General features: G+C 55.6%; 4 protein-coding genes across 6 annotated transcripts in view; 2 read left to right on the top strand and 2 right to left on the bottom strand.

The window, feature by feature from the left end:
- The window catches only part of SBNO2 (strawberry notch homolog 2), a 46328-nt gene extending 24157 nt beyond the window's left edge, over positions 1 to 22171 (bottom strand). Inside the window, exons 1-4 of one of the 2 annotated variants that reach the window (XM_061474648.1) lie at positions 22002 to 22171; positions 14607 to 14821; positions 12986 to 13065; positions 8387 to 8510 (exon numbers count right to left, since the gene is read on the bottom strand). In XM_061474648.1, the coding sequence (XP_061330632.1) occupies positions 8387 to 8510; positions 12986 to 13065; positions 14607 to 14723 (321 nt within the window). In that variant the 5' untranslated portion in view covers positions 14724 to 14821; positions 22002 to 22171. Of the gene's footprint in view, positions 1 to 2241; positions 2716 to 8386; positions 8511 to 12985; positions 13066 to 14606; positions 14822 to 22001 lie in introns of those variants that run through there. The other variant, XM_061474649.1, reaches the window with a different exon arrangement.
- A 4177-nt stretch (positions 22172 to 26348) lies between these two features.
- STK11 (serine/threonine kinase 11) lies at positions 26349 to 60111 on the top strand. 2 transcript variants are annotated; one of them, XM_061474709.1, is made up of 10 exons: positions 26349 to 27466; positions 35690 to 35773; positions 38406 to 38495; positions 38587 to 38719; positions 39210 to 39346; positions 39552 to 39679; positions 45596 to 45653; positions 51921 to 52114; positions 57917 to 58153; positions 59487 to 60111. In XM_061474709.1, the coding sequence occupies exons 1-9, from the start codon at positions 27177 to 27179 to the stop codon at positions 58126 to 58128; spliced, it is 1326 nt and encodes a 441-aa protein (XP_061330693.1). In that variant the 5' UTR covers positions 26349 to 27176; the 3' UTR covers positions 58129 to 58153; positions 59487 to 60111. The 2 variants fall into 2 exon arrangements, with proteins under 2 accessions (XP_061330693.1, XP_061330694.1); XM_061474710.1 differs by lacking the exons at positions 57917 to 58153; positions 59487 to 60111 and adding an exon at positions 53798 to 54715.
- A 1081-nt stretch (positions 60112 to 61192) lies between these two features.
- CBARP (CACN subunit beta associated regulatory protein) lies at positions 61193 to 66966 on the bottom strand. The gene is made up of 10 exons (XM_061474667.1): positions 66791 to 66966; positions 65049 to 65120; positions 64458 to 64603; positions 64319 to 64380; positions 63893 to 64058; positions 63620 to 63794; positions 63336 to 63488; positions 62915 to 63122; positions 62632 to 62815; positions 61193 to 62414 (listed from the first exon to the last, which is right to left on the bottom strand). The coding sequence occupies exons 2-10, from the start codon at positions 65094 to 65096 to the stop codon at positions 61250 to 61252; spliced, it is 2307 nt and encodes a 768-aa protein (XP_061330651.1). The 5' UTR covers positions 65097 to 65120; positions 66791 to 66966; the 3' UTR covers positions 61193 to 61249.
- An 857-nt stretch (positions 66967 to 67823) lies between these two features.
- ATP5F1D (ATP synthase F1 subunit delta) overlaps positions 67824 to 68259 on the top strand; it is a 2307-nt gene continuing 1871 nt past the window's right edge. Inside the window, exon 1 of the mRNA XM_061474767.1 lies at positions 67824 to 67953. Coding sequence (XP_061330751.1) covers positions 67828 to 67953 — 126 coding nt within the window. The 5' untranslated portion in view covers positions 67824 to 67827. The remainder of the gene's footprint in view (positions 67954 to 68259) is intronic.

The following is a 68259-nucleotide window of genomic DNA, read 5'->3' as shown; positions in this document are numbered from 1 at the left end:
AGGAGAGATGCTGCAGAGCCAGACCTGGAGAAGCTGCTCGGTGACCACCCATCCCCGTTGCAGGAGCTGAAGCCGGTTACACTGTCCCTGGTTAAGGCTGAAGAAGAAGAAGCTGTAAAGTTTCTCACTGGGAATCAGAGGGTTTCACAGCAACAGCACTGATGTTACGTTTCAGTGGATGCTGAATTTCTGCAGCAGATGGGGGTTATCCCACAGGGCAGGATCTTTATTTCAACCACCACCCTGCATCTGCTCGACGTAACTCATAGGAATGAGGTGGATTGATTTTGGGGGGTGGGGTGTTTCAGATTTTGGTTGGGTTTCCTTTCCTGGGAGGTGCCCTAAGGTCACCCCTTAAGGAGCCCTCTCTTCTCCAGGCTGACCCAGAGCAGAGCTGCTCCAGCCCTTGCAGCATCTCTGTACCTGCTCCACGTCTGGCTGTGGGCTCTGGAACTGCACATGGTGCTCCGGGGGGGGGGGTGTCCCAGCAGAGCAGAGCTCATCACCAGTCAATACCATTACAGCACACAGGATTTGCATCACTATCCCAAACCAGGAAAAGTTTTCAAACCCAAGAGTTTAATAAAGAGCAGAGAAAAACCAGGGCAAACCAAGGCAAAGCGTTCATGTGGCTCTCGCAGGCACTGGCAACAGCTCAGAGCCTGCAGTCAAAACACAGGCTTCGTTAGAAATAATGAAAGAACAGGTGAGGTCTAAATGCAGAAGGAGTGTGAGCCCTGGAAGTATTTCTGGCCATGGAGCCATCAATCCGGACATGGAGGAACCAACTCCTCCTGCACGGCAGCTACTGACTGCTCCACTACCCAGCACGCAGCTGACAGGGGCTTAAAACTATAGATATACACACATACAGCTATTAAACTATATATACACACTATATAAAATGCATATATATTTTATATACGTGTGTGTATGGTTTTATATATAAAACCATCTATACACACACATATACAAAATTATATATAACACATGTATATAAAACTATATAACACATGCATAGAAAACTATATACACACACACATATACACACAGGCACACACAGATACACATCCATGAACAAACTGCACTGATACAGCCATGAACAAACTGCACTGATACATCCATGAACAAACTGCACTGATACAGCCATGAACAAACTGCACTGATACAGCCATGAACAAACTGCACTGATACATCCATGAACAAACTGCACTGATACAGCCATGAACAAACTGCACTGATACAGCCATGAACAAACTGCACTGATACAGCCATGAACAAACTGCACTGATACAGCCAAACTGCACTGACACAGCCAAACTGCACTGACACAGCCATGAACAAACTGCACTGACACAGCCATGAACAAACTGCACTGATACAGCCATGAACAAACTGCACTGATACAGCCATGAACAAACTGCACTGATACAGCCATGAACAAACTGCACTGATACAGCCATGAACAAACTGCACTGATACAGCCATGAACAAACTGCACTGACACAGCCAAACTGCACTGACACAGCCATGAACAAACTGCACTGATACAGCCAAACTGCACTGATACAGCCATGAACAAACTGCACTGATACAGCCATGAACAAACTGCACTGATACAGCCATGAACAAACTGCACTGATACAGCCATGAACAAACTGCACTGATACAGCCAAACTGCACTGATACAGCCATGAACAAACTGCACTGATACAGCCATGAACAAACTGCACTGATACAGCCAAACTGCACTGATACAGCCATGAACAAACTGCACTGCCAGACAAGACAGATTTGCTGTCCCAACAATCCCAGCTTCAACAGGCAAGACAGGATCAAGAACTTCCAGCTGGGAGCAGCTGATCCCTAAAGAAAACCTCTTAGGTGCCAACCCCCAAGGTCTTTCTAAACACGGGGTAAGAACTCACAGCCCGGAGGGCTCCGTGCTCCATCACTGCCCTGAGCCCAGCATCTGCTCTGAAACTCCCCAAAGCACTCACTGCTCCATAACCACAGTGATCACCTCTCCCCACAGCTGAGTCTCACCACGTTCCACCCGGCAGGAGCAGGCTCTGAGGAAGGCACCTTTCAGCAGAGCACACATCTCCTGGTCCCTGCTTTGTCACCCCCAAACCGCTGCCACCGTGAGAACCCAGGGGGAGCAGCCGGAGCCGCTTCCCTCAGGACCAAATCCCACGAGGAATGCCGAGGAGGAGAAGAAAGAGAAAACTCAGGTGTTACCTTGTAGAGAGATGGGAACTTCAACCAGAACTGCATCTGGGACATTTTAAAGCAGCACTCAGCGCGCTGGCAGCAGGGCAGCACACGGAGGGAGCAGCAAGGCGAGACTTTGCGGCGGAGAATGGAGCAAGGTCCTCACTCATGACCGCGGCAGCAGCCAGGGAAGGAGCTCCTCAAGGGTTGGTAAGAGCTCCCATGCAGAAGCAGCAAGGAGGACAAACGGAGGAGCAGAGGAGAGCCATGGAGCGGCCCCAGCGCCCGGGAGATTTGCATGCAGTGGTTAGTCACGAAGGAGAGCGCTCGTACTTCCTCTAAGCACGGGGCTGACTTTCAGGAAATGATGCCTGCTTGGTAAGTCAGGGAAATTACTGGCAATGCGAGGAGAATTACTGTATGTGGTGTAATGCAACCACAGAGACACTGTAAACAAAGCTCAGCTCCACAGCGGCGCGAGCCAGGCAGGAATCCGGCTCCCCATGGAACACCCTGACCCCCCCCCTCTTCCCGTGCCCAGGCCCAGCCGGGTCCTGCCCCGGAGCCTGGGGTAAGGAATCAAGAGCATGAAGTGTTCACAAGGTGGGTTCTATCCCCCCCCCCCCCCCAACCCCATGTGCTGCTTTTGTCTCCGCTATCTACCCCACCCCAAATACTGCAGTTGGGAAAAGGAGCAGCGATTTTATCCCTTCTTTTCTAGACCATTGTTATCCCACAGCATCCAGGAATGTCTCTTTTTCCCAAGGCTTTCCCTTTTAACGGGCTTGGTAACAGAAATAAGCAACATTTCTGCTCGGGGAGAGGAAAAAGGCACAAAAAAAGGGACATCTGAGAGGGATCTGGTCATCATAAGCTTAAGGAAAATCTGCTCCAACCACAGCCTGGGCTGATGGAGAAGTGACTTTGCCAGAGCACCCACTGTGCTGCAGAGCCACACGAGAGCTCCTGCTTGCCTTGGGAGCATGAGGTTCCTGTCTGGGTCTCCCCAGCACCACTGCTGGGCTCCAGATGGGGTTTCATCCCCACCAGCTCCCAGGGGCTCGGCTGCTCCAGCTGGGACCGGAGCTGGACCCTGCACTGCTCCAGGTCTGGAAGCACAGCTCCTGTGCTACCGGAGCAGGGCAGGGAGGGGGACCCAGCCTGGCCAGGAAACCAGCGGAGCCCTAGCCCAGCAGATGCTGGGGGACACGGAGAAGAGCCCTGGCTGCGGATCAATCCGCTCCTGCTCCGAGTCCTTCCATACAACCATGGCCCGGCTTCAAGGGAAAGGCAGCTCCCGGGGCCTCGTGCCGAGAAGTGCTGGAAAATCCCACATTCCAAGGCACTTCTCATAATCCAAAGCACTGGAGCGACAGCAGAGCCCCTACCAGGCCTGCAGGAGAGAGATGCTTCCTCCCGGGAATGCTGCGAGCGGCCGTTCCATGAGTGCTGCTGCAGAAAGCACAGTGGAAACGAAGCACTTGGTGTCTGTGGGGAGCTGGTTTGGGGTGGGGGGGGAAGGCACTGCCTGGGGTTTTAGTGCTGCCTTGATCTGAGTTTGATTGCATTGCATTAGCTGGTAGTGCCCTGGAGCTTGGGATCGGTGCTTCAATGATACACGTGAACCTCAGAGACCAAATACATTCCTGAAACACCTTGGTTAGTGACTTGCTGGCTTTGCTCTGTGCCCTGGATCAAACCACCAGCTCTTCCCTGGGACTAACCAAGGGCTGTTTATGAAGGAGCAGGTGGGTTATTTCCTCTTCTGCTGGTGCACAAAGGGGGCAAAAGGTAGGCAGCAGGATGGGACTGCCAAGAGGAAGCAAGATGTCCTTACAGATAACTGGGGCTGCTACACTGATTTTGCCAGACCACAGAAGATAACCCACTGAGAAATCACCACCTGGAATTCTAACACCCTGTCCCAGCATTCCTGCTCCCCACAGTCACACGTGCTGATAGACAGGGATGCAGAATTAGTCCAGCATTTGCTTCACTTTGACTTCCTGTCAAACCCAGGGAGGTACAAGGAGTTGGGTAACTGTTGGGGAAGCTCCACAGCATCCTCTGCCACCTCCTTACAGGACACTTCCTGACCACACTGACAGCATGGGCTGAGCTTCCAGGCAGAACCAGATCCCAGTGCTTTGCCTTGGAAAAGTCACTCCAAAAGCAGCCAAAGGGTGGACAAGCACCAAGCATCTGAACCCTGCAGCTTGTCCTGACAGGGCTGGGTTTTCCCAGAGGGATGAAGGATGGGAGAGCACGTCTTGGCCAGGCTGTGCCCTCCTTCTCCTGCTCCATGCCACCCAGCGGGGTGCAAGGCTTGGCTCTGCTCACCAAAGGGCTCCTTGCAGTGACCCTGCCTGCAGCATGTGGCAGGGAGACGCTGCAGCTCCTGGAGTACCGAATCCGGGAGGCAGGGAAAGAAGCACGCCCGGAGGCGGCGTTCCCATGGGATGCAGCAGTTCCCGTGGTGCTGCTGGGGGAGGACCGCTGGTGCTTCAGGCACGTTCCAGACCAGGACACGCAGTGACCACCAGCAGAACTGGTGATGGGGGACGTCACCCAACCGGACTGGCTCAGGCAGATCCTGTTTTAAAGCATCTCCCAGTGGCCTGCTGTTAAATCCTATTACCAGCATTTTTCAGAGCACTCTGGGTTTCAGAGCAGCCCTTTTCCCACTTCTGTCAGCTTGATGAAGGGAGGAGGCAGGGAATGATTCTTGCCAAGAAGCCATTCCCCATCCTTGCCCTTCCCTTCCCTCCTGCCTGGAGGTGGGCATCACTGTTTGAAGTCTGCAATGGGGACAGAATGGAGCCCTTCAAGCCCTTGTACCCCACCCCTGGGGCCACGGGCACCCCAGGGGCACACACGAACCCACGGGTGTCAACACCAACACAATGTGAGCACAGCGGTTGCAGCCAGGGCTTCCTTTGAACACCCCAAGGCCTCATGTGAGCACTGGGCATCTCACCCAAGTCAAGTGGAATTAAACCAGCCCAAATCCCAGCCCCGGAGTGCAAAACCAAAGAGCACGTAAAGGAACTTGAACAGAAAATGCTTCAAAGGCACCAGAGGCAGTTAACTGCCTCCAAACTGATTTTAATTCCTCTATTCCCTGTGGACGTAACTCCAGGACAGCAAGAGGAAGTTCCAGGATGTTTCTTATTCCAGGAAACTCTTCGTTTCAGACAGAACCAAGTCTTTCATTGAATTTAATAACTGCTGCATTGATTTGTCTTAAATCACCCCAGCTCTGGGCACTGAAGCACTTTGAGAAATGAATACTTTTTAAAGAGTAGGTTAATTTCCTCCTCCCCCTTTAACAAGAAACACGAACAGGAGATTGCAGGGGGCTGGGAGGGAGAAGAGGGCTGGTTTATGATTAACAGGAGTGGTCAAGAGCCCCCCACAAGCAGATCAAACGAGGCTGTAATTGCATCTTTATAGCATTACTGCAAATGACTTTACCCACAAGCAGCCAATTCCTCCTTCTCCCACAGGCAAAATCAGTCGGGACTGACCTTCCTGCAGCCCAAGCACCACTCGGGTTTTAAGAGGGGTACCCCAAGTGTTCATACATTGAGCTGCTTCCCAGGGCAGGAAAGGGGGGAGCTTGTGCCAAACCCTCACAGGCGAGTCTGCACCTTCCACACTGAGCAGGAGCCCACCTCAGAAAGGTCAGGGTTATGTTCCAGTGGGACCTGGGCAAGTGGAGTCAGCAGAGGAGGCTTCAGGCATCCAGCAAAGCCCAGTTCTGGAGCACAGGGAGCAAGCTAAGTTAGGCAAAAGCAAACAGAGATGGTCAGAAACAGGCAGGCTGGGTTTAGGTAAGGAAAGGCTCAAAGGAAACAGGCGGTCTTGGGCTTTAAGTGATCATCAACAGGGCAGAACAGTGGAGTTGGAAGAAAAAAGCCGTGGTGGCCAAGAGCAGCAAGGACTGATGGGACAGGGATGCTTTTCCCAAACAGGCTGCTCTGCTGTCACGATAAGGCCCTGGGGACAGACACACAACAGAGGCCAAAGTGTTTAGGGTCTGGCTGTGGCAACGAAGCTCTCACCACCAGTGACACAGGACAGCACCAGTGCTGAGAGGACAAAAAGCCCTTTGCAGCAGGTTCGCCGCACTGGTTCCAGCTCACCAGCCCTGAGACTGGAGGAATGAGCAGCAGAAGGCAATGGAAACCTGAATGGACTTGTCCTCAGGGCTGATTGCTGCAGACACGTGTGCAGGCAGGAGATTTCTTCCATAAGGAGATGGCAACAGCTGGGGGTGAGACCTTGCCTGAAGACAACAGCTCCCGAGAAACACTCTCAGACCCCATCACGGCCTCATGTAGCTGTTTCCTAAACCTCAGTTTAAGCCACTTGTTTATATAAAGAATGCCAATAGGCCAGCAAGGCTGAATCACCCCAGAGCAATCCAGAACCAAAAGTACTGTGGAGGAAACAAGTTCTTAAGTTCACATTAGGCTGCTCTAGGCATGCAACCGAAGCACCTTGTCCAACATGCAGCGATGCTGCTGTGATACAATCGCCCTTCACCAGACCTGAACGGCTGCAGGGAATGATTCAACTGGGAAGCAATTCCCACTCATTGCATCCTCAGGCTTTGCACTGAGCTGAGGGTCCAGCTGAGAGCCTCAGAGATGAAACAGATTGAAGATGGGAGAGCAATGCCAGTGCTGGAGGAAACACAGCACCTTTCCCACCCTCCAAGCCCCAGCAGGCACCAGCAATCCTCTGACCACCAGCAGCAAAGTGCTCACCACACAAATAGCTCAGAATCATCAGGCATTTGCTCTTCAGACCTTTAAAACCCTTCTTTGGTAATCCTTAAGAAGCTCTTGAAGGGCACAAACTGCCTGGAGGCCAGGCCGGAGCCCTGCTGCAGGGAGGCTCTGGGGATGCGGAGCTCAGGGCTCACTCTCAGATCGCACACAGGATCACGAAGCATCACTCTAGATCAGAGCTGACACCTCCAGCACCCTCCTCTGACCCCCCCCCAGGCAGCAGGCAGAACCCAGCACAGGCAGGCTGTGCTGATGCACACAGGGCTGCAAGATCCCTGCACTGGCCAACTATCCCAGATGGGATTTGGGGATCTTGCAAAGGTGCTGGTGTATGAAGGCAGCACGAGTTCTCACATAAGCACTTGACGTATTTGCCTGCCCAGTGACCACAGGTTTAATCAAGACTCTCTTCCCAAACCATGCAGCAAACTCCCCACATCCTCTCTTTGGTGTCATTCCTCTGTTTGGTGTGGTCGTAACAGCACAAAGTCTGCCAGGCCCTGCCACTCCTCCCACCGTGCTAGGCAAGGGTAAAAAGACAGGTACTTTCCTACACTGTCACCTAGAAAGATGTCACCACCCAAGTGTGCCCACAGCTTCCAAGTGGCACGTTTCGGCTTTCCAGGCAGATGGTTAATATTTAACACCCTGGCATCTGGGACAGCAAGAAATGAGTGGAAAACGGTGCTGAAGCAAGGGATGGAAGAGCTCCAGGAGAGTGGCACAGGAATGACTTCTTCTGGCAGCTACTGGAGGTCAGTTGTGCCTGGTTTTCCTCAGAGCCCTCCTGCTCTTTTGCCACCCAGCTCACACAAAGAATCTCCTTTCCACAAAGAATCTCCCCAGATCTGCTCTTCCAAGCTGGCTGAGATCAAGTCCCACGACACAGCAGGGGATGGGAGCTGATGGACCACTCAGCTACCGCCTAAACTGGAGAGGCATCAATTTGATGGGTGGACCACTCGGTGGATAAAGAACTGGCTGGAGGGCTGCATGCAAAGAGTTATGCTCAATGGCTCGATGTCCAGCTGGAGACCAGGAACGAGTGGTGCTCCTCAGGGATCAGTGTTGGGACCAATCCTGTTCAACAGCTTTGTTGGCAACACGGACAGTGGGACCAAGTGCACCAACAGCTTCTGAATTGCTGTTGTCAGAGCATCTGCCCCAGCTGCACACAACTCCTATCAGGTGCTGGGTTTAAGAGCATAGCATCCCAGACTGCTTTGGGTTGGGAGGGACCTTAAGATCACCCAGTTCCAACCTCTGCCATGGGGAGGGACCTGTCCTATCCTTCCTCCTCAATGTGGCAACACTGAAACCCAAACCCATCCCCACCAAGCACCGTCCTCCCCCAGAGCCATCAGCTCTGCACTTACCTGAGGAAAGTCACCATTTTTTGGTAAGAAGTCCGTGGGGTCCACAGATGCATAGTTTGTATCCAAGAATTGGGGTCTGCTGATGGAATTCATATAAAAATCGTGATGGGAATTAAAATATTGCCTGGAAGGAAATGGGAAAAGCAGTTATTTCCTGGCAGTCCTGAGTATCTCTCAGGTTGCTTCAGACTCCATCATCACTGGTGAAGCTGCAGCTATGGGATGACCCGCAGTAACTGAATACATAAGAACGGTCTGCAGGACTAAATAATATCTCAGCCCACAACAAAGCAGAATTGAAGTCACTACATGAGGAGAAGCACTGAGTGCCACAGAGACATCACACCCCAACACCAGTTTGGGCCATAAAAGCAAAAGAGCCGTGGAGAGGAAACCCCCCCCCCCCCCGCCCTGATGGAGGTTTGCTGCTCTCAAGAGATAGAAGTGGAGGGGTTATGGACACGCAGCCCCAGAGAGCACCACAGAAGTGATTGTACCCCTGCACAGAGCCAGGGCTCTGCGAGCTGAGGAGTGAGTAAAGCAACGGTCTTCCCAATGCCCCCAGCAGACAGGGGCAGAGCTTCAGAAGAGCAGACGATTCCCTTCCTGCTCCCAGCAGCAGCAGGCTCTGGCCCGTGGGCCCCGTTGCCTGGCTTTGCTCTCGCAGTCACCAGCCCTTTCCCTTCCTGCAGGAGCACGGAATGTGCTCTGTAATCTTTCCCGTCAGGGCCGTGCCCTCGCGGCGCTTGGGCAATCGCCACCCAACACGTCTGCGGGCTGGAGCCACCCTGCGACGCTTTCCCCATGGGAACGCCAGAGCCCAGACCCCACAGCACGGAGCCCTGGAACCAAGATATAAGAGGCGACGCTCCCCGGAGCGGAGCTGGGCACGGACGCACTGCCATGGAGTGGGTGAAGCGCTGCGTGCGGCTGGCAGCTCATGGGCACAGCGCACTTAACAGGGCTTTATGTGCAAACGCTCTTCTCTCGCTCCACAAAACACATTCTTCCTGCTCTTTTGTCACGGTTACGGATAAAACCCTCGACACAGAACAGCTCCCGCTTCCCTTTGCCTTTTCCCCTCCTTTTCAGCGCTGCCACAGTTTCTCCCACTGCAGTCTGGCACAGGATTGAACAGCCCAGCACTGACCCACGGCTCCTCCTCACCCATTCAACCAAACGAAAACCCGTGCTGAAATCAATGCGTTCACACCCCGGGGAAGGTTTGGTGCAAACGCTCCGGTCCCCACCGCATCTCCTGCGGGAGGATGGAGCTCACCCAGCGCTGAGGAACTATCCAGGCAAGGGGAAAACTCTCTTTACCGGAAGAGCAAACACGCTGCCTCCCATTTCAGCAGCACCTCGTGCTCTGGCCGAGAGCCAGCTGAGGTAACGGGAAGGAGCCCGAGCCAGCCCCAGCCTCCCTGCCTGCGGAACGACCAGCTCTGCTCTGTTATTTTGCTTCCTTTACATCTCAGGTTTGGAATCGGTGAGGTTGGGATGCGCTTTCTCCTTGCAGCCTGAAGAAAGAGCCGATAACAACTCGGTGCGCTGCTTTGAGATCCTCCTAGGAAAGGGCACGTTTCCCAAAGTCCTTGTAGTGCCTTTGGTGCTGTGCTTTACCCCTCTTTGAGTAAGAACTTAAGGAGATTGAATTAAACTGCAAAGCTGATGCTAGAGTGTCTTTTCTTTGTACGGGAATTGGTCATTCCCTTCGGTTTTCCTGAAACTCAGACTTCCAACAGCAGGACCTGGAGGAACACACTGTGGACAGGCTCTTACAGGGATCCACATCTTGGAGGTGAGCAATGCAACACGCATCCCCTCCAGGAGCTGGGTCTCCATCCTGTGGCAGGGTGCTGCCCCATGGGCTTGCTGCTCATCCCCACACACGGTGCTCTGGGGCCACGCTGCAGCTGCACTGGGGACCTCCTGTGGGCATTCTGGCTGGGCTTTATGCTCTGTTGTAGCTCTGGTTGTCTCCTTTCAGAGCCACAAACACCACATCTCAGGCCAGAAGATCAGAGACGAGCTGGGGGGTTCACAGGCTGTCTCAGCACCAGTCTTCTCCCCCACCAACAGACCAAGTTCTCAAAGCCTACTTTCCTTTTCAAGCAGCACTCCATACCTACGTGGAGAAGTGGAAAAGGGCACAAAAAGGGCAAGAAAAGGGGGTTGTGTGCTCTGGAAACTGAGGTTTTGAGAATTACCTTTTGGAGGATGCGTGACACCAGCTCCACCAGCACAAGTGGACTGACCCTGAAGCAAGGAATGCTGTGAGGAAGCCCAGCTCTTGAGGGATAACTGCCTTCCCCGCAGGGGACCCAAGCCTCATCTGTTCCCTCAGCAAGGTTTAATACACTTGACATTCCCCAGGTTAAATGTGAAGCAGAGGCGAGCTTTGGTACCTTTTAGAGAAATTCACTAGCATGGAAATGAGCTACTGGATAGAAACAGGAAAAACCTGCTTCAGGACAAAGCTGCTGCTATGAGAGTAAGCCATGTCCAAACACAGCCACTTCCAAATGAGATTTCTCTGCAAGGATTTAAGAGAAACATGCACTAACCCCAACGCCATCTGCTCTTTCCTGGTTTCCACATTGCTCTGCAATGACAGCTCCCTTTAAAACCCCATTTTTCACAGTTTCCATCGCTTTCAGGATTCCTACCTGTAATGCCCTAACCCTAAACCCCCCTAAAGAAGTTTCAGCTGCCATTTTCAAATACAAAAGGACAGCCTTCTATTGTTCTGCGAATGGGAGAGATGGAAAATTTCACCTGAAAGGTGATTTTTACCATTACCAGGATATGAAAAACAGGAAGCCAGGGGTGCAGCCCTGCCTAAATCATTCTCTAGCAAACAATAACTACAATAGGCCTCATTTCCAAATGTAACTCTAGCAAAGTCAACAAGCTGACGTCTGCGTGGAGCACAGGCATGTCGTTGCAGGAGCAAGGCTATCGCGTTTCCAGCAGCGCTAAGGAGGAAAGTGAGGGGCAAACCCAGAACAAATGGTCAAAGCAAAAACCCCACACAAGAGACAAACACAATCCAATCCTGTGGTTCAATACAGCAAACCAGAAACCGTGTTAGAGCTCTCCCGAGGCTTCACCAAGTGTCATTTACAGGAATCGCGCTCAAAAAGTACAACCTCTTCCAATCAGAGGCAGCTTCAGAGCAGAGATGCTGAACTTAGCTGAGAACTCCTCTCCAGCTCTCACTCTGGGGAGGAACTGGCGAGGCAGAGCTGCGCTCAGCACCTATGGGACAGCTTCTGGGCTACCTCATGTCAGGAGCTGCCCTGTTCCATCCGCCCCATCCTTGCCAGCTCACGCTGCAGGCGGAGGAGCAGGCACCAGGATTGCTAACAGGGACAAACCACATCCCACCCCTCTGAATGGAGAAGCCAGCAGGAACATGGGCACTCACGAAGATGGGTCTCTGCTTTACCACAGAGATGCTAAAATCCCTTTCGGAAGGAAGGGAAACTAAACCCCCAGGCACCTGGAAGCCAGTTATTAGCTCGGGATATCGAGTTCTGTTTCTTTTATTTTCCTCCCTCCCACCTCTGACCTAAATAAAAACACATCCTGTGTATCTGTGCCACTCCCTGTATTCACAGAGAGAGCAAAGCAGCCATGGACCAGCCGTCAAACCTTCTTCCCAACAACCAACACCTCCTAGTCCCAAGAGAGTTCCAACCCAAGGCGCTCAATGGTGGCACAAGGATGCTTCATGTTGTCCCAAACACCTCCTGTCACATCCTGCCTTCTGAGCCAGGATGGAGGTTCGTTATAAAGGGGGAAGAAGAAAGAACAGTGATTATTGTTAGACAAAGATCTCTCAAAAATGCTATTTTGGGCACAGAATCTAGAAAAGCTTTTGCACTGAATCTAGAACGCACTTGGCTGGTGTCCTTCCCATCAGATAGGGCCGCTGTAACGAGGCAGAGGTTACAAAACCCATCACAACTGCACTCTGCACTAGGCAGAAGTCAAGCCCAACTTCTCACATGGCCCACAGTCACCACCTCACACCTTGTGGGATGAGGTTATCAGTGAAGAACATCAGTTACAACCAGAGGAAGAAGTCACAGCTCCCATGACTGCTGCACTGTGCGGTTGAGGTTGTGTGTGTGTTTTTGATGTAGCTGGTCAGCTTCCACTCACCTACACAGCAAAAGATCTTGGCTTCACCTCAGCCCTAAGCCTGTCCCCTGGAACCAGTAACATCTTCTTCCTGCCTGCACCACCTCTATACAGCTCGAGATGGATCTGCTCAGCTGGACTGAGCTAATGGGGTGCTTTTAAGACCTCCATCAGTGTCACAAACTCCGGCTAAGCCAAGGCTGTCCCTCCCTTAGAGCAGCCTCCAAGTTCACCCAAAAACAAAGGGTTTATCTTTTGTTGTTGTCAAAAAAAAAAAGGCTGTTTGCTGCTTTTCCCAAGATGTAGCAGTTTACGAAATGCCACAAGATCAGTGGGTGATGCAATTATTTCCCCATCAGTTCATGAAACAGAGTAAACAAGGAAAGCAGCAAAGAAACAGTTGAATCACGGGGTGTGCAAGAGCAGAACGACACAAAGAGCAGCACTCACTGGTTTTCACTGGGGAAGGATGAGGCTGGGAAAGAGGCAGGGTAGCAGCTACTCAACGACTCGGTGGCCAGCATGGAGGTCTGTAAGGAGAAACCAGAATGGTCAGGGCAGCAGAGGGGTACCGCGATACCTGTGCCCAGATCCGGGTCCAGGCTCCTCACTTCCCTCCCTTGGTGCCTTCCAGAAGCTGTGGAGGGGGGGGGGGGTGTTCATCTCTCCCAGTAGAGAAACCAAGTGCTACACCCCAAGCTTTCAGCTTCTGAACCCTCTTCCTACTGCTGGCCCCAGAAGGGCCGCAGGGTCAGTGCCCTCCCCAGCCCCTGCAGAATGAGACCAAGCCATTAACTGGAAATTGGCACAGAAACACCCAAACATCCTCTTTGAGTCTTCCCACCTCCCTAAGCAGCCTCCAACGTTACCGGGAAGCTTTTAGCTCTGCACATACCAATACAATCACAGAAGGAACACAGGATCTTATTACTCAGCTACTGATCAGTTCTTATCTGTCCTTTCTTGTGTCCAAAGCAGTGACACCTCACGCTTGAAGCAACATGAAACAGGCCTCTTGGTTTAACCTCTCTATTCCTATAGGACAAACTCAAGAGTTATAAAGAGAAAACTGCAGGAACATGTAAGCTATTTTGGGACAGATGTTTGCTTCTTGCCCTGCTGAGGACAAACGCATCAGGGACAAATCTTGTTTTAGCAGCTGGATCGGGACTAATACAGCCCTATTGATCTCTGCCACCCCCAGAGAGGCACAGCTGGACCCAGCAATAGATTCAGCAAGTCACAGAGATGAGTTGGGGTAGAAACAAAGTTTGTAATTCTGCCTAAGTCTTCAGGCCCTTCCCATTTAGAGAGGCATTGTTTTAATCACAGCCTCATCTTTCTCCTGCCACGTGGAAGGCAGCAGAAAGCAGTCACCTCAGCCCTCCAACAGGCCCAATTGATACCCCATGCCCCTGGAGAGCTGCCCAGACAGGCTGGTAAACAGCTCCCATAGCACACCCAGGATCACAGAATCACAGAATGGTTTGGGTTGGAAAGGACCTTAAGATCATCCGGTTCCAACCCCCTGCCATAGGCAGGGACACCTCACACTAAACCATGGCACTCAAGGCTCTGTCCAACCTGGCCAGGGATGGAGCATTCACCACTTCTCTGGGCACCCTGTGCCAGTGCCTCAGCACCCTCACAGGGAAGAGCTTCTTCCTTATATCCAACCTGAACTTCCCCTGTTCCAGTCTGAACCCATCACCCCTTGTCCTATCACTGCAGTCCCTGATGCAGAGCCCCTCTCCAGCATCCTTGTAGCCCCCTTCAGACACTGGAAGCTGCTCTGAGGTCTCCACGCAGCTTCTCTTCTCCAGCCTGAACAGCCCCAATGTTCTCAGCCTGGCTCTATACAGGAGCTGCTGCAGCCCCTGAGCATCCTCGTGGCCTCCTCTGGACCTGCTCCAACATCTCCATCTCCTTCTTATGCTGAGGACACCAGCACCGCACACAGCGCTGCAGGGGGGTCTCATGAGAGCAGAGCAGAGGGGCAGGATCCCCTCCTTACATGCCCCTGATGCTGACACCCCAAAACTGCCTGTGTCCCCCCCACGTGGGGCCTCACCTCCATGGCAAGCTGCGGGGGGAGGCCGGGGGTGCTGAGGAGCCTGTGCCCCAGCTGCTGGTGCTCGTGCAGTGGGTAGTTCTTCCCCCCATCCATGGCAGGGGGTGCTGAGGGCATCAGCCTGCGTCCTGCTGCATGAAGTCCTGTGGGCAGGTGGAACAGGCTGTGGAATGCTGGGAGGTTCTTTATCTGTGCTCTTCACCCTGCACCATGTCCTAAGGTGGAAAAGAAACGCACATTTAAGTGTTATGAAAGGGGAAGTGGGGGGAAAAAAACCAACAGTTCTAAGAGCAAACAGAGCCAAGAGATCGGTAAACAGGCACCAGCCTGTGAAATGCTGCTGCCCCTTTAGAAAAAGAGGGTTTTTTTCCTGGGAAAGAGCTCTCAAATATCACCACACCTGGAATTGAGCCAGACCTGAACTCAAACACACCTCTCCTCTTCCTGGGGCCGCCAGCACCGTGGGCTCTGTAACACACACACGTGGCTTTCACCATGAGGAACGGTCTGGTCTCACACACACAGATTCTGTGCAAGCTCCTGGCCAGCACCTCCCCGAGGTCGCTGGCTCTCAGGAACCCTCACTGCAGGGCCCAAGGGAATCCCCTCTGGGTCAGCTCCCATCCTGCAGATGGGACTTCAGAACCGTGTTTGCTGAAGCAAGAGCATTGTCCTGGCAGGGATTAACCTCACGCCAAGATGCTGCCCCAGTGCAAGTTCTCAGCCAAAACCCCCAACCTAAGTTCCAACTCTTCAATCATTTCTCTTTGCTACATTCTCATAACTCAAATGGACACAGATTTCCAATTGGATTTAATGGATTCGAAAGAGAGATGCTAAAAGCAACCTACACAACCAGAGCAGCAAGAGAGAAGCATCCGGGATGCCTTTACTTCCCCTTGGACCTTTCTTTGCCCCTCCTCTGCCTCTCATGGCCCCATCTGCAGCCCGGAGCACATGAAACTGCTCTGTCCATCCTCACCGAGCGGGCAAACTGAAGCTGAGCTCTAAACCACAGCAGCTTCGATCATTCCGATGCTGCCATTTGCTGCAAGCGGTGGTTTTGAAAAGCCATTTCTGAGTCAGAGCCCCTTTAAAGAGAAGTGACCTTTCCACGGACAAAATGATTGCTGCATCGCTAATGGAAAGTGAAATTCAAGTGACTCTTTCTTTCGTTCCCCCTCCGGTGGCAGGGGCCGCGCTCCGAGCAGCAGCAGCCCTGGGTGAGAGGCTGACACCGATCCCCATCCCATGCTGAGGAATTACCAGGCAAATCCCTTGTGTTCCTGGTGGAAGAGCAGAGCCCGGCGCCTCCACTGCCCCTGGCTCCTCTCCCCTTGCAGTGCACGACTGCCTTCACAAGCCACGTCCCGAGGCCGTCGCCCTGCGGGCTGAAGCAGCATTCCCCATGTGCTCTAGTGGGATGTGCTCACTTGATGGGAGCTCCCCAGCCCGTGCTGGGTTAGAGCTGCCCCAGGAGCAGAGGCCAGCAGTGGGACTCACAGCCCTGAGTGCTCAGGCAGGCTCTGCCTCCTCCCCCTGCCCCACAGACTGCAGAAAGACAACTATAAAGGGAGGCCAAGTGACCGAGGTGCCTTTAGGTGCCAGCTTCTTTGCTAGGAGAGCATAACAGAGCATCCCCTGCAGAGAACAAGGTCTATACAGCAGCAGAAGGAACACTGAATAGATCACTACCCCACAAAAGCCTGAGACCATCTCAATTCCTAACAGAACAAATAATCTTCACAAAGGCCTGGGACCACCTAGACCCTTTTCATTGGCTTGAGTTCACCAGACATTTACTGCAGCCTCATTCTTTACAAGCAGAAGTGTTTCTTTTTACTACACCATAAAATCCACACTCAGCCTTTACAGTCCACAAGCCCAGGAGCAAAAAATAGCTCAAACCACTTAGCCAGCACCCCAGCATCCCAACTAACATTGTCACGCTGGCCTCAGGCCTCCCGATTTCATGGCCAAGTGTTAGCACCAGGGTTCCCAAACGCAGCCTCTCAACCGCTTGTAGTCTTGAAGCCTCATTAGAAGCTGCTTCATCACAGCCTTCCTTGGCTGCAGTCAGCTCACAGCACGACCCTGGCCCCACTCACACTTCAATGAAGTGTTGATGCTCAGGTCCTGTTGTCTAAGCAAAACCTGCTCCGTATCCCACCTCCTGAAGGTAAAGGACCGAGATGAACTCCATCCAGCAGCCCAGAGTTCTCATCCCACCTGCCAAGCGGCTCCAGGCTCTGAAGACAGTAAATGAAGATACTAAAATGTTGGAGGCCTTCTTCCTCCCAAGCCACATGATTTATTGCAACAGAACTCACAAAGAGGGACGCACAGATGCAGACCTTGACGTCGAGCCCCTTGTGAAGAGATGCAGTAAAAAGCTTCACCAGAGAGAAGTGAAACAAGCTGTGTGTCAGAGCGATGCCCACCCAGCATCTTGGGGATGCCCTGCTCTCCTCTCCAGGCTTTGCTGCTTTCTCCCTCAGGTTCTCTAATGCACAGAGCCCTTAATGCTCAAGCACCACAGCACAGCTGATCACCACCACGAGCTGCCAGGAACCAGCTGCCTCTACAAGGTCCTTGTGAGTTCCAACACCCGCAGCCGTGCCCCACCAGCATTCACAAGGAACCACAACAGTGTGAGTACAAACAGGAAATGAGAAGGCTGGAATACTCCATCATGGGGGCAGATCTACTGGGGGTCCCAAATTACACTCAAGCATCAAGAACAAGAGGCAGCAAGACTTCACTCTCCATCCTTTTCCTTTCCATCTGCTGCCCTGATGCTGAGGATGCCAAAGGCGCATCTTCCGACCCAAGAACGGTACCAGGGATGTGGCAGCCGAGCACACAGTGGATGTCATCAAACCCAACCTGCTCCACCTAAAAAAGGCTTCAGTTCTGTAAAACCATCTTTGCTTCAGCATGCAGGAAGCCAGCAGGTACATCAGGCTCTGGGATGAGGGAGTGCGGAGCAGCCTTCACTGTAGACTCACACTCTGATAAGAAGAGCTTGCTGTCTGGCTTGCTCCAGATCGACCTGACCCCAAGCACAGGACAATACCCATCACAAGGACAGGGGTACACACTCATCTTCCCATCCTCCAGGCTGCCCCATCATGGAAAACCACAAAAATCCCATTTCCACACCCCATCCTGTCGCTGGAATAAAACCTGATAAACACAAAGGCCCAGGGTTTGCAAGAGCACCCTCAGAGCAAACTCCTCTGAAGCACTTCACCTCTTCTCCCAAATACACCCCAACAAAACAACAGGTCCCATTGTCACAGCAAAGCAGAGCTCCCCAGCTGGAGCTAATGCTGCTGCAGGGGAATACAAGTGGCCCACCAGGACTTTTTAGTGCTTTTTTTAGTGTATTAAGGTGCTACCAGCAAGGAATGTGACTTGGGAGCACTGGAAACTCCAAGGGCAGCAGTGAAGAACACTGTAATAATGCCTGTCAGCAAACCAGGACATGACACCAACACAAACCCCGGTGCACGTCACATCCCGAGAGCACAGGAAACAGTTGGAGTGCTGTTAGGTACCAAACACTGACAAGGAATGTCCAGAGCTTCCTGAGTGGATTAAGCTTCAAAATAGAACTGCCAAGTAATGAGGCATCCCTAAGGACCAGCAGTGATCTCCAGACTCGGAGCACTGGCACTCAAGGAATGACTACAGGAGCCTGACATCATGCCCAGAGGTTATGGAGCACAAAACCTCTTTAACAGCTTGAGCTTTTGACGAGTTCCATCAGAGCAGCACTGCAGCAGCCAGGTTCAGGTGGGAAGACAATGAACTGCTCTGCAACAAGCAGGATGCCAGAGCTGGAAGTTCACGGGGAGCTGCAAGTGAAGAGGTGAAACCAGCCCATGGCACAGAGCAAGCACTTCCTCCTGCTGCAGGTCAGCCTTTGTTAACGGGAGACAGGCAGGAAACCACAGGTATGCACGGAGCAGGAGCTAAACCTGCTCATCGGGAACTACCACGTGCTCCATAATGACAAGGAGACCTCCGAAATCTGATCTAGTTCCTTCTCCTGCTGCTGATTAATTCCCCCCACACACACATCAGAATGGGAGCCCCAAGCCTCATGCCCTCACCTGGCTCCATCCATCCATTCAGGCACTGCCATGGGAGAGCTGCTCCTGGGAGGAATTCTTTACACCACAATCGATATGTAACTGCCCAAAGAAACGGGAACCTCCTCCTGAGGAACTCTCAAAGCCATTTTACATCTCGAGCACCAAGTTCCTCTTTCATGTTTCTCTTTGCCATATTTTTGGACAGCTTAGACCAAACAACGTGTTTTGCCTTGAGGAATGAGAAGAGAAGGCTTCAAAGCCAAGCCCAGCAGTGACTCACTCCAAGAAACAGGAAAACCAAGGGCCAGAAGCTGGGATCTACCCTCCTGCTGCAATCACAGCCCCCCTGCAGAGCTACCATGAGGCTCCATCATCCTCAGAACAGGGACTGGCAGGCAGAGGCCGGTATCTTGAGTACAGAGGTCCAACACGAGCAGAAGTGTCAGATCGTTTGCCTGCAGAGAAGTCAGAACAGGAATGGAAATACCTTGGGTTTTTGTTCTCTTCACTGTTTGCAGCTGAGCTCTTTTTCATCAGGCAAAGCCAGTTCTTTGCAGAGCAAACACAGGTACAGCTCTGCTTGTTTGTGAATCTGAAACACCACTGGAAAAGGCATTTCATTTACAAAGGTAGAAGTTAAGGCAGAGACAGAACATCCCTGTGGGTGACTCCCTCACTGCTACTCTTAAGCAGAAGACTGGTGCATTTCTAGCTGAAAGCCAAAGAATCCAAAGCCTGTTCCTTACAAGAGCTGTTGTAGAAGACACACTGACAGCATGCTTTTACCTCAGCTGAAGTGCAGAAAGGAAGAAGACTCCAACCCTGCATATTACAAAACATGGCAAAAAGTGGGCCTGACGTAGGCAACTTCCAAGTAACATTAGGAGTTACAGAGAAGAGGGGAGGGAAACACCCTAACGTCTGGCACAGGAGGAACACAGCTCAGCCCAGTTACAAACACGAAGGATAACAGCAATCTATAAGCCACTGATTATCTATGATGGAAACGGAATCACTCCAGGGCATCCTAACGCAAGCCCTTTAAGCCACCTTGATCCCCTGGATGCTTTTGGCAAGGAAGAACACGCACTGGGAGCACGGCAGAGTGAGCGGTGAGGGCACGGCTCCAGCTTGGGAGCAACACGGAGACAGAACCGGGACAAACCCTGCTGCTCAACCAGGCTACACAAGTCACACAGTGCAGAATCAGTGTGAATCCGACAGAGCAGGCGCTGGAGTCAGTCAGTCTGTAAGCAAAGGGAAGGACTGAGAGCACTGCAGAGCTTCTTGCCAGATCTATGCAAGATACATGGTGGTGTAGGCAAAAGGGAGAACTTTGGAGAGCCCTCTGCAGACAGTGGTGTTGCTAGAGAAGGAAGAGCTTTACCCTTCAAGCAGCACTTGCTCCTCCTCCTGTGAAGCTCAGACCATACAGGGAAGAATAAATTACAGTCAAAGACAACTTTTGGGAGGGCAAAGTCCTCTGGACAAGAAATAGTAACTGTCCCACAGAGGGAACAAGCTTAATCCGGAGTCTTGCTGCTGGCATCCTCCCCAGTGGGCCATTCCCTACATTTCCAGGGATTAACCTTAGGCAATTAAGCGGCGCAGCAGCTTTAGCAACACCAGAGAGGTTCATTAATCTGTCCACTCATAGAAGTTGGCTGAAATCCTCCACGGAAACTTCTCTTTCAAGGCTGCACAATTAAAGCCAATTGCTGATGCTACCTGCAGCACTGAGCTCACGAGTGTTCATGGTCTCTCCTGCATCCCTGGGCAGAGATGTCAGGTCTCCCTGCTTCACCCTGCTTCCCTGGGACCATGAAGCACACAAACACACATTGACCAGCCTTCAGGCACACTTTCTCTGTGGGAGAAGCAAGTATTCACCTCTTTCATAGCTACACGGCTACAGACCTTGATTGTGCAACCCAAAACCACCAAAGAGTTTTAAGCTTAAAAAAGACATTTGCAGTGAATATAAAACTTCTCATTAAGCCCAAAGGGCTTTCCTGAGAGATCCAGCCTCTCGACTGAACGTCACAGGGCAACATTCAGCGACTACACAGTCAGCTCTTTATTAGTGCCACTAGTCAGAAAGCTTTAAACCTGTGTCAGCAGCCTTGTCACAGCCCCTCCGTTTCAGGGTTCTACAACTTACCCATTGAAAAGGCCCCATTCAGGCAGGAAACACCCTCAACCACACCATGTGCTCACTGCTTGAATCCAAAACAACAACAAATTCCTGTCCCCGTGCACCCCAGCGGGATCAAAAGCCACGGTGGAGGCGCTGGAAGCTCCTCAGTGAGCAGACGCAGCCTGGTCCCATGGCTGGCATGTGACAAAACACAACGCTTGGTCCCACTGGGTTTGTTCCAAAGGGAGGAACGCCGCTCCAGGAGAAGCCTGCTCAAGGATGGGGATGGAAGACTCTGGGTGAAGGTAAAACTTGGGAGGAAGCTGTACTGATGCACCCACAGCAGGCGGGGGGAGAGCTGGGTGCTTCAGGTGACACGGAGGGGATCTGTGCGAGACACCAGCACCGCCAACGTCCTCCAGGCACCCCAGTCTGCAGCAGTAACACCACACCAACGGGAAAAACCCTTCCCGGCTTCTGGATCCCAGCACGGAACCTGCAGAACTCGCCCTTCCGCAGCCCACCTCGCTGTCCCTGTAGTCACCGTTCTCCTGCCGGTGTTTACGGTTACTTCTCCTCAACCTTGTGTTAGGGGTCAATTACAGGAAGAACCGGTGCCCGTTAGAGCGAGCTCCTCCGTTTCGGAGGCTCTTAATGGAGCCCTCGGAGCTCCACCACAACAGGCAGCGCTCGGCAGCCAGGCGCTGGCCCGCGGTGCGTTTCTGCGGGCGGCTTCTCCGCTCCCGTTTAGAAGCGGCTGAACCGGGACCGGGACCGCGGCCTCGGCCGCGCCCGGACAGGGTCCGGCCAAGCAGAGCCCCAAGAGCCCGGTCCTTGCTCGGCAGCAGAGGAACCGGCCCCGCTGCCGCTTCCCGGCTCCCGAGGCCGCACCCGGCGATCCCCGGCTTCCCCCCCGGGGACCGCCGCCAGAGACACGCGGGAGGCACCGCGGGGGACCCAGCGCTCGCTGCCCGTTCCGCGGCCTCTCCTCGACGGCACCGGACCGGGAGCCGCGCTCCCCCCCGCCCCAGGACCCCTCAAGCCCCGGCCCCGCCGCGGGGCCCGGCGCTCTCCGCCCGCTGAGGGGAGCGGCGCGGGGGGAGGACGGGGACCGAGCCCTCCGGAGCCCTCCGGAACCCTCCGCAGCCCGGCCCTTACCTGCGTCCGGGGGGCCCGGGCTCAGGCTCCTGCCCGGCGGCCGCCTCCTCTCCGCACCTCTTCCGCGTTCCGCGCGGCCATCTTGGGGGACACGGACGGAAGTGAGGGGGGGACCGGGGGAGACCCGGGGCCGGGCCAAAGGCAGCTCCTCCCCGCGGAACCGGAGCTCCCCGAGCGCTGGGAAGGGGCGCACGGGAGCCTCAGAGCGGGGAATTGAGGGCTCGGGAGCCGCCGTTGCTCGTGTGGGGTCCGTGCTCCCTGTGAGCCCCAGGATAAGGACGGGAAAGCACCGGGACGGGTCTGGTTTTACCTGGGCATCCCTACGGCGGCGGCGGCAGGAGCATCCCTGGAGGTGGGGAGGGGAGGGAGGGATCGAGCCCCGGGCAGACGGAGCCGCCTTTCGGAACGGGGCTCTTACCGGAGGCAGCACGGGGGGACCTTGACCAGGGAGGGCCGTGACACCGCGGCTGGAGCGGGTCAAACTCCTGCTCCGGGTCACCGGGCAGCGGTGCCCAGCTCTGGGCAGTGCGGGCTCCTCACCCGCCCGTTCCCACTGGGATAGTTCCTTTTCTTCCTGGTGGCTGTGCTTGGATGTGCTGGGAGCAGCGCTGCTATGCCGGGGGGCACACGGAGCTGGGAGGGGACGCAAAGGGATCCCTTGGGATAATCCAGGCTATAGGATGCGGTGCTCAGCAAGCTGGGGGAAGGAAGGAGGGTTTAAACCACATCCCCACCCCCGGGGAAGGTTCCGTTTCTCCGCTCAGACCCCAGTACAGCATTTCTTATTTGGGCTTTTAATCCCATCGACAGGAGCTGCTCTCAGAGGGCTTCATTCATTTGCAGGCATTAATTAACCACAGCAGTCGTGTCAGCCTTGCTGAAAGCTCCAGAGCTTAACACCAAAGCCTCCGGCTCTGTTAAATCGCATCCCTGTAAGAAATCGCCCTGCTCCACACACAGCCATGGGCTCGCTGCGGGGTGAGCAGCATGCCTGGGGGGGCAGGAAGGACTGTCCTTGTCCCCTCCAGGCCCCTGTAACTGAGAGCAATTGCTGGAATCGAGCCCCATGGTTTAAGTGTCCAAGATCCCCTGGAGCTATTTATTCAGTACAAGGCAGATAGGAACAAGCAGATGCCCAGGACACACACACACACACTGACCCACCCTGCAGTGAGCCACCTCCTCCTGTAACCACCAACACCTCTGCAGCAGGACCCACAACCACTTACTTCACCCCCCTGGCCCAGCCCAATTCCTGGTTTAGAGACCAAGCCCATGGTCTCTGGGGGCCACTACCAAGCAGCCCCCGCAGTGTGGGGTCTGCCCTGGCACATCCTCACCATGGGGGGACACAGCCTATGAGATGCTGCCACACTTCAGATACACAAGAACCCTAACCCATATGGGACCCATGCACCAGCTACACCAGACACTGCTGCACCACATAACAGAGAAGGGGCTGCGGCTGCTCCTGCTCCTGCTCCTGCTCCTGCTCCTGCTCCTGCTCCTGCTCCTGCTCCTGCTCCTGCTCCTGCTCCTGCTCCTGCTCCTGCTCCTGCTCCTGCTCCTGCTCCTGCTCCTGCTCCTGCTCCTGCTCCTGCTCCTGCTCCTGCTCCTGCTCCTGCTCCTGCTCCTGCTCCTGCTCCTGCTCCTGCTCCTGCTCCTGCTCCTGCTCCTGCTCCTGCTCCTGCTCCTGCTCCTGCTCCTGCTCCTGCTCCTGCTCCTGCTCCTGCTCCTGCTCCTGCTCCTGCTCCTGCTCGCTAGGAAGCCAGGGGTGCAGATAAAGCCTCTGCTCTAATTGCCACCTCTTAATAAGGGAGGGGCTATGGGGGCTTATTCAGGAGCATCCCTGGGCTGTGCAGGTGGTGGGTGAGTGCAGAGGGGAGGCTCAGGGGAGAGCAGGCAGTGGCGTGGGTGCTGATAGGGAATTGGGCGCTCTCCTTGAGCATGGAGAGAGCACAAGGAGAAGGCAGCATCTTGAAGGGAACACCAGTACAATTCTTCCTGGTGTGCAACAGGAGACAGGCATTTCCCAAGTGCTCAGAGCCCAGGGAAATGGGGTCAGAGATGGGGGTTTCATGGCTCTGATGCTGCTGGCTTTGCCCTCACACATACTGGAGAGCTGCTCTGCCTGCATCGGGGTGACCTGGCTGCTGTTGCCGGCCACTGGTTCCTGTTTGTTCCCACAGCCTGGAAATCCCCTGACTTCCCACGGGTCCGGGAAGCTCTCCCTGCCCCCTGCCAGCCCCGGGGAGAGGTGGCTCAGAGATAGAGCAGCAGCCCCCAGAGAACCCGCTGTGTTGGCGGCAGGGCTGGAGCCATCCTGGGGTAGGGGAGTCCCTTCCTTGCCCCCTGTGGCCGAGGGCTCTGGGATCTGCTCTGCTTGCTGGAGGGTGGCCCTGGGCTGTGCACTGAGCTTTGTGGGTCTCAACCTGATTTCCTCGGCTCATGAGCAGGTTGACCCCCACAACTAGAGGTGAAGCTCCTGCTGCAGCCACAAGCCCCACGCTGGGGAAGTAGAGGGGGCCTAGGGGCACCCCATGTGTGCTGGAGGGTGCAGGGAGCAGTTGATGCAGCGCAGATACAGAGCAGCAGCGATGGGAGCTGTGCTGTTCTCTGCTATGGATGGTTTCCAATCGATCCTGCCCTCCTGCTGCTGGGAACCCATTCCTCTCGGGAAGGGGAAGCACGGCACTTACCAGAAATTGGGTGCTGGCTTTCCAGCACTGTGCTCGGTGCCAACACTGAGGTAAATCACATGTGGCCGGGCGCTATCATGAGAGAAGCCTGTGAGGGAGCGGAAGGCAGGGCTGGCAGGAGCTAGGGGCTCTGTTGCTGCGCACCCCCATGGGGGTTCCTCTGCCTCCTGCTGCTGCTGCTCTGGGCCTCGTCCCAGCCCTGTCCCTGCTCCCTGGGGGACATGGAGGAACTTGTTGGGACACTGCTGAGCCCCTGGCAACGGGCTCAGGGCTCTCCTGCCTCCGCTTTGTGATCCTGTCAGCGCCTGTCGCTCTCCTGAGCCAGCAGAACCTGTGGATTTGTCCGTGCACAGAACTCCCTCCCAGGAGAAAGGCTCAACCCGGTGCAAAACACAGAATAAAGCCGATCCCAGCAGCGCCGGGGACCTCTCGGCGGTGTTTTCTTCTCTCTCTGCACGCACCAACCGAAAGCGAACAGCGTCAGCTGGAAACGGTGTCAAACACACACCGGAGCCTTTAACGCACAGGCGAACCGGGGCAGGCGCTTGCTCCCTCGCTGCTGGGGCTGGTGCGGAGCCTCCGGCTCCCTGCGGAGGGGCAGCTCCCGGCTCCCCGCGTCCCCATTTCCTGTCCGTTGTTTATTATTGTCCCGGAGCAGTCGGGAAGTGCGGCCTAAAGAGCCCGGCGTGGCGGGCGGCGCCGGGCCCGCTCCTCGCACCGGAACGGCGGGACAGGCCCCAACCCGTCGCCATAGCACCCGCTTCCCCCTCGCCCTTAGCCCCGCCCCGGTGACGGGCAGCTCCCTCAGCCTATCACAGCGCTCCGCGGTGGGCGGGCGGGCTTGGAACCAACCGGAAGCGAAAAGCCGTAACTCCGGCCCCGCCTCTTCGTACCGCGGCCGCAGCCAACCAGCGGGCTGGCGCGCGGGGGCGGGGCCGGCGTCGTGGCCAATGGGAATGCACGTCCGTCGCCAGGGGGCGGGGCGAGGCCCGCTTGTTGAGGTTGGGGAAGGGGAGGGGGGGGAGCAGCGGCGGGAGCGCGGCGGGGCCGGGCGGGGGCGGGAGGTAAACAAGATGGCGGCGGCGGCGGCGGCGCGCGCGCGGCGGCGGGGGTAGGGCCGGTGCGAGCGGGGCTGCAGCGGGACGGGGCCGGGCAGAGAGAGGGCAGCGGCCGCCGGGCTTGGGGCGGCGGAAGAGCGCGGCGGGGGGGGAGCGGGGAGCAGGGCCCCGGCCTGGTTCCCGGAGCCGGCGGCGGGGAGGAGGGGGTTGGGGGGGGTGGACGCGGCCTCACGGCTCCCTCCCCTGAGGTGACAGCGGGGCGCGGAACCCGGGACTGAGGGAGCAGCCGGTTAGGCCCGGCCGCGGCCCGCACGGCAAGAAGGGCCCGGTCCGAGCGGGCTTTCCCCCCCGGCCCCGCGGTAGGAGCGAGGGGCTCGGCCGCGGCTTGGGGGGAACCGGCGGTCCCCGCGCCCCCGGGGGTCCTGCTCCTCCGGGTTCCATCGTTAAAGTGTTGTGTGCCCTCGTCGCTCCCTCCCTGCCTGTCCCGGGTGTGGCGGTGGTGCCGCTGCTTCCTCCCCAGCCCCACTGATCCCGGAGTGGGGGGGGGGGGGGGGGACCACGGGCATCCGCTCAGCGACCTTCCTCTCTGGACACGGGAATGGGGCGTCTGGGCCGCGGGGCAGAGGCAGTCCCCTCCTGACTGCTCCCAGGCAGGGCGAGTGCCTGGAGCCGTGGTGGGGTTTGTGTTGTGTGACACCGGCCGCCCCCTGGACCCGTGGTGGTGCCGCATCATGTGCGAGGTGGAACCCGCGCGGTTGAAGGATGCCCCTGGGAGATCTTGACAGGCACCGAAGGCCTCAAACTTTTGTAGGCGTGAAAAGCGAGGACGTGAGAATTCCCGTGTCCGAAAACTCCTTCAAAGAAACTTGGTTCCAGCTCCCAAACGGCTGAACCCCCCCCTCCCTCCCCAGCGCCCCATCTGCACCCAGGGGCACAACCGCTTCCCACCCCCCCACCCCGCTCGGAGCCGGCCGCTATGAGCTTCTAGGGATGGAAAGTCACGAAAGGGACTCGCTCGTTGCCTGGTTTTAAGCGGTGGCCTAAAGTCCCAGAGGATGACCTAGCACTTAAGAACCAAACTGGGCCACGGGGAAAGGCCGAGTTGACTCGAAAGCACCGTAGCAGCGGGACCAGGTCGGAAGCAAAGCAAGTCCCAAGCTGAGCGGCTCTGGGCAGAGATATATGTTCTTTTTCAAAGACGTTGTGTTGCTGGAGCCAGGCCTGGATCTTTTCGCATCCAAGTGAGCTGGAATCAGCTCGTAGCTTTGTTTTGGGTTTGTTTTCTTTTTTTTATTCATGTTTGTACAATCTTCGGGAGATTTCTTCTCAAGAAGGAGTCAAAGGGAGTGTTGGAAACTCACAGACAGGATTAAACCCCTGAGAGCCTAAGGAGAACAGGTTAAGGAACTTAATCCAGGATGGATATGCAGGAGCCACAGCAGCTGGGCATGTTTGCAGAGGGCGAGCTGATGTCTGTGGGGATGGACACTTTCATCCATCGCATCGACTCGACCGAGGTCATCTACCAGCCCCGGCGGAAGAGAGCCAAGCTCATCGGCAAGTACCTGATGGGAGACTTGCTTGGAGAAGGGTCTTATGGCAAAGTCAAGGAGATGTTGGACTCCGAAACCCTCTGTAGGAGAGCTGTGAAGATCCTGAAGAAGAAGAAGCTACGCAGAATTCCCAATGGGGAGGCAAATGTGAAAAAGTAAGTAAATGCTTCCGGGAGCTGGGGAGGGAGGGGGTTAAAGTTTGGCATTATTTTCCAGCTGAAGTTCTGGCTCATGTTATCTGACAACATGGCTCTCTGCTCTGGAAGTGCTTCCTAAGCCAGAGGTATTCAGGAATCTCTGCCGCTGAACTGCGGCCAGCGCTTGTTGAGGTTGGGAGCAGGGGAGGGAGCTGGCTCCCAAGGGTTCTCTGTGGGAGCAGACAGCTCCTTTTAAAGAATAAACCAGGATTTCTTAAAGCAATCCCTCTTTAAGATGTCACCTTGAGGAGGTAAACTGGTGCTGTCAGCTGGGAGAGGCGAGAGGTGCAGGAGCTCACCTTGTGTCCTTGTGGTATATGCTAGCTGTGCACGGGGGCTGCGTGGCTCCTGATGGCAACTGGGTGGCAATTCCAGCACCCAACATAGGTGATCCAGCGTCCTGTGCACCCAGCGGGCATGGGAGGGCTTGGGGTTATTGTTCCTTTCTTGGTTTCATTTCCGACTGATGACTTCGGGAAGTAATTCAAGGCTCTCTTCACTTGGTTTCCGCAAGTGTAAAATGGGGCCAAGGGTTGTCAACCTCCTTTAGTTCAGTGACTCAAGAGCTGTGCTTGGGAGCTTCCCAAGTGCTAGTTACGTGCTGGTTAGTCAGGGCACAAGGACCTAATTGAAGGTGGGAAAACATTCCCTGCTTGTGGGGCTGTGCTCCCACCATGCCCCCATGGTGGCACAGCCCAGCCCAGGGCTGGTTATCTGCTGGTGCAGCCCGGACAGCGGAGCTGTGAGGGGTTATCTGGAGTGGAGGGGGGGAGGACGTGTTGCTGTTTGGAAGCCTCTTGCGCTGGGGCTGTAGCTGTGGGTGCTGAGTGTGGAGCTGTGACCTGGCAGAGGCTTGTTGCTGGTGCTGGTTTGTGTTTCTGAGCTCAGCTGTGAGATAGTTCACATCCTGTACTGGGGCTTGTGTCAGTGAGCTGCCTGTGTCTGCATCCCAGGCTCTGCTGACAGACTTGCCTATGGAACAGTCACAAAACCTCCTGTGGGACCTCTCCTTTGCTGGCTTCAGTTCAGGATCGGGGTAAACTGTTGGTTAATGTGTAATAAATGTTTCTTGTTTTTCTGGTTAAAGGCCTGAGTGCCCCTTCCCACCCTTGCTCCCTCCTTCCCTTACATCAAGAGCCTCTAATGAAGAAGGGGGAGATTGTTTCCTCCTTAGTGAAACTTTGAGATGTAAATGCTTCTCCCCTGCAGTGAAGAAGGGCTTGCCAGACACCAGGAGGTTCGCCTGAGACCAGAGCCTGGTCATGGGCTCGAGTCCTGACGTGAACTCGAGCAGTTTGAGTCATGCACAGAGCCGGTCTGGGTCTCCTTTAGCTTCCCTAAGGTTAGTTATTAAAGCAGCCTGGCCAAGCACGCTCTGGTTTGCTGTGGATGTTTTTCTGGCTCAGCTGCACCTGCTTCAGAGCGCTGAGGCAGGTTTTAGATGTTGTAACCAGGGTTTACTCTAGTTCAAGTTCCTATTTTCGTCGCCGTGGCCTTTTCTCTTTGACCACCTATTTGGTTGCTTTACCTGCTGCTTCAGGGGTGACTTGAAGGCAAAACGTTGTATTTTGTGGGACCTTCGTCTTGTGGCACTCTGACCTTACCAAAGCCCTTTGGCACTACTGCAACAGGCTGTGGAAGCTGTCTCTGCTCTGGGTAAACTTCTTGTGCTGTGATACATCACCAAACCCCTATGGTTTGCCTGGTCAGTATGGATGGGGGAGCAAACCACTGCTGCAGGGTGCTCTGCTGATGGTATTTCTTTAATGTCACGTTGCTCGGCCAGACTCTGTTAAAGTTTGACTTCCTACGGCTCCATTAGAGCAGCTTTGCTGAGTGGTTTATACCCTGCAAGCTACTGGTGTGGAATAGAACAGGAGAGAATCAGGCTGGACCGAATCGCACCATTAGGTTCCAGTTCCTTGAAAGCCCCCAGGAAGTGCAGTAATAAGTAAAAACATGACTCCGGTGTTACAGTGAGCCCTGCTTCCAGTCCCGCTTGTGTCCTGCTCTGTACAAGGATGTCTGCAGACTGTGAGTGTGCTCTCAGGGGTTAATGTGTTCACGTAGTGCTGCAAAGAGTGCACTGGCACTGAGCAACCAGGGCTCAGGCTGGGTGTAAAAGTGCTTCTCTTGGAAGAGACCATTCACTGTTTCAGTCTCAAAGCACCCTGTAGTACAGCTGCATAGCCAGTGCCTGCTCCAGCTCAAGTGAGGGGCCTGGGGGGGGGTTAATCTGGAGAAGAGAAGGCTCAGGGGGGACCTGATGGCTCCCTGCAACTGCCTGACAGGAGGATGGAGCCAGGAGGGGCTGGGCTCTGCTCCCAAGGAACAAGGGATGAGACAAGAGGAAACGGCCTCAAGCTGCACCAGGGCAGGTTTAGATGGAGCTGAGGACCAATTCCTTCCTCAAAGGGTGCTCAGGCATTGGAACAGGCTGCCCAGGGCAGGGCTGCAGGTGTTCACACAGCGTGGAGACGAGGCCTCAGTGCCATGGGTTAGGGGTTGCCTTGGCAGTGCTGGGGTAAGGCTTGGACTTGATCTTAAAGGTCTTTTCCAACCTGGTTGGTTCTATGATTCTACACAGGATAAAGCTGCGTCTGTGACTTGGTTGATTTGACAGAGATGTGATTGAGTTCCTATAACGGGCTCGTGCCTCTGCCTTCAGCAGAGGACACCTCAGCATCACTGCTGCAGCGGTGAAGGTGAAACTTGCATTGATAGTGTGTCATCAAAGAAACTCCCTAGAAAACAGTTCCTAGACTGCTGGCCCTTGGGTAAGTAATTACGTGAGCAAGTGATACATGGGCAGTAATGAGCACACTAATGATGAGCTGTGGAGGATTGTGAGGTCTGTGCCGTGCGCTGGGGACGTGGGGCTGGACTTGGAAAGCTCCAACTGTTCCTCCTCACCGCTGCTCCAGCCCCAGCTTGTCCCTGGTACAGTAACAGAGCCCTGGGAACCTCGAAATTGTGACTGAAATATGTTTGAGACATATGTAAAGTTAAATGATTCTTCTCTACCCTGAAATACGTGGGTTCTGCCCCTGAAAAACGAGCCCTGGCAGGGTCTGTGAGTCCTAGTGTGATTGGTGAGGGTTTAAACTCACAGAGGCAACATTTCCCTACAGCAGTGTGGGGAATCTTCACTTCTCCCTAGGCACTACAGAGAAGGGCTGGGGTGGCTCAGTCACCCAGACAGGGCTATGGCGAGTTCCTGCCTCCGGTTAACACAAGAAACAAGTTTAGTAGCATTGCCAGAGACATGAAAGAAAATAGGGAAGTCTCTGTCTGGAGCAGCACCAGTTTAATAAAACTGTGTGCTAATAGCCTCACATTTTAATTAAGGGTTTGGGACTTCCTGTGCATATCCCAAGTGCCTTGTGCTGTACTTAACCACGCTCCGTGAGTGCCGAGATTTGAAGAGATGTTCATTAGAGTCCCTTGGAGGTTTCAAGCGGGAGCTAGGCCCCCGCTTTGGGTCTGCAGCTCAAGAGCCCTGCACCTCACAGCAGGGACAGTTCTGCTGGAGGAAGGGCTTGTTGTTGGCTGCGGAGGCGTGGGCTGTACACGGAGATGGGCTCAACTGACTCAGCTCCGTTTCCTGGCCCTCCTAGTGAAGCGCATGCCGAGCAGAGCTGGTGGCTCTGGTGCTTTCATTCTGGAGCTGGTGTGTGTTGGGGCTCTGTGGTAGAACAGTAAAACCAGAGCACCAGGAGCTGTGTTGTATTGTCTGCGCTTGTCTGGTTTGGGTTGGAAGGGACCTTAAAGCTCATCCAGGTCCAACCCCTGCCACGGGCAGGGACCCCTTCCACTCTAAGCCCTGAACTGTTGGGATATTGAAACGTGGAAGATGTGGATCCACTCCGGATTCATCCACATGTGATGATGTCAACTCCTCCCCATGTCAGATGTTCACTCAGCTGTGTCAGGCTTAGTTTGCAGAAGGAGACAGTGCAGTGCTCTGCTCAGTCCTGTCTGAAACATCCCTCCCCATTCCAAGAGCAAAGGGTGCAGCTTCTCATGTGGAGACAATGACAAGTTATGTCCTTGTGAGTGGAGTTGCTGCGTTTTAGGTGCAATCAACAGGAAAAAGCCATTCACCAGGTTGGCTCTTGGTTAACCTGCTCTGTGGTGTACTGGGGATACTAATGTGTGATTTAAACTTGCTTTGCCTCTCCAGGATTACAAAATCAATCTGAACAAGCACCTAATGTCGCTGCTCAGTTGTGTAAGGACCAAAGGAAGGATTCTTGAGCCTTCTGTAGCAATTAGCAAGGATGAAGGATGGTGCTAGTGGCTTTCTGGAACGTGCCAGCACTGGCATATGGAGCCTGTTCTCTGTGTGCATCCCTGGCTCTTGGCACAGGGGACGTGTCCAGTTCCTGTGCCAGGCTCCTCGGTGCCGCATGCTGCATGTGGACAGCCTGAGCTGGGCTCCAGGCACGAGCAGGAAGGGAAGGAGGGGTGAGGGTGGCTGCTCTGAGGCCCAAGGCTGTCACCACAGCCCTGCTGCAAGCCCTCACCTCCAGCATCCATCGGTCCTTGGTGGTAACATGGGACAGATTCACAATTTCTTGTCTCTGATAGAATCCTAAAAGCTTAAAGCTGTGGAGGAACACTGTGACCCGAAGGCAGGGAATGATCTGGCTGTGTTCCTCCTTTTTCCCTCGGCAAGAACGGCTTTGATGAAGGCAAGGCTTGAAACAACTGCAGAAAGAATGCTGCATCCTGTGGTGAAGATCTTACTAGACTGGTCCAGGAGGGGGTGTCTTCTCCTAGGCCATTCTTGGCACCTTCCAAAATCACGTAGCACATGGAACAAGTAGGCAGCTTTGCTATACACAGCTCTGAGCACCACCATTCCCTCTTACCTGCCCAGACGAGGTACCTGGAGAGGGATAACTCGGATTCTGTGGCTCTGGCAGAACCATGTAAGAACCCACAAATTGGAAGATTTCTCTTCTCTTCCTCCTCCAAGATGGTTTCTTTTGAAGCAGGCTGGCTTGTCACACACTCGAGGGCTTTCTAGTCTGGAGAACCAGGAACAGAATTCCATAATGGAGACTATTCTGGCTACGTAATGGCACTGCTCAGTAGGGTGTGTATGGAAGTGATCACCATGCTGCAGGAAGCACAGCCTGGCCCTTCACTGGGGTTCTCCCTTTCCCTCTGAGAGGTAAAGAAGCAACTCAAAAGCAGCTGTTGTGATTTACGTTCCATGTTAGGTTGTGGAGGTGGCAAGGAGCAGCTCGAAAGGTATCCCAGAGATCTACTCCAGGCTGGATTGGGAAAGGCAGGAAGCCACCTGGCCTTGGCTGGGAGGAGAGGCACCCAAACCTCATCCTTAGTGCTGTCAGAGGCACAGGCAAGCTGTGATGAAAGGGGGGGACACCGGTGGCGTTTGGTGTTAATTTGGGGGATAAGAAGTAGCTTTGGGCACCTCCCGGGGAGGTGAGCACCGAGGGCACTGGCTCAGCAGAGCTGGGGGGACTGAAATGGAGTCAGAGGTGACTGCTCTGGCTGGGTCTGCTCCTGCCAGGATGCCAGAGGAGCTAAAAATAGCAGGAATCTTCCCTCTGGGAAGCGGGCTGCTTGGCCCCTGCCTCGTGGTGGGTGCATGGCCATCAGAGTGGTTCACAGCATCCCACTGAGGAGGCTCATTGCACAGTGTGGAGCAATGAGCAGCCCCTTGAAGGTGAAGGAGTTAGCATTTGTGCTTTCAAGCTATATGACAAGGAGTGTGCTGTTGGGATCAGGATTTCCAATGTGTTCCTAATATTGGAAGCTCTCTTTGGCTTCACAGCAGAAGAGTCCTGTTTAAATCCATGCATGTGCTCGGCCCCTCTCTTGGTCTGAACCTTGGGCCCGTCTCCCTTCATTACAGAGACACTTCTTAGGCCTGCCCTGATGCTGGCTGCAGTTTCTAGGCTAATTTAATCCACTTCAGCCTTTTGGTCATTCCCATAATTAGAGCAGCTGCATCACTTGGTAAACCTGTGTGCCATTTAAACCCAACACTTTGCCTTGTTACCCCAGGTTTCTGCTTAGCGCCCATCAGGGCTGGGTCTAAAGCCATAGATGAGAAAGGAAAAGTGCCTGGCTTAAACTTTGGTGGTGAATAATTAATACTACCGCTCAGGGATCCTTAAAAGACCTTTCAAAGAACCTGTTTGTGTTCCTGCACCATAGGAGCCTTTGGGAGAAGCAGTCACTGGTGGTTAATGGGCTGTGATCCGTCACGGTGCAGGCATGGGATGGGTGGCTTTGAGCTTGGCATGTCGTGTGTTTGGGCAGAGGCTCCTGCTTCCAAAGCTGGCTCAGAAGTCCTTGTCAGGCTGCTTTCAGGGGTCCTAACTGCTGGAATGTCACCCTGCTCCTTAAAGCAGCTTAGCAAATGGAGCTGGAGAGAAGAGCGTGCGTGTGGTTTAGCACAAGCAGCAGCACAAAGTGAGGAGCAGTATCTGCACTTCACACGCCGACAGAACCACCCTGACCTGACTGTCCTGATCCTCCTGTTCCTCCTCTTCACAGCTGGGACTTTGGAGGCTGAGATTAATGCAAAAGATACTAAAATGTGGTTTGGGGCATGGTACAGAAGCCCGAGAGAGGAAGATGAAAGCAGCCGATAGGAGATGACAGACAAGGGTCCTCTTTCACAGCCAAGGGAAGGTGTCTGCTCATTCAGTTTTACTTTCTTTATTCCCCACAACAGGATTCAGTTCAGATCTCTGAACTGCTCAGTCAAGTCAAATTAGGAGTCAAGGTTGGAAGAAATGGGGTGATTAACTGGAACTCCTGTTTTCCACCCGTTCTTGAGACGGATGTTGTAATTCTTGGATTGGTTGCCACTTCACTTCTGAATCCTCCTGGAAATCACAGCTTTAATAAAGGGCACTGTGAAACTGCCTCCGTTTCCTACTGCCCCTGAGGGATGCAGTGTGTCTTCAGGGTGATTTCTGTACGAACTCATCCATAAAGACACTTAAACTGATCCTACAAATGCACTGGGGGTCTTTGGCCTTCAGCCTCACCGCTGACCAGCTGCTTGTGTGTTGTATGTGATGGTGCTCAGAAGGAAGGTGCTTCCTATCAGGAGGAATTGCTTTTTAGGCATAGAAACCTTTGATTTCCTTTTTTCTGGGGCAAGTAACTGCTCTCCAAGTTGCTTCCCAGCTTAGGTAACAGCTTTTGGGCTGCAGTTGTGCGCTAACTGCTCTGCCATGCTTGGCACTGGGAACACACCTAATGGCACGATGCTGCCTCTGTGCTGCCTCACACCGACATCTGTGGGGGCTGTTCCTGGTCACGATGCTGATTAAAAACATTCCCTGAAGCCTGGAAGCCCGAGCAAATCTGTTCCTGCTCTTGTAACTGCAGATGACACTTGCGTACGAAGAAGCACGAAGCGCAAACATGAAAGGTTTGTCTTGGCAGTGACTGCCCTAGATACCGTGGTAAACACAAGTGCAGTGCATCATCAGGGGTGTAACTGGAGACACTGGTGCTGAGCTGAGCTCCCAGCACCGCTGTGTGAAAACCCATAACTGGGGGGAGCCTGCTAAAGCCACCTCCTTGACACATGGAGCAAATCAGGGTGGGCTTTGGCTTGCCTGGGCAGGTGACAGGGCAGCCTGTGCAGCTCCAGCTTTCCTTTAGTCAGCACTGCCTTTAACTGGGAATGATGAGGAGCTTGCCCGGGGCCATAGGGAATGGTGTGAGCGGAGCTGTGCAGGTGGGAGGTGGTGGCTTGGCTCACTGCACCAGCCCCTTGTGAGATCTGGTGGTGTGGTGCTGAATGGCACCAGAGCCCTGGCACAGGGCGGTCTTACCACCCATCTCCCGTGCAGCACACAGGTAGGTCACTCCTTGAGAACACTTCTATTGTCTGTGGGCAATGGACTAAAGCTCCTTCCCTGAGCAGGCTGGCTGCGTGCTGCTGCTGAAAGGGCACTGGTGCCTGTACCCCTGCTCAGTGAGCAGGTTTCCTCATGATCTAACCTCGGACCAGTGAATTCAAGACCTTCTGTCAGTGTGCTTGGGTGACTCCAGTGAAGCAGTTGGGCCTAATACGGTTTGAAGTGTCTTCAAAATCCACGTGACTTAAAAAGCATTGATTTAATCTGTAGTAAGGAAATGGGCTTTTTTTAACACAACTTTTTTCCTTTCCTCTTCCTGCAGGGAAATTCAGCTCCTGCGACGATTGCGGCACAAAAATGTGATCCAGTTGGTCGATGTATTGTACAATGAAGAGAAGCAGAAAATATATCCTTTTTCTCACCCAACTGTAAGGTTTGAATTCCCACTGTTCTCTGCTGTAGTGCTGAATCATGGTAGTTCTGCTTTGGTCGAGCCCCCTTTGAGAGTTTCTTAAGCTTAAACTTGCTTGCACAGCTTTCAACATGCTGCGTGTCTGGAATGCTTTCCACACAAGTTCCTTTTCTTGAGCTTCCCAGTTAGGGACTGAAATGTTGTGCCCAGGTCCCAGTTGCAGGGCTGGGGACCCTCAAACACTCTGGTTTATTATGTGACCTTCAGCAGCTCAGAGGTGAAAGAAGAGCTGTAGATCTGTCATTTCCAGCCTCTGGTCATAGCTGTGGGATGTCTCGGTGCCTCTTTTCCCCTGAAGATGGACATTTTATTGTCTATGCTATGTGAAATCAATGCCTGTAATGCTTTTTCCTTTAAGTCCTTGGCAATGGTTTAGGTATTTTTTGTCTCTTTCCATCACAAGAAGAACCAACCCTGCCCCTGGCTGGCACCGGGTGCCTGCAGCTCTCCCTAGGCAGGTCTTTGGCGCCATTGCCTAAGCAGGTTGTGTTCTGCTGCTTATCCTTCCAATGGATTCCCAAGCCTCCTCTGGTTTGTTGTCCCTTGTGGCAGTGCTTTGAGTGACCTAAAGCTTGTAACAGTGGTGAGAGTTGAAAGCACATCCTCTGCAAGACCTGCAGCCTGGCTTTTTGAGACCAAATTGCTCCAGCCGTGAGTCCAAGCTGTGGTTTGTGATCTCAGTGCATCTGTCGGACTTCACTGTATTATTGCAGTGCCCTGTTCCCCAGGTACATGTAGACACTGACTGGTGTAACTGCCCACCTTAGCTTGCAACTGAGTAGCTGAGTTTTTGATCTCTGCCACGCTCAGAGTGCACTTGGACTTAACCAGTTTGGGAGTTTATTTTGCTGATCTATTGGAGCTCGGGTTCTAAATCTTTGCTTATCTTTTTGACCGTGTTTTCTAAATACTTCAGAAAATGGGTAATTTAATTGTGTGCTTTAATTAGGCCAAACACTCTGCCACCAAATCATAAGTATAAAAAAAGCATGACAACTTTTGCCTGTTTGGTAGCCTTAACAGACCGAAGGGACTGCAATTCAATTACTGTCTATCGCAAGACACCGTTTGTTTAATAAGCTAGGCTGTTAAAGGAGAAGCACGGGGGAAAAAAGAGCTCGAGAGAGACCTCGTGTGTTGGCAATAGGCGATGACAACCCAAAACGTTCCTTCAGGAATGTGACCTCTCAAAGCCAGGGGGGATGTTCCCTGCTTTACTCTGTGAGCAGTAGTGTTTGAAGAGCCACAAACTGCTTTTCAGTGCTGTCCTCTTGCAAGGATAGGTTGATGTCACTATTTTTACCTGCTTCTACACTCCTAGAAAGTCTGTTTCTCTGGATGCTTATTCTGGGCAGGAACCTGGAGAAAGCTGGTGTTTCTCTGGGAGCAGGGTTCATCTCATCCATGATCGTGCTCTTGCTTCCCCCTTCTCCAGGCACTCTGGCAGTGCCAGTGCCCGCTCAGTGCGCTGAGGATGCGAGCACTTCTGCAGCCACACAGTGATCAGGTTTGGGGATGGATCCACCTGAACAGTAGCTCACTCTCAGGCTGCCTGCTCCATGGGTCAGTCCCTTACTCACTGCACTGGTCTTGCAAGGAAGCAGTGCTCAGTGAAAGCAGTGTTTTGAGCTCCTGGATGGAACATGCTGCAAAAGTGGCAGGACAGTCTTTAGCACAGATCCCACTTACAGCCCGGGTCTCTTTAGCCTCTCCTGCCTGAAGAGGTACGATAGTATCCTGGGACATAAGCAACTTCTTTTAGGCTTAGGTTAAGGCAGCATCTGCCAGGAATCATGAGTGACCAAGCACTGCTGTGGGGTATGGCTGCCTGGCAGCCCTGCTTCACGCTGCTCTGTAGCTGGAAGGTGCACTCCCTTGGCAAAGCCACCAGATGTCTCAGGGTCTGTTCTTAGAAGCCCCTCTCAGCGCAGTGTCTGCCTTGAAAAGCCCAGGGAGAGGAAGAAGGGGCAGTTACTGCTTCAGGCAGTTGTTTAGTTCATTCCATTAAAGCTTAAGGAGATGAACACTGGAATATGCTGCAAGGGAACGTGAAAAGTGCCACCAGCTCTGCTATAGCTGCATTTAATCCACACAGTTTCAAAGCAGCTTCCTACCTCCTGCTGCTGAAATACCACGGTGGGGCTGGGGGTGAGCAGCACTTAAATAGTGCATCAAGCTGTATTGTGTGGGGACGGGACGTGGAGAATAAGAGAAGCTTTGGGGAAGGTGCTGGGACCTCGCTGTCATTTCAGGTGCAGAACAGCCATGGTACTGAAGGATACACTGCAGCCCAGGGTGCTTCTGCCGGGGTTCCTCACTCTGTTTGCAGCCCCTTCAGAGTATTACCCTGTTTGTGCCACGCTTGTGAGATCCCCAACCTCACTTCTGTGGGGTTCACCTCCTGTTTCAGTGGTCTCGGAGGTACAGGTGGCCATAAGAACCCATACACATGGGTTCTTTCCCTTGGCCTGGCTCACTGAGGGGCCCGGCTTTGCCTCCTGTGCCCCAGTGTTCTGCCTGCACTGAGAAGTGTTTGACCTTGAACTTTCCTTAACGCTGCCTTTACGTATATGGTGATGGAGTACTGTGTGTGTGGGATGCAGGAAATGCTGGACAGTGTCCCGGAAAAGAGGTTTCCAGTTTTTCAGGCTCACGGGTAAGTGCAAGTCGGTTCCTTTGGTTTATGTGGGATCAGTTCACAGTCTGTGGAAGTCTATGAACTTTTTCTCCTCTAACTCTTTCTGCAGGTACTTTTGTCAGCTTATAGACGGCTTGGAATACTTGCACAGCCAAGGGATTGTCCACAAGGATATCAAACCGGGGAACCTCCTGCTAACAACCAATGGGACACTAAAAATATCCGATTTAGGCGTAGCAGAGGTAAGTGAGAACTGCAGCAAAGTCAAGCCTGTGGGAAGCGTGACAATCTGCAGGGAGGTGACCTTTGTGGTGCCAAGTGATTTATTGTGCAGTCGGGCTTCTGTTAAACTTGTGGAGTGCTCTCGAGTGACTCTGAATATTTATTGCCATTGGCAAACCACTTTTGTTGATAACAGCACAAAACTTCCATCCGGGAAGCATACGGAGGAGGACATCCATCTCAGAAAAGCCCACAAGCGTGGTGAGATGGTGATGAGCTACATAACCTCATCCTTCTTGTTATTTAAAGGCTGTTTTAGCCGGGTAGGAGAGGTGTGAGGATTGTCGCTGTTGGCATGTAGTTGCTGCAGTGGCATGTTCTCATGATAGACTCAGCACGGCGTCCCATGTGAGCAACAGTTTAGTATCAGAGGTTTCCTCTTTTGTTTCTCTCACGGTTACAGTTTGTTTGCCTTGGAAGTTTGAAGCTAATGGGTCTCTTCTGCCACAGGCATTGCATCCGTTTGCAGAGGATGACACGTGCAGAACGAGCCAAGGGTCGCCGGCATTCCAGCCACCAGAAATTGCCAATGGCCTTGACACCTTTTCAGGCTTTAAAGTAGACATCTGGTCCGCAGGGGTCACACTGTAAGTGCCTGTGCAGCACCCAGCAATTGCAGCAGAATGACAAAGCCCCACATAGCTCAGTCTTGTGCTGTCTGCTGCCATCGCTGCTCTTCTGTACGGGGGGGAGCAGGGATGGGGGGTGCGTGGTGGTACCTGCTTTGGATGGGGTTGTGTTCTCCTGCTCTGTGTGCTTTTCCTCATACAGCTGCTCCTTTTGCCTTTGCAGATACAACATCACAACGGGTCTGTACCCCTTTGAAGGGGATAATATCTATAAGTTATTTGAAAACATCGGGAAAGGTGACTACACAATTCCAGAGGATTGTGGTCCTCCACTCTCGGACTTATTGAGAGGTGAGTGTCCCAGCTGGCTCTGCAAGGGTGAAACTTAGCAATGCAACAGATGCTCAGCTTGCATAGTGCTGGGGAGAGCTTCATTCCAAGTATCCTGTGAAGATACAGGATCCTGTTAGGAGCGTGGTTGTGCTTGGGAACCTTATAAGCCTTTGAAACATCTGTAACACAAGCATTTTCCTGAGGTACACTAAGCATGAGTTGCAGTTGCTACCCCTTGTACAGTTGGTTCTTGCACCATGATTCTTGTGCTCTGAGAAGCTGTTGCATCTAAAGACAAAACTCACAAGAGGTTAGATTTAAAATGACATCGTAGCATTGATGTAGGTTTTGCAAGGGAGAACTCAATGAAATCCCTTTTCCAAGCTTTCCATACTGTGAAGTGCTGAGTGCTCAGGCTCTGCTGTCCCTCCTCAGCTCTGCTCTGAATTTACTTGCTTCAGTCCCAGCTGTCATCTCCTTCCCCTCAAACTGAGAGTTACAGTTAGGATACTGTGAGCAAAGTGACTGGTGCCCAAGGGCTGTGGTAGAAACAGAAGCAGCACTTTCTGGGTCACAGGAGAAAGTTGTGGCTTTTGTTTGGGTTTTCTTTCGCTCCAGTCACTTACTGCAGTAATTTGGGGTTTAGTGCTGAGCAGTGTCTGCTTTGGGAAGGTGAATGTCAGGGCAGCAGCCACACTGTGCATAGCAGCTGCCCAGCAGTGCCTGTTTGGCAGCAGGTAGGATGTGACTGAGCACATGGGAGATCCCAACCAGCATTCCTGCAGTCCCATCGGCAGAGGACAGCCTTGTGTGGTCACACTCCCCAGCCCTCAGCAGGGACACAGGTCTTGAGCTGTTTGTGAGGGATCAGACCTTGGATACGGGCTAACACTGCCTTGGTTCAGGTTCATTTTTCTGGTGCTTGTGTGGGTGAAGGCCTGTGAGCAAACCACAGCAGCTTCCCTTCCTCCTGTCAGCCCTGTCCTCAGGTCTGCAACCGGTTGTGTGCTGCCCTCTGCATGCTCATGGGGCCGTTGCCTTTGAGGGTTCCAGAGCAGCTTACGGCTGCACCTCATGCCACAGGCAGCACATGGGTACGCTGCTTCTGATGGCTGCGTGGAGCTGGGGCCAGTGCTGTTTCTGTGTGCTTCAAGAAGCTGTAACCAGCCCTAAGAGCTTTCAGAAGGCATCACACAGGCAAGAGCTTCCAGTTGTGCTCAGTACAGCTGGTGCCGTGGCCGTTCTGAGCCTCATGTGGCCACTGCTCGCAGCCCAGCGCTCCCGACTGTTGCATGCTCCATGTCGTACCCACGCACCCCAGGGAGCAATGTCCTCATCCGTGTGTGGTGCTTGTTTTGTGAACACTGACTCAAAACATGGCCTTTTTTATGAGCCTGGGAATTGCCCAAATGGAGCGAGTCCAGTGGTCTGTCTGGACAGGCTTCTGAAGCGCCCAGCAGAAACCATTTGAGGTTTGTGATAAGCCTCTCTTCTGCACTTAGTGCTGTCCCCCAGGGAAATGAAGCGTGGCAGTTGTTTCTCTTTCTTGTGCTGAGGATATTGATAGCTTAAAATCTTACGCTTCATTAGCAGAATAACTCCTTTTCAGTTCTCTTTCCATCCCCTGTAGAAGACCTGGAGTCAGAATTTCCTACTTTTCCTTCTGCCTCATTGTAAATGGAGGAGCCTTGTGCCTGATGCCCTTTGTGCAGCTCTTACGCCTGTCTTGAGTTGCTCCCTTCATCCTGGCTGCTCTTTGTCATCCTCCCCTCTGCGTTCAGACACCACAGAGATGCAAGCTGACTGTGTTTGGTAGGCAGAGGAGATGTCTGTGTCACCTGGACCCTTTCGCCCAGGGTGATGGGAAGCTCTCAGGATTCCCATTCCTGTCCTCTCTCTGTCCCACCTGAGAACTTGCTCCTATCCCTCCTCTTGTCATAGGCATCTGTAACACAGAAAAAGCTGGCAAAACCTGGTGTTCTCTGGTCTGTTTTGCTGCTCTTGACGTTTCCTGGTTGTTGGAGTGCACAGTGAATCTGTGGAGGATGGATTACATCGAGTTGCCCCTTCCCTCTGCTCTGTGACCGAGCATCCCACAGCCCAGCAGGTACCAGGGTGCCTGCGGCAGGGGAGGGCTGAGCCTCGTGGTGCTGATACTACGTAGCTATGGTGATAAAACCCAAAGGCTTTATTTAGTTTGCTCTTTTCCTCCACAACATCCGTGTTTCCTGGTAGGTGCCTGCTGCTTCTGCAGCAGGTTGAAGCTGAATCAAGAGCTTGCAGATCAGATCTTGTCAATGGCTGTTGGCTGCTTTAGTGAGCAGCACAGACCCGCACAGCTCAGCTCCGTCTCATTAGAGACTTGGTTTTGCCTTTGCATTGCTTTTAAAAGACTCTTGAAGCACTCTGCAGTGCTGCAAGCACTTGCTCTGGGGGGATTGTGAGGAAGGATTCAGGATGCTGCAAAGTGCTTATTTCCTCTCTGGCTACAAGTGCTGTGTTGACCACAGTAGCATGAAGCGATCACTAGAATACACCTTTTAAGGTTCTGCTGTTCTCCTCTGGACTGCTTTTATAGTGGTTTTTATTTTTTCTGCCCCTTGAGCTTGTTTTTCTTTCTTTGTTCCTCTTTCCAAAAGAAGCAGTGTTTAGAGGACTTTTAAGCTCCTGGGGTATTTGACTTATAAAGAGACTTGCAGGCCAGTGTATGTCAACGGATTAGTTGAGATGCTGCTCCTCTTTCTGTCTCCCTAATCAGGGATGAAGCTTTATTTATGCTCTTCCCTGACAGAGGAGCAAAGGGCCAGTGCTGTTCTGCCTTGTGAACAATGTGTCAGTGGAAGCATTTATAAATAGCCTTAAGGTTCTTCTGTCAGCATTAGCACATGACTTATCGACTTGTATGCAGTTTGCTTCTGGACAAGCAAAGTGACAGAGCTCAGCTCTTCTTCCTCGTCTTTTAATACTGAATGAGGAAGCTCTGAGACTGCAGTCACTGTGTTCACACCTGATTTTCAGACTCTGCTACAGCCCTTGGCACCTGGGACAGGTTGGTTGTTTCTCACTCATGTGTGACTGCAGTGACCTGTCACTACAGCATGTGTTCTGGGCACAGTGGGTGCTTTAATTCCACAGGAGCAGGTTGTCCCCAGAGCACAGGGCAAGCACCCTGGTGTCTGTAACGCATCCCACGGTGACTCCTCCACGTGTTTGATCAAGAGCTCCTGGTTTGCCTGCAGAGGGAGTTTCTGGTCAGAACTTGGCTGTGCTTTCGGAGGATGAGGGAGAGGGGATAAGCTCTGTCTCCTGCCACAGATTGGACTTACAGTGCTTCTCTCTTGGTTGGTTTGAATGTTGATCCAAGCTGGAGACTCTGAAGTGAAATCCAGGCTGGGTTCATGAGCTCCTGCTCTCTGATTTCTCATTTCCCAAGCCATGTACCTGCTGTCTGCTAACACTGGCTATTCTGCCACGTGCTGTAGGGCTGCCTTGTCCCAGAGGATTGAGGTGTGTGGGCTGGAGCCTGTAAGGAGTCAGGACAGGCTCATGGCCTCCAGTGTCTGGATTGCACTGACAGGATTTGAAAGGGTTTTTGAGGCTGCTGGTGTGTGATGGGCTCAGAGCCCCATGTATGGGCACAGTGAATCCTTCCAGGTTGTGAGTTAGGCATCCCCTGAAGAGTTGCCCCATTCCAGAGAGTCTCAGCTCTGCTCACAGATGAACTGCATGGAAATCCTTCCCCTAAATGGGAGAAGAGAGTGTGTGGTTCCTGTGGGCAGACACTCTGAGATGACTGGTGAATAGTACATGATGTTTTGTCTTGAGGAAGTCTCTTTGCAGTACAGGACTCCAGCCACAGTGTTGCCACGAGTGAGTCAGAGCTGAATGCATGAATGTACATTATCAGTGATTGGACTTGCCATTTTCTTTCAAACATTGCCCCAAATACGGTCCCTTTTCAGTAAATACATACTCCTTCTCATCAGTTATCTTCCTGCTTGAGAACACACAGCTCTGTGCACCAGAGCTGTCTGTAACTGGTGCTGCTGGGCCTCTTCATCATAACAAGCTAGATTCCTAAAGCACCTTGAGATGTGATCTTTAAGTCAGTAAAAGGGGGGGGGGGGGTCTCCTGACTTACCTGTTTCTGATGCCATGAATGATGTAACTGAGCCAGTTTTTGCTTTGGTGTCCCCTGAACTTCACATAAGGTCTCTTTGCAGTCCTATTTCTTAAAAAAGCCAACACATTTGGGCAGCTCAGCTGTGAAACTGCCTAATGATCTTAGGAATAGGTTATTAATAGGTTATTTAATTAGGTGGGGGATTTTTTTTTAACTCTGAACCACCTTCCCATCTCGTTTTTCAATTATTATTTCTTATGAGGTGAGGAGAAATTCCACCAGAACGTGAGAAAACTCCTTTACTGCAAGGGAGGCTGAGCAGGTTGCATTGAGGGGTCGTAGTTTCCATCCTCAGAGTCATTCCACACCCCACTGGACACAGCCTTGGGCAAACTGAGCCTGCTTCAAGCAGGAGGTTTGCACTAGGTGATCTCCAGGGTCCCTTGCAGCCTCCAAGAGGGCTGTAGGGCCTGCTGGGGGGACATGCTGGAGCACAGGGCACTGCTGCCACATACGGCTGGGGTCTGTAGCTGCAGCATGGGCTGGCAGTTGCTTGTTTATAGGCTTTAGCCTGCTCAAGAGAGAAGATAGCAGGGAGAAGGAGCTGCTCAGGAGGCTGCCAGCCCTCGAGCAGGGAGCTGTTGCTGTAGCTTCACTCTTGCTCAGCTGTGTAACTCTGACGTAGCTGCGTGGTGGCTCCTGTGGTCTCAGCAGGGCAAGTGTCAGTTTCCTGTGTGCTCTAAAGACTCGAGTGCCTTGAGTTCATGAGGCCAGATGCCTGTGATGCACTTGACCTTCTCTAGCTCCTGTTTGTCAGTCAGCTGTGCTTCGTGTAGCCTTTCTTCTCCTTGCTGGAGATGGAGTCCTCCTGTTCTCTCCCCTCTGTCCCAACCTCTTCTCTTCATGCTGCCTGCTTCACCACTTCACAGCAGCACTGGTGCTACAAGAGCAGCAAGGGGGGATATCATCCAGTGAAAGCGAAACTCCTTGTAATGTGCAGCAGTGAGACTTTGTTAGTGTTGGTTTAGAGGAATGTGTTCTTGGACCCTTCGTTGGGGAGCAGCTTGGGTGCTGCTGGATGGGTGGGTTAGGTGCCACTGGCTGCTTTCTGAAGAATATGGCAAAATTTGCTGCTTCCCTCTGTTGAGTTGTGGAGCTTTTGAAAGGTAGTGGAGCATCCTGTGGGTCTGTTGGAGGAATCCACCTCCCCTCTCCTAGAGAGCTATGTTTCCTCTCTATCCTCTTTCTTACCCCCTACCCAGTTATTGTAGCAGGTGATGCCAGAAATCAGCCTCTTGGCTGGGGCAAAAGGAGGCACAGTAGATTATTCTACTTCCACAATAGAATTTCACTAGCCTGGAGTTTCTGGGATGCTGAGCAACTGGATGTATGCTGTGCCTCAGGCTTTGGCTCTTCCATGGAGGGAGTTCAGTAGCATTTTCTGTGAAATGCAAAGTCTTGATGTTCTTTGCCTGAAGATACACTTGGACTTATGATCCAGGGCTGTGCAAGCTGCTGCCCCTGCAGGGTGAAGGAGGGAAAGGTCATATCCACTTTGCAGTGGGGAAACTGAGTAACAGCCTCAAGCAGGTAGTCAGCAATGGAGTGGGGATGCTGTGCTGAGCTTCCTGTGCCTCAAGCAGCAGGTTCTTCCTTGATGTAAAGGCTCCCTAAGCTGCCAGGAGGGCTGGACACCCCAGTGGCTGTTGGAGGAGGGAGGTGGGAGGGAAGGGCAGAGCTTTATGCTTTCTGTCTTCAACGTGGCTGAGAGCATCTGTGATCACACCTGGACTTTTTTTCCTTCTTTTCAGGGATGCTTGAATACGACCCAGCCAAGAGATTTTCAATACAGCAGATAAGGCAGCACAAGTGAGTGTTCAGTTTCTTCCTATTAGTCATTCTCTTTCTGCTTCTTATGCTAATGTACCTGTGCTATTGCTCTCAACTCATTTTTCCTTTTGACAGCAGACACATGGAAGTCACTAGATACCCTTCCTCCAGCTCTGCTGGAGCTCTGGCAACCTTCACTTGGCTTTTTTCCCTCCTATTAGAGCATCCGGTGCAAGCATTTGAATTGCTAACCAGTAAATAATGAATATGTTGGAAATCTGCTTCCAGTGTGACTGGTTCTTGGTAATTAAGGGCTCTGGATAGTGCTAATGGAGCAGAAGAACAGGGGTTCCTTAAAGCTGGGTTATTGACCTAGGACTGTTTAGTAATGTGTGTTAGTTCTGGTTTTCTGGGCAGTCCGGTGACAGAAATAGCCCTCGGTATTTGCTCCATATGGAATCAGGATGTGCAGAAGCATTCCAGGACAATAGGAATTTTTTTTTTCTTTCTCTTTAATGTCATCCTCCTCCCTCCCCCTTTCTCCTTGGCATTGTCTGGGGGGAGAAAGGGCCCTGTTATCTCTGAGGCTTTTTCTTTTTTTTCCTTGAGGATCTGTTTGAACGTGCTGCCTCGGAGCAGAGATTTCCTGGGCGGATAAAAGTACAAGAACAAAAAGCATCAGAAGGATGCTTCACTGCGGAGGCTGCAGTAGCTTATCTGCTCTCTGAATAGGAAGTGCTTCTGAGGACAGGCAGAGCTGCTCGGACCACAGCTGCTCAGCAGGGGCCCTGCCTGCCAGCTTCCCAGGAAGCTTTTGGGAACCTTGGAAAAACAAGGCTCTGGGAGGCGATGGCCTCCAACGTGCTTCCTGCAGGCAGGAAGAGCCCCGTTTTCTTGGTGTGTCTGTGGAAAACCACCAGCCGTGGTCACCATGTGGTGCCAGCTGCTGGTCCCTGGTAGAGGTCATGGCATGGGGAGCATCTGCAGGAGCCTCGGAGCCGGGTTTGAACCGTGCCGGTGTCCCACAGGGGAGCAACTGCTCCCTTCCCCTGGTGAGGATCCGAGGCAGGAGGCAGGTCTTGTGTAGCCTGGGCAGTCAGTTAAGCCAGGCCAACTGTTACCAGTAGCCAGGAGCTGTGCACTCGTTCCTCTGAGTCTGGGAGGGGATGGGAGCACACGTTGGCTTTTCAAGCCTCCTCTGCTGTGCACATGAGACGCTGCTTGGGGCTGGCCTCTGAAATGCTGCACAGCACTTAAAGCACCTATAGAGCTGCTCTTGGAAACAAAAGCTCCTGCTGTTCCTGACCATCCTCCCCTCCACCACTGAGGACTGGAGTGCTTCAAGCCAGACAGCAAAGCACTGTTGTACTTCCCAATGAAGTAGTTCTCCTGTTCATTACAGCTGGTGCAGGGTGGTGACCGGCTTGCACACAGTCCCTTGCACTGAGAAGAAGCACAGCAGGAATTAAGTCCAGCAGTGCATTACTGGGTGGTTTAGAAGCACTTTCTTTCCTGTAGATGCTGTGGGTGAACTGCCCCTCAGCCTAGGGCAGCATAGCTGGTTCTTGCATGTATACGCTGGGTATTTGAGCCACTTACCCAGCCCTGTGGGCTTCATTTATACCTCTCCCAGGTGGCAGTGAGTTTTTGTGTCAGCTCTGCCCAGCTGGAAGCAAAGAGGCTTCTCTAGAGACCCTGCCTGCCTTTAGAAAGCCAGAGAAACTAGAGCAAGCTTCTGGCATGGGGGCAGGCGCAGATCCCAGTGATTCCTGTGCCCAGCCAGCCCTCTCCCTGGGCAGAGCTGCTGTGAGGAGGCTTTTCATCTCATAGCCCTGAGAGAGGCTGAGGAAAGGCTCTACCTGCAAACACAGGAACGTTTCCAAGGCTTAGCCCCTTATTAGTTTGCTGTGAGCTTAACCAGTGCTTCTTAACAGGCTTTTCTCCCCTGTTAGTAATTGCCTCCTTCCTCCTGCTGTGGCATCCTAATAATGACATCAAACCCAGCAGAGCTTGGATGTGCCTGTCCGTCTCCTCTCTGTGAAGGAGCATTGTGCTAAAGGATCCAGTGTTTGGTTCTCCTGCTTTTCTTTAAATAGAGGGAAGCTTAGCCCTTCTGCTTCACCTGACCCTGGTGTATTTTTGAAGCACACGAAGCAGCGGGGAGGACAGCAGGAGCCATTCGGGATCCTCAGAGGGGTTTTGGAAAAGCATTTCAGTAAGAAAAGGGTTCCTTTTTGTGTGTGTGTGGGAGAAATAGTCATTAATGATTTTAGGTTTCTCTACACTCCTCCCACAAAAGCATGTGTTAAGGCACAGCAACTAGGCTATGGAAACATCAAGCGCCTTCCCCAGGCTGCCCTGCTGGGATGGATACTGCCTCAAACCAGAATCACCCAGTGCCTTCCCGTGCTGCTGCAAGTCTCCTTTCATGTCTTTAAACTGCTGTGGCTGGTGCCTTGCTCCGATGGACAAGGGAGATTCTCAAAGTGCCCTGAAAACCAGCTGTGTCCTGGGCAGAGGAGCCAGGTGCTGCCAGACCAGGCTTGTGTCAGCACGGTGGGAAGGGTGATCCCAAGGGAAGTGTCACAGAGGAGGTGTCTGGGTGCTCGGGATCCATCCAGAGCTGGATAAACACCTCCCATGAGGTGCTGTTTCTTGCTGTCATTGGGGGATCAAGGATAAAGGGCTTCATCAGGGGGGTGAGGGGAACGCTGAGGAGTGTTGAGTCCTTCTCCAAGAAGCAGCAGGCATGTGTCTGTGGCCCAGCGATGGGAATTCTGCCATTCCTCCCTTTATTCTTATCATCTGCTCCCAACACTTTCCCCCCTGCAGCCAGAGCCTTGCCTGAAGACTGCTGTAGGCAGAGACTACTTAGGGTGGTACCTGCCAGCTGCTTTCTCCTGCCTTCCCTTCCATAGCTGAACCCTTGCATCACGCTCATGGTTCTGCACTTGGTTTTAATTCAGGACAAAGCCACATTCTCCTCTTTGCTTCCAGAGGCTTTTCAGGCCTCCTCATGAGGTGTGTGAAGTGCAGCCTCCGAGCTGTGAACTGAAATGGATTCCAGCTCTCAGCCTGGGAGTTTATCAACTGCCAGAAGTTGACCCCTGCCTAACAGTGCAAGAGCCATGAAGCCTGCTCTTCCCGGAAGGATCAGGATAGGAAGCTGTTGCATGGAAAACTGAGCTCTTCACTTCCCCTTTGTGAATATTTCATACTCTGGGGAGGGAGGAAACACAGGCCAGTGAAGAGAAGCTGCCCAGAGCCAGGGAGTTACAAGCCTGCTCTCTATAGGCCATTCACCATCTCCTCTACCCTGTGCTTTTGCTGAAGGGCTTAATGCTCATACACTGCATTTTGTAGCTAATTCACTGACCCTGCTGCAGCACTTAGAGTGATGGAGTGGATGCAGAATTCTACCTCTGTCCCTCGTTTCCAAGGCAACCATCCTGCCTTCCTTCTCCACGAGTGTCACACTTAATTTGTTCAGTCGTAGACACGATTGCCAGAGTTGATAGCAAGAAAGGGAAGGTACTTCCACCTCCCACCTTTCATTAGCAGAGGTGCAGATTAACCTGCCAGCCTCCTGTCTCTTCCTGAGGCCCTGGAGCTGCTGTACCACCTTCCCCAGTGCTTTTATAGAGCCACAGACTGGGTTGGGTTGGAAGGGACCTTAAAGCTCACCCAGTTCCAACTCCCTGCTATGGGCAGGGACACCTTCCACTAGAGCAGGTTGCTCCAAGCCCCGTCCAAGCTGGCCTTGAGCATTGCCAGGGATGGGGATTTGTTCATAACCCATCCCTGCTGGCAGGGTGGTGGCCTGCAGCTTGGCATCTGATTTCAGAGCAAATTGTCCCTGTACAAAACAAGCAAAGTGAAGTATTTGTGACCTAGAATGGGAAGTGAATTAGCTGGGAGTGTTTGGAAGCTGCAGCTGTGCTTACTGCTGCTTATTTTAACCTTGCTTGTACCAGGACTTGAAAAGAGCGGAGTTTGTATCGTTGGCTCAGAAAACATCTGTGAAACTGGGAACAAATGGGGGAATATCTGTGGGCAGCACTAATCCAGCCCATGGGTTAGGGTCAGTGAAGAAAGGTGAGGATGGAGTCAACCTCATCTGCATCACTGAGTGATGGGAGAGTGGCCACTTTCTGGCTTCATCAGTGGGCAGCAGCTTCCTGAGCCAGATGAGGGTGTTTGATGGAGCCAGTGGTCCTCAGCTGAAGAGCAGGGCTTCACTGATAACATTTAGCACCAGTGCAGAGGCAGAATGTCTGTCCCTGCTGGAAAATTGCTTGCCGGGAAATACTCTGCTGCTCCATACAGAATTGCTTGAGGCTCCTTCCAAGAGGGCTTTGATTTTTCTTAGAACTTCAATGAATTTCTCTTCTCAGTCTATAGCCTCATTACCATACATGCATATGCAAGTGTTTGAAATCACCTCCCAGAGGATGGAATCATTATGACTCGAGCACAGCGACTCAGGTTTCTGCTGTTAATAAAAACCTATTTTTACTCTCCTGGTAAGTAGGACAGAAGGAAAGCAAGAGGCAGAGCTGAAACACAGCAAAATAACAACACCGGTTGCTGGAGAGACTTCCAGGCTTCCTCCTTTGAAAAGGCTCCTTTTAATGGCAGTCATTCTGATCTCATTTGTCAGGATGCTCCATCCTCCTTAGATCCGTGCTGTTCAGTTTGGATCCCTGCAGCTCCGGTGGCTGTGTTGGCTCCGCTGCCCTGCACTGGGTGATCTTGCCATTTGCTTCCTTGATGAAAGCAGCCTCACAAGGCAGGGAAATGAAATGATGGGATTGGGAGTGCTGTGTGCCATGCACATCACCAAGGAAGCCAGACAGGGGCCTTGCTAAAACTGCTGGCCAAAATCTGGTCCTGCTGGGCCAGCAGCAGGGCTGACGTTTTCCCTTCGCTCTGGTAATGCCTCTTCATGCACCAGAGGTGGAACCTGACCAGTCGGATCTGGATGGAGCAGGATTCCTTGCATGGTGTTGACACATGATTAACCAAAACACACTTCCTTAACCTTCAGGCTACAGGGGCTGCCTTGCTCTTTCCTCCTGCAAGTGGCAGGATGGATGCTGCTGTCTTCCTCGCTTTAAAACTCAGTTGCTACAGAGAAGACAGCTGAAAGATGCTAATTGTGAAGCAGGTCCCTGGGTGAGGGTTCACTCCTCTGAATCCAGGCTGATTTGTCCCAGTAGCTACGTTTTCATCTCCTAACTCTTTGCTTTGGCTGGATAGTTTTGTGAGAATGCCACTGTGTTTTCAGGCAATGTCAAAGCAATGTAAGACTAGAATGACATTAGATTTACAGTTCTCCTGTGCAGAAGGAGCATCCAACCCTTCCTTCCTAAAACGAGTCTGGAACTGGAGTGATGAAACCTGACTGGCTCAGGGAAAGGAGTGGGATGTGTTGGGGGGTGTGGGCTGGAAGGGCAGGTTAGAAATAGCCAGGTCTGAAGGAACTTCTGTTCCCACCTGCATTCAGAAGAGAGGATCCCATGGAGTATTCCAGCAGTGCTTCCAGGAAGCTCGGTGCCCACGTGCAGCACTGGCAGATGTCCCAGAGACAGCCCAGTGCTGGACCCCTGCTAAGAAGGATGATAAGAATGCAAGAGGGCACCCAGCTGGCTCCTGGGATGCTGGTGTGATGACCATTAGTCTCTTGATCTGGTTAAGAACAGCTTTCAGAGCTGATACCCTTTGCTGGGCAGATGGTAGCACTCTGGGTTTAAGGGTAATAGAAGTCCTTTGAGACAGAAGTGGGATAAAGGGATAAAGGAGAAGCGTTTCTGCTGTGGCCTTGTTGGAAACTGCCTGTTAAAGGAGCTCTGGAGTAAATACCGCTCTCCTTAGACTGACATTCTGCAAACTTTGTTGTCTTGTGCTGGATTAACCTCAACTTTAGGAGAGGAGTTCCTTCTGCTTGCTTTAACACCAAATCTCAGAGCTCTAGCAGCTCTGCTGTCTTTTGACTCATCGAGGGTCTGGGCTCGAGTTGGTGATGGGGAAAATGTTCCTGTGCTCTGTTTCCAGGCCCTGAGCTGCTCTCTGTAGATGCAGGTGTCCCTGTGGTGCTGTCAGCAGGACACCCACCTTTCTTGAGTCTCCTCCCTTTCATTCTACATTAAAAACCCTGCAGTGGCAGAAAACCATCTAGGAGGCTTTCCATGCTGAACCTTTGAATGTTGGGCTGGAATGGGCCCCTCTGGTGGGGTGAGGGGTTTCTCTGTGCCTCCTGGGCACTGAAGGCGTGCTGCTGACCCGCTGCTCTTGGCCTCTTTGCAGTTGGTTTCGGAAGAAACACGCTCAGGCAGAGGCTCTGGTGCCCATTCCTCCCAGCCCAGAAACAAAGGACCGGTGGAGAAGTATGACGGCGGTGCCTTATCTGGAAGATCTGCATGGCTACAATGAGGAAGAAGATGATGACTTGTATGACATTGAAGATGATATCATCTACACTCAGGACTTCACAGTACCAGGTAGGAGGGAATGGTGCTGGGATGGGTAGGGCAGAAGTGGCTTGTTTTCCATCCATTTCAAGCTTTTCAGGAAAGGCCTCGAGGTCCAACTAATCCTCTCAGCAGCGGAGGAGACTATTGATTACTATGGGGTGAGTCACACCTGGTGAGTAGCTGTGATGCTCCGGATGCCTCCAGCCTTTACTTGATCAACCAGGATGCCCCTTCCTGTGCATTACCCATATGCCTATTTCCTTCCTTCATCCACTAATAGCTGCTCCTCCTGGACAGTGTTGTTTAGCACATTTAATTCTTTTGCTAGACTGAGTTATTTTGGAGCAGAGCCCTAAAATGACTCAGTGTTCAGAGGAGATGGCACATCTGGAGAAAGAAGGCTGCTTGTAGCCTTACACTGAGCTCTTTTTTCTGCTCCAGCCTTGGTAACTATCTGCTTACAGATTTGCTTCTTCCTTTGTTAGGGGTTTCCTGTTGTTTTAAGGTGAGCCAACCAGTAAGTGCAGGGGGGTGTGTGGTTTCAGCCATGCAGCTCTAACGAAGAGGTGGTAATCAAATAGCCGTTCTTTGGCCTGGCTGTTCCTGTAAGCCATGTGGCTGGTGAGGGCTGAAGGGCATGGCTGTGGTAAGACCAAAGACAAAAGCTGCTCGGTTTTAGTCATCACAGCAGTGCTGTGTGATCAGGGCAGGTTCTTTGTCTCACTGCCTCCATCAACAGAACATGAGCTGTAGATTGACTGCTCCAGCCTGGTTCAGTTGCTTTGGAGGGCAGGTGTCAAGTGCTGTTTGTAGGGGAGCTCATGGGCTCACCACCCTGTGTTAGAGGTTCCTGTGCCCGACCTTCCCTTGTGATGAGGAGAGCCCTGGCTTCTGTAGTTCAAGACTGATGCTCAGCCCCCAACAGGGTCCAAGCACATCCACTGGTGGGTCCAAGGGGGAGCTGCCAAGATGATGGTGTCCCAGCAAAGTGGAATCAGTCCATTTCCAAGTGCTGATTCACTGGTGACAGCTGGGGAATTTATAACCCTTTCTAATAGGAGGAATGTCCCCGTGCCAGCTGGGTGACCCACAGAGCTCTGTCCTCTGCTCTCTTCTTACATCCCATGGACTTCTGTGCTGGAATGTGATCAGGGCCAGGCCTTTCCTCATAGCTCAGTGGAGGCTTCTGAAGGGAGGGATCCTCTTAAAAAGGCTCGTGGAGCGCGTACTTGATTGATGGGGCCCTTCTAAGTGCAGAAACAGGAGAGACGAGAACTTGCCAGATGCGTTCCCTGTTGTCAGGGTTTGCTGTTTCCCTCTGCAAGAGCTCTCACTGGGAACAGCCTGTGCATAAGTGCCCAAGACTTGATTCTGCCAAAGTGCTGGGGCTGGGAGCCCCATCACAGGCAGTGGGACTGGGCACAATGATGAGGCTTGAAAATCCATAACCAGCATCACGTTCATCCCTCTCTTGATGCTACATTTTCCTTCCAAACTGGCTTCAGGAGGCAGAAGGTACCGTTGGTCTGTGTGTAAGCTCCCTTGGAGGGCCAGATGATAACCTCGGTGAGAGTGGATCTGTTGCTCTTGGTGCTTGACTGTCTCAGGCAACCCAAGAGCAGAGTCTTAACTGCTTTCTGGGTGTCAGCCTAGAGAGCAAGCTTGTGCAGCTCTCTAACAGTGCTCTGTTGCTTCCTTGTGCATTCCCAGCTGCAGAGGAGGAGGAGGAGGAGGAAGCAGAGGCAGGGCTTAGCGGACAGAGCAGAGCACTGAGCAGCCCTGGAGAGCTGTTTGCAGAGGAAGCCATGCTCCCGCCAGCCGTGAGTGCAGAAGAGGAGAGTGAAGCTTAGCCTAGGCCCCAGAGCCACTGCCCTCCTGGGCTTCCCTTGGCCTGAGCTAATGGCAGTGGCTGGAGAGTACAGGATCATCTCCCTGCTTCCCCCAGGAACCTCCCTGTCTCCAGGACAGTTGCATTGTTTCCAAAGCCAATAACTTTGTTCTGCAAGGGAATCGTTCCTTAGCTTTTGGGTTTGTATTTTTAAGCAGAGGGGCTCAATGCACTGTAATGAGATGGTTTGTGAGCCCTTGCAGAGTGGGTTACTGGTGAAATCCAGCCTGTTCCTGCAGACCTGCTCCACGAATGAGTTTGGACAGATGTGTTCCTCCCTGTTCTCACTTCTGGTTGCAATGTTCTGTCTCCTTTTAGCTTCCCCAGTGGGGATGAGCCTGCGTTGCTGCCTGCTTTATGGGATGTAAAAAGCAGAAGCTTGGGCTGACTTCCCACAGCAGTGGTGTGTCCAGCGGCCCAGGATGGAGCTGCCTGTTCCACCTGCTGCTGAGGGTCTGGAGCTCTTGGTGCTGGGGTTGGGTGCTGCACATGCTGGTGCTCCCCCAGCAGCCCTGTCTGCCAGTGAGCTGGATGTACCCACACAGGCAGGTGACTCTGATAGTGGGAGATCATCTCCAGAGCAGCACTACCAGCTATTGCATACTCTTAATGCAAACAGCAGGATTTAAACCCAAATAAGAACTGTCATTTCAGAAATGACAGGCAAATTACTGGGAGATGTTTTAAGTTCTCGTGTGTAATTTGTGCTGTTTCAGAGGGATTAAAGACTTAAAGATGAATTGGGGCCCCATAAACCAGCACTTCCCACCTTAGTTAGGCAGGGTGTGTGGGCTGGACAGGACTTTGGTTTAACTGGTGCCTTTTGAGGGGTTTAACCTTTGGGTTGTTTCAAGAGTTGTTGCTAATGGCTTAGGTAGATAGTGAAGTGGCTTCTGCATGTCCTCCTCCCAGCCCTTGGGTGTTACAGGCTGAGCTGGATGGGTCCATGAAGGGTGGATTACTTGAGAGCCATCAGACACAGCAGTCCAGATGTGGGCCACAGCTCAGAGCTCCCCAGGGAACCACCCGGAGCAGGGAGAGGATTCCTCTGTGCTGGATGTTCTCATGCTGCTCCTGTGCAGCCATCACTGCTGGGCCCTGCCTGAGGGAGGTTGTGGTTGTGACGGAGGTTCCCAGGTCTTGTAGAGATCCCTTCAAATAAGGCTGTTGACCAAAGGGTAAGAGGAAGGAGGGAGGTGGGGGAGGAAGGTGCAGTTTGCAGGTTCAGTCTTTGTGGTGGGCAGAAATCCCTCACCAGAAGCAGAACCCTCCTGAGAAGCTCCGGGAGGATGAATGCTCATCTCTTTACTGGGGTCTTCCTGCAGGATCCCTCTGAACTCGCTCAGCTCCAGCCCCCTGTGACATCTCAGAGACCCCCTATGGTAATAAAAGTGTCAAAGCCCTGTTAACTGCCTGTGGGTTCAGTTGTGGTTCTGCCGGGCAGTGAGAGCAGGAGTAAAGTGACTCATAGGTGGGTGTTGGGGAGGGAGGAGAAGGAACCTCATTAAATCCTGCAGAGGAAGAAGGGGCTGGGGACTGTGCTTGTATGTTAAAGGGTTCTTTAAAGACTCCTGCAGAGAGAGCTGCTTCAGGGGTGTTCAGCACCTCATCCCAGGGGAGCGCTGTGGCCCCGTGTCCTCTCCAGAAGGATCTCCTCTGGGAGATGCAGTAGATTCGTGTAAGCATCTTGTGCCCCTTTCACATTTAGAAGGCTGTGCTCTGCTTTTTCCTCCCTGCCATTAACCCCTTCCTGCTTCCAGCACAGGTCTCCTGCAGGGGCTCCATCCTTTGCTCCCTCGGCTTCGGTTTGAGGCTGGTGAGCAAGGGCTGGAGGCTTTAGGTAAAGTTGGTGCTTGGGGAGGTGCCTTTGGAGCTGCAAGTCACAAACGTGTGTTTGTGCCTGACAAACCCAGCGACTCCAAAAGCTGCTTCCTGAGTTTATAGCAAAGCCTTTTTTTTGTGCCTGAATGAGCTGGATGGAGCCATTAAGGAATGTGAGAGGTGGTGAGGATGCACACGCACGTTCCCGGTGCCTCTCTCAGCCTCCTTTTATCCCTGTATTTTTAGCAGGCGGTAATGGCAAGGTAGGATGTCGCTGTTCCAGCAGCCAGAGCTGGGTCACCGGCTTCCTCGTGGGCAGGCAGTTGCCAAGACTTCAGCCCGTGTTGAGTTCTTGTTTTCATTAATTTGAACGTCAGCAACTGTCACTGGTGAGGAAGTAAAATTAGCTCGTGCCCTCCCTCCGTGCTGTGGCCATAATAGACTCGGGGAGCCGGGCTGAGGCAGAGCAGGAGGAGGGAAGAGCCGCACAAAAGGCAGAGGAACTGTTTGGATGTGTTATTTCTCTCCCTCCCCAGCCAGAAATGGGAATTGACTTGGCCCGAGTTCAGCTGAGGGAGGGAAGGATGAGCCTCCAGCTCTGCTCCAGTGGGGTTATCTGAGGCGCTGCAGATGGGCGCTGGCATGTGGGGACAAGAGGAAGGACCCTGAGCTCGGGAGGTGGGGTACGGCCTGACCCATGCTCTGGGTCCCATGGGGAGCACTTGTGACCAGCTCTGCTGGAGCAGCTCATAGAGCCAGGGCCTGCCCCACAGTGGGGAGCGGGTCAGTGACAGGTCCAGATGTGTCCAAGCGGTGTCTGCTTCATGCTCCTGAGCCCTGGAGGTGAGGACGTGCCTGAGGTACCTCCCTGCTTGGTGGGGAGCTGTGCAAGGAGCTGCATCCCTGTTTGTGGGGAGGGAGGTGCGTGGCTGGACACCCCCCGGGACACTGCGGGTGCCCCCGGCTCCAGCAGTGACACACTCGGGCGCACGTGGAGCATCAGGTGAGCAGCAGAAGTGCCTGGGTCAGGCTCAGTGGGGCGGTCAGAGGAGCCTGTGCCAGCGCTTTGCTCCGGTCTCTGCGCCGGTGAATGAGGCTTTGCCAAAGCTGGGCCCCTCCAGGCGCTCGGGCCAGGCTCCTGTTGCCTCCACTGCTTTGGGCCTTCAAGAGGAAGGTGGGTGCTGAAAGTGACCCCCATGGCCCCTTGTCTCCTCCTCGCCCACCGAGGATGTGCCCCGTGTGTCCATCAGCGCGGCGCAGGGATGGAGGACGGGGTCCTGCAGCAGTGCCGAGGCAGGGGAGGGTGCAGGGGTCTGGTGGACCCCCCGAGGAGGAGTGTGTCTCCCACCACCCATCCCCATGTGCGTGTCCCCCTCCTCTGCAAGCAGTGGGGTGATCAGTGGCACAAGTGCGGACGGATGACGCTGCTCGGCCTTGGCAGAGAAAGGATTGAGCATCCTTTAAAGAAAATTATACATAATCGTCTTACAGCCTTCGCTTCCACTCACCCCTCTGAGTCATAACTGAAGGGCCCTGGAGCGTGACGTTCCTGCTGGAAGGAAATTGCCTCGGCTGGATCTGGAGGGGGGGGGAGATAGGAACCAGCCCCTGCCTGTCTGGGGATGCACCAGTGGGAGCAGGGGGCCAGGGCTGTGCTGGGGAGAGGTGAGCGCATGGACCTGACCCTGTTGCAGGAGATGCCTCTGGAAATGGCTCTTAGTGTGCTGAGTCACTGAGCTGCTCTGGAGCTGATTTGAGGCCGTTCTCCCACCGCGGGAGGGGTTCCCCCCATCGTGCCCCCAGCCCCTCACGTTTCCACCTCCCTCCGGAACGCTGCAGGAACAGGGCTGCAGCCTCTGCACCCTCCTCACACATCCTTCTTGTGCTGCCCCTGCAGGCGCTGAAGCCGGGCTCTGATGTCGTCCCCCCAGGGAGCAGCAGCGTTAGGGACGATGGGAAGGGGACGATGGGAAGGGGGCGATGGGAAGGGGGCAATGGGAAGGGGCAATGGGAAGGGGCGATGGGGAAGGGGCAATGGGAAGGGGCGATGGGGAAGGGGCAATGGGAAGGGGCGATGCTCCGGGGCCCTCCCGCTGCCTCACCTCCCTCTCCCCTTGCAGGGCAGGTGCCTGAGGAGGAGGCAGCGGCACAGAACGGGCAGAGCCGTGGCCGGGGGCTGCCCAAGCCCGTGTGCATGAACGGGACGGAGCCGGGGCAGCTCAGCACCAAAGCCAAGAGCGAGCGCCGGGCCAGCGCCTCCTCCAACCCCTCGCGCAAGGCCTGCTCCGCCAGCAGCAAGATCCGCAAGCTCTCCACGTGCAAGCAGCAGTGAGGCCGGGGCCCCTCGCTCCGCACAGGTAATGGTGGGGGGGAACACACACATCTGAGCCAGGGGCAGCAGGAGGGGTGTTCTGCAGCCCCTCGTGTGGAGAGGGGAGAGCTCTGGGTGCTGAGCATCCCCCTGCAGATAGAATCATGGAACGGTTTGGGTGGGAAAGGACCTTAGGATCATCCAGTTCCAACCCCTGCCGTGGGTAGGGGGGCTTCACATGTGGCCCAAGGCTCTGTCCAACCTGGCCTTGAACACCACCAGGGATGGAGCATTCACCCCTTCTTTGGGCACCCTCACAGTGATGAGCTTCTTCCTTACCTCCAACCTTGACACACGGCCCTGGGAGCTTCTGCACTGCGAGGGGGGTGCAGAGCCCAGTGGGGACCCCCCCCCTGTGCTCCCCATTCTGCCTGGCTCTGCTCTACCCTCTCCATGTAAGCTGCTGCCTCATCCTTCCTCCCCTTGCTGGGCTGCAGCATCAGGACAGCCCCATTCCCTGCCCCGGAGCCCTCCTGGACCACGAGGTGTCCGTGTCACCGGTGGCCATAGCCGAGCCCCTTCCCCTCCTGGGGAAGCTGAGCATCATCCCCGCTCCCCCCTCCTCCTCCTCCTTCCGGCTCTTTCCAGGGCTCCGCATTCCCTGTCCCTTCTTCCCAGCCCTCATTCATGAGTGAGGCAGCGATGACTCAGGCCACCCCCGGGCTCTGCTCGCGCGTCACGGCTCCGTGGGGCTGAGGCTCTGGATCCGCCTGGATCACGACCAGCTTTGTGGTGTGAAAGGAGCCCGAAATAAAAGCGCCTTCCTCCCCCTGCAGCTGTCAGAGCTCGGGCCCCTGTGGCAGCTTCATCTTTAATTCATGCCTGGCAGTGACTCACCTGCACGGGGACCTACGGGAGCCGCAAGCAAATGCCTCGGATCCGGGTTTCCCGGCGGGATCAGGGGCTCCTCTCGCCCCCTTCCCGCTCGGTTCCCCGGGCCGGGGGCTCCACTGCGGGTGCCCAGAGGTTTTGGGAAGGGGAAGGTCCATGCGGGCTGCCTGAGCCCGGTTCATGCCCTGCGGGGATGGCCGGGAACAGTTGGGAATCCCCAGCCCTGCCCCAGCAGTCAGCACCCTAAAACCATTGACAGAAGCAGCGCTTTGTCTCCAGGGCACAAGTGAAGCATGGGATTTGCTTCCTGGCTGCGGGAGCGAGGAGGGGGTGATGTGGGCAAAGGGCTGGGTGCTAGGATGGAGCTCCGGGATGGAGCGGGGTCCCTGGGACCCCCATATTCCCATCCACACGGTGCCATCAAGAGAGGGGGAACCTGGAGAACACATGGGGCCCTGCACTCACTGTAACCCCTCTGCTCCCCACAGCAGCGCCCCGGGGCCAGCCCGTGTCCCGTCCCCCCCTCCATCGCCCCGGCTCTGCCTCCCTCCTGGCGTGGACTGTGCTTGTGATCCAAAAAGAACCCAGAGGAACCCAACCACGGCCCCGTGCCTGCGGCCCCGCTCCCGCCTGGACCCAGGAACCCCGATGGTGGCCGCGGGAGGACGGATCCCAGCTGCTCTCCCATCACTTTGCCAAGCGAGCCCCTGCTCCTGGTTTGGATTTGGGGGTGGGAGCAGCGCGGCCGGGGCCCCCCTGGCTGTGTAGAAGTCGTGCAAAGCCATTGCCGTGCACTTTATGTTTTAGACTACTGTTATATATTATATATTTTCCTCTCTTTTTTTTGGTTTTTGCCCCCCTTGGTTTTGTTTATATTTGCGGTATATTTAGAGATTCCTACACATCGTGATGTGTGAAAATAAACCCGATGAGGAAAAAAAAAAACCACCCAGGTATTAAGACAAAGCAAAGCTCTATGAAACCTGCATGCTGTAAAGGGCTCGGGAAGGGCTCGGGAGCGGTCGTTGACTCTTCTTTTCCTTTCCTTTTTTTTTTTTTTTTTCCTTTTTTTCTCCTTTTTTTAAGAAAACCACAATAAAGTGCAAGCAGCGAGGTGGGGTTTGGTCCTCTCCTTCCTCCTCGGCCTGGCAAAGCCGCTCCTCGGGGGTGATATGGGGGGCCGGAGGCTCCCTGCCCTCCCCAGCCAGCCCCTGCCCCGCACGGAAACAAGCTCAGAGGAGGCACGCTTTTGGGGTCTTTTTTGTCTTTTTGTCTTGTTTAGAGACTTAAAACCACCGAGTTGGAGCTCGACTTGGTGCTTTGGACAGAGACTTGGCGGAGGGAAGGAGCAACCCGGCCTCTTGACTCGCATGCAGTTGGGGGGCCAAGGGGCTCTCCCCGTCCCAGCCCCCCCCCCCCCCCCCCCAGGGAACAGGTAACACAGTTGGGCAGTTACTATTGGGTTTTCCCCCTTTTTCTTTCGTACCCATCCTTTGAAACACAAATAAAACCCCACTAAAAAGCAGAGCTGCCCCCCCCAGGAGCAGCCACTGCCTCTGTACCCATCAGTACAAATCCTCTGAGCTCCTCGGGAGGGCGAGGGGGGTGTGGAGCACTTGGGGGTCACCCATGCTTGGCTCTTGCCCTTTACACCCAGGCAGCCCCCACCCCTATTGGGGATGCTTTGGGGGGGGCCCAGGGCTCGTTCCGGCTCCCCAGCCCTCGGGATGCTGCCACAGGAGCCCCTCGAGCATCCTCTTGCCCCAGCACGGCCACCCCAGTGGCTTCCAGTTTAGATCCCAGGATCCCTGCAGAACTGGAGGGGGGGAATGGGCTTGAGGAGGGGATTCTCCCTCCCCAAATAACCGCCCCCCTCCCTTCCCACCAGCGTGGCACCACGGCGGCGGGAGGGGGAGTACCCAGCTCTGGCCCCGTCCCCACCGGGACATCCCGGCTGCACCGGGGGCATTATTGCTTGTGAACACCGGAGCACGGGGGCAGCGTGTCTGCTACACAGCTCTGCCGGGGCCCAGGGCTTACCCCCTCCTTGCTCTGCTCCATCTCAACTCCCCCCCCGGGGCCCTGCGCCGCTGCCTGGCCCCTCGGCCACCCCGCGCTGCCGGACCCCCGCACCGGAGGGGGGGGGGGTACAGCCAGGGGACCCCACGCATCCTCCTGGCCCTGCCGTGCAGCAGGAGGGGATGGAGCCCCGAACCCCTGTGCCGGGGTCTCTTCCCCCTCGCTTTGAGCCTTAGACAGGGCTGTGGTCGGGGGGGGCGTCGCTGGCCGCCACGGCCACCGTGTGCTCGGGGCTGCCCCCCGCCTTCCTCAAGTGCCCGTAGAGCCGCTCCTCGATGCCGCCCGTGATCTTGTCCATCATCAGCTCCGAGCCGGAGCCCAGCCCCAGGCACCTCCCGGGGCCGGGGCAATCCCCGGGGGGCTCGGGGCCACCTTTGGGCTCGGGCACGGCCTCTCCGGGCTCCTCCTCCACGATCACCTGGATCTCGGCGTCGGGGGGGACCCCGTCGGCCGCCTCCGCCGCCTCCTCGTCGCCGGCGCTGACGATGCGGGGCAGGGGGCTGTGGAAGCGGCTGTCCAGGGGGTAGTTGGCGCTGTCTCCGCGGCGCAGCGGGGTGCGGTGCCGCTCCAGGGCCGGGTAACGCACGCCGGGGTCGCTGTACTGCTTCGTGTGCTGCCACTGCTTGCGCAGGTGAGTGCGGGAGCGGTGCTTGCCCCGCAGCGGGGACTCGTCGAACTGGGGGTCGTGGCGCACGAAGGCGTTGAACAACGCGTCCGTCTTCTCGTCGATGCTGTAGTCCCGCCGGGGCAGCGCCTCCCGCCCCGGGAACATCTGCCCGTACGGGGACCAGGCCAGGGGGCTGTGGGGACGGGGGAGACCCCCCCCAGCCGCACCCCGGACCGTGCTGCCTTCCTCCTCCTCCTCCTCCTCTTCCTCCTCCTCTTCCTCTTCCTCCTCCTCCGGTTCCCGGCCCTCGAAGCTCTCGAAGATGGTGCCTTTCCGCCCCGCGCTGGTGAAGCAAATGCGCTTCTCAGAGGCCGTCTGGTCCTTGGGGGGCCCCTCCTCGCCCCCCCGGCTGGGCGCCTCAATGGAGGCGTAGCCGCTGTCCATCTGCAGCAGCTTGCGTGTGCCGGGCTCCGACTCCTCCGACTTGGGCCGACCCCAGAGCTTCTCCTCGGGGCCTTCGGCCTCGTCCAGGGATGAAGAGGGGCAGGGGGGGAAGCCGCCGGCCGAGGAGACGCTGTCGCCGCCGTCGCTGCGCACCGAGTCCTGGTCGTTGCTGCGCTCGGAGGAGGCGTAGAGCTCCAGCGAGGCGCGGAGGCTCCAGATGTCGTGGTAGGCGCTGGGGGGCTCGGGGACCCCGGCCTCGCCGGGGCTGCCCTCGCCCGGCTCTAACCTGCGGGCACCACCCCGGCATCACGGCAGGGACGGGAATGGACTCAACGCTGTGGTCCCCATCACCTTCCCCATGCACCATCCACCCCCTGCTGCTGCCGGCCCCCCCCCCCATCCACCCCACACCAAAGACACATGAAGGTGGGAGCCCCCTCGTGCTTGGGGTCCCGTTCGTCCCGTCCGTCCCCCCCCCATCCCCTCTATCTACTGAAAAATACCTGCCGAGAGAGGGTGGGGGGCTGGCGGGGGAGGGCAGGAAGGGCCCCCCCGCGGGGTGAAAGGCCACATCGTCCGTGCGGGCGATGTACTGGATGATGTCGGTCTGGTGGGGGTCCCGGTCCTCCTGGTCCATGCTCTCGCTGGCCGCCCGCTGCCGTTGGAACTGCCGCCGCTTGGGAGACCCTGGAGGAGGGAGAGCACAGGGCAGGGCTAGGGGGGGGGCCGGTTCCATCCCAGCGCTGCCAGCGATCCCCGTGCCCGACCCCATGGGGCAGCTCCCACCTCTGGTGTCCAGGCTGGACGCCCGCTGGGTGCTCTCCAGCTTCCACTTCTTGATCTTGAAGTAGGGGCTGGCCCCGTCCAGGCTGGCGTGACGGCGCAGGCGGGTGAAGAACTGCAGCACCGTGCCCTGAGCGGGGGCCGGGGGGGGCTCCCCGGGGCTGGCGCTGCCCGGTCCAGCCGCCTTCCCACTCCTGGGTGCTGCTGCCAACTGGGAGCACGGGGGGGGGGGGGATACGGACCGTGAGGGCTTCATCCCGCTCAGCTGATGCACAAATGTCCCCCGAGGAAGGGGATGGGGAGGGGGGGGGGGACAGAGACGGGTCCTGCACATCCTCCCCACGTGTCTCCAGCCCCCAAGGAGCCCCAAGTGGGAATGGAGGGGTCAGGGCAGGTTCTTCCCCTGCCCGGTCCCGGTACTCACCGAGGGGCCCTCCCCGGAGTCGGAGGAGGCGGCCGGGCTGGCCTGGGTGAAGCTGGTGTCGGCGCTGGAGTTGTAGGTGTCCCCGGGCAGGGCCGAGCTGGGGCACACGGCGTGGCTGGGGAGCACCGGCTGCGGCAGGGCCCCCGCGGGGGGCTGCGGGGCAGAGAGCGCTCAGGGGGCTCCACCCCAGAGCCAGCGACCAGGAGGAGCCCCCTTGCACCCCAGGACCTTGCCCCAAGCCCCCCAACCCCGGCTCCAGCGGTGCCCCCCCCCCAGAGGCTCACCTGGAAGATGGCGAGGCCGGGCTTGGCGGGCGGCAGGCGCGGGGTCATGGCCAGGCTGTTCTCGCTGGACTCGCACTCGTGGATGGTGACGATCTTGAGGGCGGGCGGCGGGAGGTGCAGGTGGGTCAGGCGGGCGTTCTTCAGGTGGTGGAAGTCCCCCTCCGTCAGCGTGTACCTGCCGGGCACGCAACGTTAGGAGGGGGGGCCCCGGTGTCGTTGTGTGTGTCCCGTCCCCCCCCTTGGCTCTCCCCCTGTCCCAGCCTGGAGCTTCACCTCCTCCCCTTCTCCTGGGTCTTCTTGCCCTGCTCGAAGAGCGCGGCCTCGTTGAAGGACACGCGGCGGGCGGTGGAGGAGCTGGAGGACAGGAACCGCTCGCTCTCCGCATCCCGGTAGCTGGAGGACGACAGGCAGTCGGGGTCCTCCACTTTGATGGTGATATCTATGGAAAAGGGGGTGTCAGTAAGCAGGGACCCCCACCGTGGGGCACAGCAGCATCCCCAGCATCCCCTGCTGAGGCCGGGCAAACTCACTGCACCCAAGGCCTCAGTGCCAACCACCCAGCTGGGTGTTGGGCAATGGGGGTGTGCGGCCACCCCAGCACCCAGGAGAGGGGGGGGGGCCCAGGAGCTGCTTCACCCCCATTGGGGAGCTGCTGGTGTTACTGGTGGGGGGACAGGGGCAGGTCGCTGTGACGCTCACCCTGGGCCGGCTGCGAGTCCTCCAGGTAGGTGGTGTTGGTTTTCTCGGGGTCATCGCTGGCTCTGTTGGGGGATGCAGGGGTCAGCAGTGCCCCACAGTGCCCGCCCCAACCCGTACCCCACATCGTGGCGCTGCCCACCTGGAGTGCCGGCGGTCAGCCTCGCAGCACCGGCGGCAAATGATCAGGATGCTGGAGAGCAGGACCAGGGTGCCGCCGATGAAGATGGAGAGCAGGGCAAGGAGCAGCACGTACCCATCCTGGGGGGACACCTCACCGGGCACCGCCTGCGCCAGGCATAGGGGCTGAGCCGGGTCCACAGCCCAGCCCCGGCCCCATGGGGGTGTGGGGCTGACGCTGAGCGCTGCTCCCCAGAGATGCTCCTGCTCCCCCGCCACCCCCGGGCCTGCTGCCGGCTCTGGGGACCCGCCTTCACCAAGGCAACGGTAGCCGGGGGGCCCCACACCGAGCAGGGATGGGGATGGGGACAGGACCCCAGCCCCAGCGCGGGGGTCGGTGCCTGCACCCCCGTGTAGCAGCACTCAGAGCATCTCAGGGGGATGCGGAGGGCACGGAGAGGGGTCACCCACCCCCAGGAGCGATGCAGCAGGGGGGTGGCAGCGGGACGCAGACCCCAGCCCCATGGAGGCCATGCAGAGCCCGTCCCCCCCCCCAAGCCGGGAGCCCGGCGGGGGCAGCGCAGGCAGGGGTGGGCAGTGCGGCCCTCCTCACCGTCGCGCTCTCGGTCGCGTTGTCCCACGGTGTCGGCTCATCGCTCATGGTCCGTCCCAGCCCGAGTGCGTCCTGGGGCGGGGGGAACCAGCGGGAGGTGCCGGGGCCGGGCCGGGGGTAGGGGGCAGCGGGTCCTGCCCGGCCCCGGGGCCCTGCCCGGCACCGCGGTGCGGGAAAGACCGGGAGGAACCGGGAGGGAGGGACCGGGAGGGAGGGATGGAGGGAGGGATGGAGGGAGGGACCGGGATGAAGGGATGGAGAGAGGGTGTGGTCAGGAGGAAGGATGGAGGCGCGGTGGGATGGAGGGAAGCAGGATGGAGGGATGGGGAGGAGGATGCAGCCCCCTGGTCCCCCATCGCTGTCACCTTGCGCCCGGCTTCCCGTGGGGCACAGACCCGCGTCCCCGCCGGCAGCCGGAGCTTCCCCCGTGCTGGCCGGGACGGTGCCCCAAGGAGGGGGGGGGGGACACAGGGGGAGCTTGTGGGGAGCAGCTCAGGGCACTGAAGGGGGGGGGGGGCAGGCGGGATCCCAGCGGCTCTTGGGGCTTGAGTCAGCCCAGCAGCGGCTCCGGCACCGCAGGGTCCGTGCTGCCGGGGGCGGGGGGGGCAGGGGGGCGGGGGGGTGATGCCGGTGTCGGGGGTCGCTCCGCTGGAATCCGCTCAAAATCAGGTCAGAGAAAGCCGTGAATGGAGCCTCGGCCCCGGGGGGGGGTCGGAGCCGCTGCTCCGGGGGGGGCTCGGCCGGCAGCGAGGGCCGGGGGGGGGCCACTGGGGATCTGTACGGACCCCTCGGAGGGATATGGGGGGGGGTCTGGGGGAGACCCCCCCCTTGCACCGGCCCTGGGGCACCGCCGAGCTGCCGGGGTGGTGCAGGGTGATGTGGGGTGATGGGAGGCACCCCGCGACCCCCGGGGATGGAGAAAGGGGGGGTCCCTCCTCTGCCCCCCCGGCGCTGTGCCCAGGGCATGGGGAGAGCCGGGGCCTGGCGGGGGGCGGCCCCGGTGGGATGGGCACCCATGGATGGGATCCCTGCGGGCACCGAGGCTGGGGCTCGGGGGGGGGGGGGAAGGATGACGGATGAAGGGTGCCCCCCCGTTCCCCATCATGGAGGAATCCCGTCTCCATGGCGACCCAGCTGGAACAGCGCGGCCATTGTCTGGAGGGGCCAGTCCCCGCGGCCTCTGGGCGGCCCCGGGCCGGGACACGGACACAGACACGGGGGGCTCGGGCCGGGGGACCCGGCGCTCCCGCATGGAGTCAGGGGGAGGGCGGGGTCTGTGCCCCACAGGTGTGCGCATCCCATGGGGCCGGGGGGGGGGGGGAGCGGAAGGACCCGCTCTTCTCCCCGCGGCTGCCCCGGCCCCACCCGGGATGTGGGATGCAGGCAGGGATGCGGGAGGTAGGCAAGGATGCTGGCAGGGATGTAGGGTAGCGGCATATGGGAGCCCCACGGGGCTGAGAAGGATGTGGGGCAAGGATGCGGACAGGGATATGGGGAAGGGATGCTGTCAGGGATGTAGGGTAAGGATGCTGGCAGGGATGTAGGGTAGGGATGCTGGCAGGGATGTAGGGTAAGGATGCTGGCAGGGATGTAGGGTAAGGATGTAGGGTAGGGATGCTGACAGGGATGCAGGACCCCCCAGGACCTCCACGCGCGGTGGGATGCGAGGGGGTCTCCCCGGTCGGGCCGGGTCCAGCTGTCGCGATAGGGGCTGTCGCGAGGCGGCGGGGCCAGACACTCACCTACAGCCGGGACCGGGGCTCCATCGCCGCCGCTGCGCTCGGTGCGGGGTGGCCCCGGGATTTATGAATGAACCGGAGCCGCCCCCGCGCGGCGCGGGCGTCACGTGGGGATAGGGGCTGCCCCGAGCCCTGCCTGCACCAGCCCTGCCTGTACCAGAACCCTTCCTGTACTCAGAGCCAGCCCTGCCTGTACCAGAATCCTGCCTGCCCCACAGCCAGCCCTGCCTGTATCAACTCTGCCTGTACCAGAGCCCTACCTGTATCAACTCTGCCTGTACCGGAGCCCTGCCTGCACCAGCCCTGCCTGTACCAGAACCCTGCCTGTACCCAGAGCCTTGCCTGCCCCACAGCCAGCCCTGTCTGTACTGGAGCCCTGCCTGTGTCAACTCTGCTTGTACCGGAGCCATGCCTGTATCAACTCTGTACCGGAGCCGTGCCTGCATCTGCCTTGTTTGTACTGGGGTCTTGCCTGCATCAGCCCTCCCTGTACCCGAGCCCTGCCTGTACCCAGAGCCCCACCTGGACCCAGACCCCTGCCTGTAACCGGAGCCCTGCCTGTACTCAGAGCCCTGCTTGTACCAGGAGCCCTGCCTGTACCGGAGCTCTGCCTGTACTCAGAGCCCTGCCTGTAACCGGAGCCCCGCCTGTACCCGAGCCCTGCCCGTACCGGAGCTCTGCCTGTACTCAGAGCCCTGCCTGTACTCAGAGCCCTGCTTGTACCAGGAGCTCTGCCTGTACCCGAGCCCTGCCTGTACCGGAGCCCTGCCTGTACCCGAGCCCTGCCCTCACAGCCCCTCCGGGCCCGGGGGTTCCCGGTTGGCTCCGTTCAAGGTCTCTCCCCCTCACTGCCCCCAATATCGGGCCCCAGAACTACAAATCCCATGATCCTCCGCGGCCCGCCGCCCCTCTGCCGACACTTCCGGGCGGGCGCAGCGCCTCACGGCCGCTGTAGTCCGGGCCGCGGGGCACGCCGGGATCCGCTCCTCCGTGTCACGTGGGCCGCGCCCCCCCGCCCGCCCGTGCCCGCCGCCGCCGCCATGTTGGCCGCCCGCCGCCTCGCCCCGCTGCTCGCCGCCCGCCCGGTGCTGCCCCGAGCCCGCGGGTACGCGGAGGCCGCGGCCGGGCCCGCGCCCATGGCCTTCACCTTCGCCTCGCCCACGCAGGTACCGCGGGCCCCACCACCGGCACCGACCTTGGCCCTGACCTCGGGCTCGGTCCCGCTCCGCTCCCGGGTGTGAGGCGCTGCCGCAGGCCTGAGGGGGTGGTTGGGGGCTGCGGGGCCCGGGCACGGTGAGGGCCGCGCTGCCCCCCCCCCGTCCCACCGCCATCGCCGGCCCTCGGGGGGGCTCCTTCCCCGCTCGGTACCGGTGTTAACCCCCGGGGCTTTGCGACCGCCCCCCCCCCCCCGCAGCCACCGGCGTCCTCCCCGTCCGTTGCCGGTTCCCACCCGCTCCGCTCTCCCGTCTCCA

The sequence above is a fragment of the Pezoporus flaviventris genome, unplaced genomic scaffold (genome assembly GCF_033815535.1).
Source record: "Pezoporus flaviventris isolate CSIRO_AGI_PZ_B2104156 unplaced genomic scaffold, CSIRO_AGI_Pfla_v1 ptg000080l, whole genome shotgun sequence".
In the NCBI taxonomy this organism is placed as follows: domain Eukaryota; kingdom Metazoa; phylum Chordata; class Aves; order Psittaciformes; family Psittacidae; genus Pezoporus; species Pezoporus flaviventris.
The sequence above is the reverse complement of the archived record's forward strand: the minus strand, read 5'-3'. Positions and strand labels throughout refer to the sequence as shown.

Excerpts from the sequence above, each read along its gene's own strand:
- STK11 (XM_061474709.1), top strand. The coding sequence starts at position 27,177 with ATGGATATGCAGGAGCCACAGCAGCTGGGCATGTTTGCAGAGGGCGAG. Across the intron at positions 27,467-35,689 it reads GGGGAGGCAAATGTGAAAAA|GGAAATTCAGCTCCTGCGAC; the intron begins GTAAGTAAATGC and ends CTCTTCCTGCAG. Across the intron at positions 39,680-45,595 it reads ACTCTCGGACTTATTGAGAG|GGATGCTTGAATACGACCCA; the intron begins GTGAGTGTCCCA and ends CCTTCTTTTCAG.
- CBARP (XM_061474667.1), bottom strand. The coding sequence starts at position 65,096 with ATGAGCGATGAGCCGACACCGTGGGACAACGCGACCGAGAGCGCGACG. Across the intron at positions 64,604-65,048 it reads ACGCGACCGAGAGCGCGACG|GCGGTGCCCGGTGAGGTGTC; the intron begins GTGAGGAGGGCC and ends TGCCTGGCGCAG. Across the intron at positions 64,059-64,318 it reads GGACTCGCAGCCGGCCCAGG|ATATCACCATCAAAGTGGAG; the intron begins GTGAGCGTCACA and ends CCTTTTCCATAG.